The 61,316-nt window shown below is 43.5% G+C and overlaps 1 long non-coding RNA gene across 13 annotated transcripts; it reads left to right on the top strand.

Moving 5' to 3' along the window:
• The first annotated feature begins 13,797 nt into the window (after positions 1-13,797).
• Positions 13,798-61,305, top strand: LOC142477009 (uncharacterized). Of its 13 annotated transcripts, none has more exons than XR_012792129.1 (25): positions 13,798-14,143; positions 15,476-15,595; positions 17,744-17,847; positions 22,028-22,144; positions 23,165-23,260; positions 24,705-24,808; positions 26,048-26,158; positions 28,557-28,676; positions 29,697-29,792; positions 31,237-31,340; positions 35,087-35,205; positions 36,224-36,324; positions 37,765-37,868; positions 39,104-39,214; positions 41,607-41,726; positions 42,747-42,842; positions 44,287-44,390; positions 48,152-48,268; positions 49,289-49,384; positions 50,829-50,932; positions 54,679-54,797; positions 55,816-55,916; positions 57,357-57,460; positions 58,696-58,806; positions 61,199-61,305. It is a non-coding gene; the product is annotated as an uncharacterized LOC142477009 (long non-coding RNA). The 13 variants fall into 13 exon arrangements; XR_012792124.1 differs by lacking the exon at positions 26,048-26,158 and adding an exon at positions 52,161-52,271 and having other exon boundaries at positions 13,799-14,143; positions 28,560-28,676; positions 54,676-54,797; XR_012792126.1 differs by lacking the exon at positions 26,048-26,158 and adding an exon at positions 45,640-45,750 and having other exon boundaries at positions 13,799-14,143; positions 28,560-28,676; positions 48,149-48,268.
• The last annotated feature ends 11 nt before the right edge of the window (positions 61,306-61,316 follow it).

The following is a 61,316-nucleotide window of genomic DNA, read 5'->3' as shown; positions in this document are numbered from 1 at the left end:
TGTGCTGAAGCTGTAAAATCTGAAATTCAGACCAGTTTGGGGGATTAAGGACTTGAGTGAGCATAGCCATGTGTTCAAATTTTATGATACCTATTATTTACATTGCATCTAGAAGTGCTCTTTAGAAGCGGTTTGTCTCACTTAAGAGTGATTAGAATAGGCCGCAAAATCTTTTGCTGTGTACAGGAAAAAAGAGGGCATAAACAAACCAAGGCTGCCATCTCTTTATATCACAAGGTTACTCAGCAAACATATACCGAGAAAACACAGAGAATACACAGAACAATGCAAAGAGCCACCCACATACAGAACTGGTTGATGAGTAAACCAATGATTACCAAATTTCAAACCACAGAAACATTAACATTCACAGTAATTACAATCTTTACAGAACTCTTATGGAGACAATAAAGGGGGTAGGTGCTCTGGGAATTCATACACATGAGCCCCCACAAACAGGGCTGGTTGATGATAAACCAATGAATACCATATTTAAAACCCACATAAACATTACAAGTTACAGTACTTACAATCTTTATCAGAACTCTTATAGTCAATAAATGTGGATATGGAGAAGGGAGAGAGAAAGAAAAGGGAGAGAGAAGGGAAAGGGAGAGAGAAGGAAAGGGGAGAGAGAAGGAAAGGGAGATAGAAGGAAAAGGGAGAGAGAAGGAAAAGGAAGAGAGAATGGAGAGACAAGGGAGAGGTAGAAACAAGGGAGAGGGAGCGACAAGGAAAGGGAGAGAGAAGGGATAGGGAGAGAGAAGGGAGAGGGAGAGAGAATGGAGTGACACGGGAGAGAGGAGGGAGAGAGAAGGGAGAGAGAAGGAGAGAGAAGGAAAAGGGAGGGGAAAGGAAGAGGGAGAGAGAAGGAAGAGGGAGAGAGAAGGAAGAGGGAGAGAGAAGGAAGAGGGAGAGAGAAGGAAGAGGGAGAGAGAAGGAAGAGGGAGAGAGAAGGAAGAGGGAGAGAGAATGGAGAGACAAGGGAGAGGTAGAAACAAGGGAGAGTGAGCGACAAGGGATAGGGAGAGAGAAGGAAGAGGGAGAGAGAGAAGGGAGAGAGAGAGAGAGAAGGGAGAGAGAGAGAGAAGGGAGAGAAAGAGAGTGATGAGGGAGTGACAAGGAAAAGGGAGAGAGAAGGGAGAGGGAGAGAGAAGGGAGAAGGAGAGAGGAGAGAGAGAAGGGAGAGAGAGAGAAGGGAGAGGGAGAGACAGACAGAAGGAAGAGGGTGAGAGAGAAGGGAAAGGGAGAGAGAGAGAAGGGAGAGGGAGAGAGAGAGGTAGAGGGAATGATGAGGGAGTTATAAGGGAGAGGGAGAGAGAAGGGAGGGGGAGAGAGAGAGAGAAGGGAGTGGAGAGAGAGAGAAGGGAGAGGGAGAGCGAAGGAAAGGGGAGGGGAAAGGAAAAGGGAGAGAATGGAGAGACAAGGAAAAGGGAGAGAGATTGGAAAGGGAGAGAGAAGGAAGAGGGAGAGAGAAGGAAGAGGGAGAGAGAAGGAAGAGGGAGAGAGAAGGGATAGGGAGAGAGAAGGGAGAGAGAAGGCAGAGGGATAGAGAAGGGAGTGAGAAAAGGGAGAGAGAAGGGAGAGAGAAAGAAAAGGGAGAGAGAAAGAAAGGGAGAGAGAAGGAAAAGGGAGAGAGAACGAAAGGGAGAGAGAATGGAGAGACAAGGGAGAGGGAGAGACAAGGAAAGGGAGAGAGAAGGGATAGGGAGAGAGAAGGGGGTGACAAGGAAGAGAGGAGGGAGAGAGAAGGGAGAGGGAGAGAGAAGGAAAAGGGAGGGGAAAGGAAAAGGGAGAGAGAAGGAAGAGGGAGAGAGAAGGAAGATGGAGAGAGAAGGAAGAGGGAGAGAGAAGGAAGAGGGAGAGAGAAGGAAGAGGGAGAGAGAAGGAAGAGGGAGAGAGAAGGAAGAGGGAGAGAGAAGGAAGAGGGAGAGAGAAGGAAGAGGGAGAGAGAAGGAAGAGGGAGAGAGAATGGAGAGACAAGGGAGAGGTAGAAACAAGGGAGAGGGAGCGACAAGGGATAGGGAGAGAGAAGGAAGAGGGAGAGAGAGAAGGGATAGGGAGAGAGAGAAGGGATAGGGAGAGAGAGAAGGGATACGGAGAGAGAGAAGGTAGATGTAGAGAGAAGGGAGATGGAGAAGAAGGAAGATGGAGAAGGGAGAGAGAGAGAGAGAGAGAGAGAGAGAGAGAGAGAGAGAGAGAGAGAGAGAAGGGAGAGAGAGAGAGTGATGAGGGAGTGACAAGGAAAAGGGAGAGAGAAGGGAGAGGGAGAGAGAAGGGAGAGGGAGAGAGGAGAGGGAGAGAGGAGAGAGAAGGGCGAGAGAGAGAAGAGAGAGGGAGAGACAGAGAGAAGGAAGAGGGTGAGAGAGAAAGGAATGGTTGAGAGAGAGAAGGGAGAGTGAGAGGGAATGACGAGGGAGTTATAAGGGAGAGGGAGAGAGAAGGGAGGGGGAGAGAGAGAAGGGAGAGGGAGAGAGAGAGAGAAGGGAGAGGGAGAGAGAGAGAGAAGGGAGAGGGAGAGAGAGAGAGAAGGGAGAGGGAGAGGTTGAGAATGGAAAGAGAGAGAAGGGAAAGGGAGAGAGAGAAGGGAGGTCAGGTGTTCAGGATATCCAAGCTTCAACACAGATGCTTTAATCAGTCCCTGCTTCAGCACAGGTGGCTCAATCAGGGTCTCTGTCTTCAAACAAGCCTCTGTTTGAGCCACTTGTGCTGAAGCTGGAAAATCCTGAAATTCAGACATGTTTCGTGGCTTAAGGACTTGAGTTGAGCAGCCATTTGTTCAAATTCTATTATACTTTTTATTTACATTTGCATCTAGAGTACTCTTTAGAAGCGGTTTGTCTCACTTCAGAGTGGCTAGGATAGGCCGCAAAAGCCATTGAGGTTTACAGGGAAAAAAAGAGGCATAACAAACTAAGGCTGCCATCTCTTTATATCACAAGGTTACTCAGCAAACTTAACAGAAAAAACACAGAGAATACACAGAACTATGCAAAGAGCCACCCACAAACAGGGCTGGTTGATGATAAACCAATGAATACCATATTTCAAACCAAAGAAAAATTAACATGTACAGTATTTAAAGTACGTGAATGTGACCGCAATCACCGTTATGAATAGGTATATAGGATCAAACGACAGGTGCTCAAGGGGTATAGATATAATGTTTATCAGAGTTGATCAAAAAAGATTTGATCAGAAGAGTTCCCCTTATATACAGCACTCTATTGTCATTCGTATGGTAAAGGTAGACAACAATTGGTCTTGCAGTATATTACTGCAGATCTGTCAGGTTGGCCAGAATCACTGCGGATATCAGAAAATAATAAAATTTTATTAATTCTACATAGATAATTAAAAACACATATACATGATTAAAAATCCCTTTTTGTGGCTGATATGTAAATAGGATGAGGATTATTTGGATCTATTGCCATATATCATCATATCATGACTCTCAGAGTAATAACAGCAGGTCTGTAATTGATTTGTATGTGGCTAGCTAGCAAACAAATTGGTCTTGCAGTATATTACTGCAGATCTGTCAGGTTGGCCAGAATCACTGCGGATATCAGAAAATAATAAAATTTTATTAATTCTACATAGATAATTAAAAACACATATACATTATTAAAAATCCCTTTTTGTGGCTGATATGTAAATAGGATGAGGATTATTTGAATCTATTGCCATATATCATCATATCATGACTCTCAGAGTAATAACAGCAGGTCTGTAATTGATTTGCATGTGGCTAGCTAGCAAACAAATTGGTCTTGCAGTATATTACTGCAGATCTGTCAGGTTGGCCACAATCACTGCGGATATCAGAAAATAATAACATTTTATTAATTCTACATAGATAATTAAAAACACATATACATGATTAAAAATCCCTTTTTGTGGCTGATATGTAAATAGGATGAGGATTATTTGGATCTATTGCCATATATCATCATATCATGACTCTCAGAGTAATAACAGCAGGTCTGTAATTGATTTGTATGTGGCTAGCTAGCAAACAAATTGGTCTTGCAGTATATTACTGCAGATCTGTCAGGTTGGCCAGAATCACTGCGGATATCAGAAAATAATAAAATTTTATTAATTCTACATAGATAATTAAAAACACATATACATTATTAAAAATCCCTTTTTGTGGCTGATATGTAAATAGGATGAGGATTATTTGAATCTATTGCCATATATCATCATATCATGACTCTCAGAGTAATAACAGCAGGTCTGTAATTGATTTGCATGTGGCTAGCTAGCAAACAAATTGGTCTTGCAGTATATTACTGCAGATCTGTCAGGTTGGCCAGAATCACTGCGGATATCAGAAAATAATAACATTTTATTAATTCTACATAGATAATTAAAAACACATATACATTATTAAAAATCCCTTTTTGTGGCTGATATGTAAATAGGATGAGGATTATTTGAATCTATTGCCATATATCATCATATCATGACTCTCAGAGTAATAACAGCAGGTCTGTAATTGATTTGTATGTGGCTAGCTAGCAAACAAATGTTGGCAAAAATCACAGTTTGAGATCATATCATAACTCACAGAGTAATAACAGCAGGTCTGTAAATGTTTTGTATGTTATTAACTCGCAGATAGATACTTGCAAAATTCACCATTCAAACCACAATCACTGTCTAACATATATACTGGTATTGCTGCTCTGAATAGATAATTTACAGGGCAACTCTTCTGATCAAATCTTTTTTGATCAACTGATAAACATTTACAGTATTTACAATCTTTATCAGAACTCTTATAGAGACAATAAAAAGTGGATATATATACACACACACACACACACACACACACACACACACACACACACACACACACACACACACACACATTACAGTATGTGGGTGTGTATGTGTGTATATTATCTCTAGGGGTAGTTGCTCTGGGCTATTTCATACACAAGAGCCCCACAAACAGGGGTGGTTGAGCCTTTCAGGTACAGACACATCTCAAATAAACACTGATACCTTATGAATATTTCTCTATTAAACAGAAAGTAATCAGCAGCTTTGTGCTTTTTCAGTAACAGACCCTCTTTAATCACAGAAGATTCCCAGAGATAAAAAAATAAAGCAACTTACTGTATTTGAGACACACACCACTCGGTTAAACACTTTGAATTAAAGCCCAGGCCCATCTGACATCACATGATCAGTGACCAATTAGAGAATTTGTAGCAGACAAAAAAACTACAGTGCCCATGAAGCTTTGCTGCAAACTCATCCTGGAGTTCAAGAGTTTACAATGATTGATGTCTTACAACTGGGAGTGAGACAAATTGTAACAAAAACTAAATGTATCTATTCTGCTTATTGTAATGTCAGTGTGTGTGTCTGAGGTCCAGGGATATGTCATTTAATTGTGTGTGTGTGTGTGTGTGTGTGTGTATGTGTGTGTGTCATCTTAAATCAATCTATTCTTAACAAATAAAAATATTTTACATGTACTAATTCTCTAATTTCTTTTAATTCACTATGAATTGACTGAATTATTTTAGTATTTTTCTCTCCGCTCTTAATTATTGCTTAATTATATATTTTTTCATGTTTGTGGTTCTGAATCCACACATTAGGAAGTATAGACAGTTGCTTTCTTTCTTTCTTGCTTTCTTGCTCTCTTGCACTCTTGCACTCTTGCACTCTTGCACTCTTGTGGAGAGGGAGTGGCTCAGTGAGTAAAAGACACTGAGTGGCACTGAGAGTTTGAAGCCTGGGGCCTGGTTCAATTCCTGGTGTCAGATCCTTGTGACCTTGGGCAAGTCACTTTATCTCCCTGTGCCTCAGGCACCAAAAACATAGATTGTAAGCTCCATGGGGCAGGGACCTATATTATATTATTATAAATTATATTATTATATTATTGAGCATTTCCCATTTTAAATGCAAAATTACTAACTAATATGTTTTTCTCCTTGTGCTATGAAATGCCTTATTTGAATCCAAAACTCATTGTATGAGGATAGACGCCATTGATTTTTCTTTCATTATTGCACATATGAATGTACAGCTGCAGCAGCAGCGGCCTTTATTCGAACACTTCACGCTGTGTATACTTCAGAATACCCATGTAGTGGCACGTGATCTCTTCCAACCTTCCCGCCTTATCACCCACTATCACTGCTTACTGAATAGCAGTAGGCATTAAGTGCTTGATAAGTGGCTTATGAACGCTTACTGCATAGGCGTGTGTGTGTGTCTGTGTCTATCTGAGGTACTGAGATACAGTAGGTCATTTAATTGTGTGTGTGCATGTACAAACTAAAAAAAAGTAACAGTGTTATTATAGCAATTACCAGTGTTACAAATATAGAAGTGCAAATAGCTAAAATGTAAGGAATCTACCGTTTTTTTAAAAAAAGGGGGGGACTATTCCATTGTGCATTTCACTTAATGTGACTTATTACCTTGCAATTAGATTTCTAGATATCTCTTGTATTTTCTAGGGTTACTCTTTGGGAGTACACTGGCGACACACTTTATTCGAGCTTGGCTAGCCCCACGAATTCGGGTATACCCGGGTGTATTGAGGTTTGTGACTGTTTTCTGCCCGAGTGCATTGAGTTATTTTCCAGGCAGGGATTGAAGCATTTTATTCCCGCTGGCTGCAATACTGCACAGTATATATATATATACTGCATTACAATTCATGAATTTATGCCATCTGGCAGACACGCGAAGCATTGCAGCCTATTAAATCCTAATCATTATCATTTAACAGATCAGCCGCCCATCAGCCAGGCATGAACCCAGGCTGGGAAGGCAAATGCAACGGGGCTTGTCAGAGGTGAGGAGCGGCGCATTCCAGGTATCTGCCAGGTACATACCGTGTATTTGCTCTAATAAAGTGTGTCGGTGCAGTATGTGTGAGAGCAAGAGACGGGTTGAGTGAAAGAAATAGAGTGGGAGTCAGGGTGAAAAAATGGAGAGAAGGGAAAGTGAGAGAGAAGGGAATGTGAGATAGAAGGGAAAATGAGAGAGAAGGGAGAGGGAGAGAGAAGGGAGAGGGAGAGAGAGCAGAGGTAAAGAGTGGTGTTTAAAGAGGGGGCAGTTTTAGTCGGGGAAGTAAGGCAAGGGTCATATCGAGAGAGATAAAGGGGGAGTGAGTGATAAAGGGAGAGAGAAAGGGGGAGAGAATGAGCTCTTAAAACAGGACTGCTTTAATGTTTTTAAAGCCTAAGAAATCAGATCAACATACACTGAAAATGAAGGATTTTTTAAAACCGATCGAATTGGCAGAACCAGACTGAAACAGCTTCGTACAAAGCCTTTTTAGATACAGATTGGACATGCGAGAAGGGCTTGCAGCATAGCAAACCATGCCAATTCGCATCTAGAGTGCTCTTTCGAAGTGATTTGTCTCACTTCAGAGTTTCTAGACTAGGCCGCAAAATCCTTTACGGTGTACAGGAAAAAAGAGACATAAAATACCAAGTCTATTTCAAAACAATGAATGCAACTTAAAGACTCAACATATCTGGCTGATGAATGCAAGGGTTAAACCTGGGAATACTATATTTTCAGTGTGACATGACCCTATTAAGATGCATTTCTCAAGGTTTACAAGTTACTGTATGGTTATTTTGCTGTTTAAAGTTTTTCTACCTTTTTTTGTTTAATTTCTTGAAATTACCTATGTACTGGTAGGAAGATAAATGTTTGAACAGGGGTTCTCAACTCCAGTACTCAAGCCTGTCCAACAGGTCAGGTTTTCAGGATATCCCACCTTAAGCACATGTGGTTCCATCAGGGGCTCAGTTTTCAACCAAGCCTCTGATTGAGCCAAGATATATGACACATATTACTAATGCAGGAATAAGTCATCAGAAATAGGCCCCTTGTTCAAAACAATATAACCATTTTCTCCTGGGATGTTGGAAGCATTAATATGCCTGATGACGCCATATGCTGGGCACAATGACCGAGATAGCAGCTGAGAGAAAGAGCAGAGAATGTAATAGTGTTTAAAATTGTTTCCCAATAGCTCAGATATAGCGATCAGTGAAAGAACAGTGTCCCATCAGCAGTGGCTGGACTGGATGTCTTGCTCACAAGTGCTATGTAATGTGGAAAAATGTTGCACACCAAAAATCAAAATAAATCTGAGATACTAATACCAGTGGGAGTCCGAGTGAAAAAATGGAGAGAAGGGAGCGAGAAGGGAGTGGGAGAGGGAGAAGAGGTAGAGAGAGGTGATTAAAGATTGATTAGTTTGAGTCAGGGGAAGTGAGGCAAGGGTCATATAGAAGGAGATAAAGGGGGAGTGAGTGATAAAGGGAGAGAGAAAAGTTGAGAGATAAAGGGGGAGAGAATGAGCACTAAAAACAGGACTGCTATAACGTCTTGAAAGCCTAAGAAATCAGATCAACATACATAGACCTGAAAATGGAGGATTTTTTAAACCGATCGAATTGGCAGAACCAGACTGAAACAGCTTCTTATCAGCCGTCTACCACTGAGATGTATATTCTTTCAGTGGTAGAGAATGTATCATACCCTCCATTAGCAGTGTCTGATTACAATGGCTGCAGTGAAAGAAGTTAGGGTTAGGGTATCCTGAAAACCTGGCCTGTTTGCGGCTCTCGAGGACTGGAACTGTGCAGGCCTGGCTTACAGCATAGCAAAGTAGGCCAATTCACATAAAGAGAGCTATTTAGAAGTGGTTTGCCTCACTTCAGAGTTACTAGAATAGGCCACAAAATCCTTTGCGGTGTACAGGAAAAAAGAGGCATAACATACCAAGGCTGCCATCTCTTAATATTACAAGGTTACTAGATGCTCTGCAGAATTTTATAAATGCAGTAATTAATTGAAGCCAACTAAAGTGTCACTAATTTTAAATATCTTGGCATTTGGTTTCACTCCCATTTAAAATTTGAGTTGCATATTGATAATCTGACATCCAAAATCATTGCCAAACTGGGTGTACTTTATAGGAACAAATCCTCCCTAGGCCAAGGTGCATGATGGGTTAACTTTTGTATCTTACAGACATGCTTAAATGTAGTTAGTACTGCATTGCTGTGAACAGGACACATAGTGGAAAGTTACCTTAATTAAGAGAAACTCTCCAGAGTTGTATGGGAGTCTCCTGGGCCCTCCCCTAGGTCATGCTTATAGTGCCAGCAACGCGACTGGCGAAGTGACGGGTGACGTCACCTGCGAAAGTTATAATTTAACTTTCGGGGATGTCGCTGGCGACATGGGCATTGATTGGTTCAGAGGCTGTCACATGTGGCGACAGCCTCTGAAAAATCTGATTTCCCCAGCTCCAAATTTTGAGTCGCCAGCGTTACTCCCGTCGCGTCGCACTTACTATAAGCGCTGCCTAACTGGGATGTATACTGAATGCCTGGATGTGTTCTCTGACACATTTGTACAGCAGAGAAATGTGCCAGACTCTCAACTGTGGCAAAGCTGATAGTATACTCAGGACTGCGTGCAGTAAAAATTGATCACATAATAGCAACTATTGGGAGTCCCCTGGTTGTTGATGACATCATGAGCGCTATCCTGAGTGTCATAGAATGCTGAAATATATCCAAAGCTATGTATCCAATAAATTGAGCAGAAAGAGATAGGGGAAACTGTCCAAGCATTGCTGGAGTCAGAGGTAATATGGACCGCAGCCAGTTTGTTCAACTATCTGGGCTGTGGAAATACCAGATGGGTAGTGTAGGGTGGCTGTGCACTGTAGAACCCTAAACACAGTAGTGCCACTGTTGGTCGCTGTCATCGCTGACGTAGTTACTTTGGTGGAACATATGCTGTGAAGTATGTATATACAATTATACCAAGGTACAAAAATAGGAGAATGAGAAAAGGAACATAGAGTAGTACGTCTTTGGCTAAGAGAAGAAGAAACCACTTGATTGTCTCTCTCTCTCTCTCTCTCTTTTTATATATATATAAAAATATAAAAAAGTGTAAAATGGGGGGGTTTGCGAGGTGTGAAATAGGCCTTGCAACACTACCATTTGAGTAAAAGTTGTGCCCTAAAAAAAATGTCATGGTAGGTGTGCTATGGGGTAGGGAGGGGGGCCTGATCCTTGCATTTGTCCTGGGCCCCAAGATTTCTGCTGGCGGCCCTACTGACAAGGGATTCCTCAAATTGGGCCCAGCAGAAGCTACTTCCCAAGCAAGCAATTGCCTTTTTATATTATTTGTTCTGCTTTTTACTATTATCAGTATATATATGTAACATCGCCAAAAGAAGGGTCGTGCGGTCACTGCTGTATTTCATCTCCTGTCTGCACCGCTGATAAGAGGCATAGAGGAATTTGTGAGGGCGGACCCTCGCTCTCGCAGAGGGGAGGGGTTTGATGTCTGTCTCTGTGTGTGTGTGTGAGAGGGAGAGAGAGAGTGTGTGTGTAAGAGGGAGAGTGTGTGTGTGTGTGTGTGTGTGTGTGTGTGTGTGTGTGTGTGTGTGTGTGTGTGTGTGTGTGTGTGTGTGTGTGTGTGTGTGTGTGTGTGTGTGTGTGTGTGTGTGTGTGTGTGTGTGTGTGTGTGTGTGTGTGTGTGTGTCACCCACCCTGTTTCCCTCTGTCTCACTTTCTGTCGCCCTCTGTCTCACTTTCTGTCACCCTCTGTCTCACTTTCTGTCACCCTCTGTTTCCCCCTGTCACCCTCTGTCTCACCCTGTCACCCTCTGTCTCACCCTGTCACCCTGTGTCACACCATGTCACCCATTTTCTCCCTGTCAACCTCTGTATCTCTCGGTATCACCCTGTCATTCTCTGTCTCACCCTGTCACCCTCTGCCTCACCCTGTCACCCTCTGCCTCACCCTATCTCACACACTCTCTGTGTCTCACACACTCTCTGTGTCTCACACACTCTCTGTGTCTCACACACTCTCTGTGTCACACACACACGTACACTCTCTCTGTGTCACACACACACTCTTAACAAGGACTAATTGTAGTATAATGTAATACAATAAATAAACATGTCAAAAACGAATGTTGTTCTTACTAGGAATTTATTCAATTTTTTTTAAAGCGGGCCTGGGGCGGGGCTAGGTGATGAGTAGATTTTTTTGTTCAGCGAGTAGATTTTTGGGTGATTTGTCAACCACAATATATATATATATATATGTAAGGGGGCCACTCCCGGCTTCCCTGATGTTCCTTTGCCCCTTGCCTTACCCCTGTGGCAGTGGGGGAAGGGGATGGCGACTTTTCCCAGTTGGCGCCGCTATCTGTGCCGGCGCCGTCGGGGGCCCTGATGCTCGAGCATGCGCAGATAGCCACAGCGGCCATGTTGTGTTTGGTGCGAGGTTCGCGCAATACGCAGAGGTTGGCAAGGGTAGTGGTGGCCATTACAAGTGTACAGGAGATCTGGTAGGTTGCGCAGGTGCAGTTATGTGTAGCGGTGGCCACTACAGCTTTGCACAGGTGCAGTAGAGACCGCGCACACAGTCCCCATAGGAAAGAGGTTCTGAGTGGACTACATCCCCCAGCAGCCTCTGGTGAATGCCCTATGTTCCCTGTCACCTGCAACCAACCAGCCACTGAGACTTGCAGATTCTCTGCAGCAGGGAATTTGATACATTGTTTTGTGCAGTCAGGAAGCAGACTGGGAAGCACGTGAGTGAGTGAGACTTAGGGGACAAAGGGGGAAAGAAGGTGGGCAGAGAGCTGCGAGATTCTGCCCTAGGCCAGAAATCCCCAGGCTAGAGTTGAGGCCCTGACTTCCCACTAGTGAGGGTGGGTGGTCACAGGGACAGGCCCTAGTACAGGAACCTGTCACTTTAGAGAGAGAGAGAAGTGAAGGAAGCAGAGACTGTCGCAGCACCATTACAGAGGTTTAGGATCAGACCTCTTCAAGCACAGCAGCAACCAACCGGGTGGGATCGCCCTGGAAGGTAACCCTGACGTATCTTCACCGTCGGATCCTTTGCGAAGTCTGTTTGCAGGTCCTAGCGCTGGAGCGCTCGGCAGGTAACATCCATAAGTGCACCAACTATAAATCAGTACATAGTGGCTGTGCAGTCACACACACACATACCTTACTTTGGGGGTGGGGTTGTGGTGTGGGGAGTTGGACATGGTGTGGGTACACGGTGAGGGGTTGCATCCTGCGAGACACGTGAGTTACTGTGTCTCCTAGAAGAGAGACACTTAATGTATGACATGCATAGTTATGTTACTGTTAGAAAAGTCACTGTTCTTTTATATGCTGTGTGCGTGATATTATATTATTGTCCTGTGAGGAACAACTCCCGCTCTGCTTGGAGCCATCACAGGTGGAGGCGCTGCACCATATAGTATTGTTCAGGAGGATACACCCCAGGCTCTCATTGGCGGAGGCTCAGGCCTCCTGTGAGCCTCACAGGTAAAGCACCACACTGGGTAATACATATAGCTCCCCTCACATGCACCCTATCTGCGATATGGAATATGGGTTACATATATATATATATATATATATATATATATATATATATATATATATATATATATAGTACCGACACACTTTATTCGAGTGTGGCCGGTACCGCAAGCCGGGAGATTTCCCGGCTTGCTAGTGGCCGCCCCTCGGCGTGCGCGCGGTCACGCGTCTTCGGGAGCGTGCGCCCCCTGCACGCGCGTCCAGGGGCTCCCCGAGGGAGCCCTGGTGTCCCGCGATCGCGGGACAGCGGCAGGGGGTTCCGGGGGACCCGGCGGACCGGCAGCGGTAGGGAGAGCGCCCCGATCGGAGGGCGCTCTTCCGCTGCTTCGGCGCGCGCCCGTCACTCTCGGGCGCGCGCCAGGCTACTGCTGCGGCCAAGAACGGGCAAATGCTCGAATAAACTTGGCCGCAGCAGTATATATATATATATATATATATATATATATATACAGTGGTTGACAAATCACCAAAAAATCTACTCGCCACACAAAAAAATCTACTCGCCACCTAGTACCAAACGTGTGCTGCTTGGGCCAATATTTACTCGCCCGGGGGTTAAATCCACTCGCCCGGGGCGAGCAAATGTATAGGTTTGTCGAACACTGTATATATATATATATATATATATATATATATATATATATATATATATATATATATATATATATATATATATATATATATATATATATATATATATATATATATATATATATATATATACTTATTATTAGGCTATAACTGCAGCACTGATTATTGTGCTACCTAGTTCTTGTTGGTTCTTAATAGATTGCTATGAGGGATATTGTTATATGCACTTATGATATAATACACCTCATTTAGCAATCAGGACGCCACACTCCATATATTTTAGCACCCTCCCCATCAGTTACATATGTTGCTGGTACCATGGTTTTTTACCTCACTACTTCTTATTGGGACTCACACTGGTACTGTCATTTAGCGCATGAATATTTATTTTGTTCTAACAAAATTAACACAGTATAGGAAAATATGCATTTGTCAGAGGGAAAGGCCAATAATCTGGAGTCAGGTCACCCTAATGTATATTAAAAATAAACACAGGCCTGTCTGATACTCCCTGATATTATAAAGTAAAGAGGCCACTCTATAATAAATATTTACACAGGCCTTTTTAAGTCTGTCCCTAATAATCTGTAATCAGGAGGTCATTATAAATGTTAAAACAGTAGTGGTACTGTGATATTAAAGTGACAATCCCATACAAGTTTAATTCAGCCCAAATCCACACAATAATGTTAATAAATGCATTATAAATATCACATGACCATATGTATACTGTCTTAGTTCATGGCTGTGTTATTACATCATTACATGTGTAATTAAATCCGTGACATTCTCAGGCTCCCCCCTTCTGTGACAATCATACAGCCGGGCCGTTACATTGCAACACACTAATCCCGCCCCTAGTGACATCACGTGATCAGTAACCAGTCAGAGAAGCTAAAAGGCAAAGAACTACATTTCCCACAATGCACCTCGTGGAGTGTGGCTAGCAGCTACACCTTCTCTCACTAGTTTGTCTCCTGCGAGCTTCCGTACACAGCGTCTTGTTAGAGTGGGGCGTGGACATGTGTAAACTTCAATGGTGGGAAAATGAGACAGTTTTAGCTGCTAGCTGAGCAGTGGTACAGCGCTCTGTAGAAGGCGCTCTCAGTCGGGTGAGTGATTTTTCAATGTGTGTGTTTATTTTATTTCATTTCTCATTTTACTTTCACTTTAAGTACTGCATGCTTATTTTTTTCTGTGGGCATTTAGGGATTTAAGTGCTCTGTGAGCCGAGTCCTCCATTGAAGGAGGAGCTATGAGGCCAACCTATCACAGCTACTGTACCATCTTCAGTTGCTTTCAGTATACTGATTAATCCACGGCACAGAATATGCAACTTCAAATACATCTATCAACTGTCTATATGTTAAGCCCCCGGACAAGCATTTGCTTGTTAGTTATACACTAGTTTCATACAAGCACTTCACACAGGGGGCTTCAACTTAGGTAGTACTTGACCGGCCGGTCTGAGTGTTCTCATTTCCATATATTTCTTGCCTCTACACTTTATTTACATACTTTGTACTTATTACTGCAGTGTAGCATTTTTCCCCACACCTTAAGGTTCAGTTTATAACAGCTTTGTAGGTCACCACTGCTCCTCATTTTAACCATTTATGTGTATGTGATTAATAAACCTTTATTGATACAATTTGTGTATGTTAGAGTGCTATTCAGGGGATTCTTTTTTTCTGTGTTAGTTTTCATATATATATGTGTGTGTGTGTGTGTGTGTGTGTATATATGTATATATTTATGTATATATATTTGTGTGTGTGTGACCTTGGGCAAGTCACTTCATATCCTCTGTGCCTCAGGCACCAATGTCATAGATTGTAAGCTCTATGGGGCAGGGACTTGTGTCTGCAAAATGTCTCTGTATAGCGCTACGTAAAACTAGCAGCGCTTTAAAAGAACATGCTGTTATTATTATATATAAATGTGTATGTATTTATTTATATAGCACTATTAATGTATATAGCGTTTCACAGTAGTAATACATGTGAAAATCCTATAAATAACAAATACAAATATCAGGTCATGGGAATAAGTGATTTGGACATAAAAGTAACATTTCGGAAGTGTGGACAACTAATACATCTTGTAGATTGCCTTTACAGTGTGATGTCATTGATTCAGTAGATTGTGTGCAGACCAGGACTGCAGTACAGTGTCACTCACATGGATGACTTGCGTGGTAGAAGCTCAAGAACAAGGATGTCAAACTCCAGTCCTCGAGGGCAGCAAACAGGCCAGGTTTTCAGGATATCCCTACTGAAAACCTGGCCTGTTTGGGACCCTCGAGGACTGGAGTTTGACATGCATGCTCTAGAAGGAGCACAGCTGTGGGTGGGAGGTGGATTTGCTTTGCATCAAATGGTTTGGAGCAAGGTTTATTGTATGTATTATCATAATAACAATGCAATGCTTAACTTTTATTTTAGAAGGGATGACTGCAGAACAGAAGTGAATATTGAAGCCATGTGTTCCTTTTCTTGCAAAAGAGAAAATTTGAAGGACAGTTGAACAGAATGAAAATTACTACACAGAGACAGATAAGCAATGTGTATATTTCTCATTTACCATTTAGTATTTGTCGTTTTATTGACTCCACACAATCCGGCTGCTACGGGTTTCACATTGAACATTTTCATCTCTACTCTACCCCTTCCTGTGATCTGAACCATGCAAGTTTTCATTGATTCAATACATCATGAGTAGAGTGTGGCTACAGTATGAAGTAAAGACCCAAGGACCACATCTACTACCATTCATAACAAGAACATGTGCAGTAGCGCACAGCTGCAGTTCTATGTGATTGTTATGAAAGGTTGAGGTGGTTCAATTCTATGAATCTGGAGTGGGATGGATCCTGTTTGCATCACATGGTTTCATCTAGGCCAGTAGATTATATAACTCTCAGTACAGGTTACACATGGCATCAGTATTAGTGATGTAAAGAGGAGGAAAGCTTCAATGTGGAGAACAAAGCCAAGTAATGTTGAAGTTACTCCTTTTACCATTTACTTGGTCAGTCTGTACTGTCTACTCCCCACACAGCTGCTAAGGGTCTTCCATTTTAAATACTTTCACCTCCTATTCTGCACTGCTTTGCTGCCCATTATTTAGAGATGCGTTCCAGTCATGTTTACCACTCTGAATCTCTCTGCAGTCATTGATTCAGCACATCATGGGTAGAGCATGGCTACAGATACAGAAAGCTTTTATTATTTTACCGGCTGATCATCCATAATATTGCATTAAAACATAGAATATCACTTAATTTCCAAAAGATTCAGTGATGCTGATAATGCAGAATCTCACAACATTTCCCATCATAATGCCATAATGCACCAGAGGAAGAAATAATCCTTGCTATATCTGTACATTGTGTGACGTATTACCTCCATGACCATTGAGAGCAAGTACATCTTCTGTATAGAGCGGCTGTGTTATGATGCAGTTATTGATCATCATTGACATAATCACAAGAATCTTATGCAAAGGGAAATTGTCCGCAGCGAAGTGAGATGTGTGCCTGTTTTAAGTCCTCCAGCTTAACGCCCCTACACCTCCCACTACACAGACATACTTACTTATGCATACACTGACATCTGGCATACCTACACACACCCCAGGGCCACTTCCTTCCCCTGATGTCAGGGAGAGGATTGGCATGCAGAGTGCAGTAAGTCTCCACGTTACTCTGGCCAACAGTCTTGGCCTACCCCCAGCATCTGTCACCCACAACATCTGTTCCCTCCTTGTAAAGTGCTGAACTATCTCACCTGGGTCAGTGCTATAGCTGATCACAGTGCCCGATCATGATGTCACTGTGACAGGCAGCAGTGCAGATTGACCGGTCAATCAATGCAGTGCCGCACCATATGCACTAAATGAGATTTCCGTGCCCCCTGTCAGGTTACTCCCTGGGCAGTGACCCTGCTCACCCCCTCCCCTAGTTCCACCTCTGACCACAATTATCTCTCTTGGAGAGTGTAGCAAATTGGTGTTGGTGGAATCTCACCTCTGCCATGCATGGTCACAATCTGGGCACAGGACCCAAATAGTGGGCAATGTGGCACTTCTTACAGTAGAGAATAAGTAACTATATTCTTTACTTGTGTATTAAGGACCTTATTTGCATTAAAATTCAGTCCCCATGGGACCAAGACTTTCTGGCTTACTGAACAAAGTGGAATTGTTTCGTAGAGGGTGGAGAATTGTATTTTATCTGAAATTACCCCCTCTGCACAAAATACAAACAATTATACACATACATGTACCTTGTGGAAGTTGTTGCCCTCTATCTTCCTGTGGTCTCTCCCTGTTTCTCACCGTGCCTCCTCCCATTTCCTTGCACCTCTGCGTCTCCGCATATATCCCTATACTCAGAGCCGGCTCCGGTCAGTGACATGGGATGCCCAAATATGAGCATATCCATACATGGGCATCCATGCCACTGACCGGAGCCCACTCTGTTGCGGATATGGAGAGAGACTGGGAGATTTACATCCCCTTATAATTCATATGGTGCATAGTACCGGCACGTATTGTTTTACCGTTACTGTGTACCTTCCTACTTTCACACTGGTACAGTATGTGCTGCAGTGGGACTGAGAGGGATATATTGGTAACACATAGTTATTGTTGGGGGAATTCAATCCATTTTGAAAATAGTAATGCAATGTTTTATACTTTTTTTTTTGCAGTAATGAAGAATGAAAAAGTTCTGTTAAAATTGAATTGGAGGTGAACTGGAATCATCATCAACTCTGCACCAGTGTGAATTGATGTTCTTTAATGTTCTGATAAGGTACATGCAACATCTCTTCCTCAACCCCTACACCACTCTCTGCCTCTTGCCTCTCTCTCTCCACCTCCCTGCTAAGCGTATTAACCCATCTAATGTAATCCACATTCCATGTCTCACTTTACTCTTCACTTCTCACGTGCCCTCTGGAATGTCTGCTCTCTGACTAACAAGGTCTATTTGTACATGACCTCTTCTGCTCTCATCATCCACCACTTCTCATTCCCCTCACCCCTGTCCTACTCGATACCTCAGCTTAATTGAACTCTCTCCTCTGACATCTACCCTTATCTCTAACCTCTCCTCACTTTCTGCTTAAACTAACTATCTTGTTAACTTTTACAATGCTATCATCTCCTCCTCCTCCCTCCTCCCTCCTCCATTATATATTTATATGCCCCTTCTAGGCTCTGACACACTCATCCCTCTAAGGCCATGATTATCATGGGCACATGCTTGGTCATCCACAGTGCGTGCGAGCGATGCAGAGCCGCCTCGGACCTCAGTGCAGGGATTGCTGCATACCCCAGCATCTGTCACCCACAAACAATACACACACTAATACTCCCCACAATACACACTATAATACCTCCTCAATACTAATCTCTCCAATAATATTATAGCTCCAAACACAATATACACAACACCCTTACACAAGATACACAATCTAGTACTCTCCTCTGCACCTCTACACACAATATAATACTCCCACACACACAATATACACACTACCCTCCTACCCCCATAAAATACAACCAATAATACACACACACTTTGTGGATGTTGGGACCAGCTCCCGGCATGCACCAGTGAAAGAGAGAGGCCAGCAGAAGCTCGGAAGAACTCCCTCTCTCCATCCGTGCCTCCCTCCGTTTCCCATCTTCTCCCTGTCTCTCTCCCTCCCTTTCCTTGCATCTCCCTGCGTCTTTACGTATACCCAGTCAGTGACGGCTCTGGTCACGTGATGCCTTAATATGGGCTTATCCATATATGTTCATCCACGTCACTAATGTGATGCCCGCACTGTTGCGGAGCTGGTACTTACGACGCGCACTTATTGTTTTATCAGTACTGCGTACCTGACTCTACCGGCCTACTTTCAACACTAGTACAATAAGTGCTTCACTACGAGTGAGTGGGGAATATTGGCATCACACAGTCACTGTTGAATATGCCATTCAATCCATTTTGAAAATAGTAATGCAATGTGGTTTTGTTTTGTTTGCTTTTTGCAGTAATGAAGAATGTTATAAGTTATATTAAAATTAAATTGGAGGGGAACTGGATTCAGCATTTCATCATGAACTCTGCACTTGTGAGAATTTACCTTCTTGAATGCCCTGAGAGGTACACTACCGACACACTTTATTGAAGTGTGGTCGGTACCGCAAGCCGGGAAATCTCCCGGCTTGCTAGTGGCCGCCCCTCGGCGTGCCGCGCGTCATAGACGCGCGGTCACGCGTCATCGGGAGCGTGCGGCCCCTGCACGCGTGTCCAGGGGCTCCCCGAGGGAGCCCTGGTGTCCCGCGATCGCGGGACAGCGGCAGGGGGTTCCGGGGGACCCGGCGGACCCGGCAGCGGTAGGGAGAGCGCCCCGATCGGAGGGCGCTCTTCCGCTGCTCCGGCGTGCGCCCGTCACACTCGGGCGCGCGCCAGGCTACTGCTGCGGCACAGAACGGGCAAATGCTCGAATAAACTGTGCCGCAGCAGTACACGCAACTTTAAGACTATAATCTGCTGTGCAAGCTTTCGTGCTATACCTCCCCCTCAGGTTTTGATTTATACATTTGCTCCCTCAAGTCATGTCCTCTAATATTTGAAAGCTCTCTCCTAGCATTTTCTCTCTACCACAGAACGTCATCCCAATGTAACCTCTCTCTTGTTCTCTCTGCTTGCTGTTTCCTCACTTTTCTGTTAAACTTTTCTAATTTCTCTAACTTCCACACTCCTGCTTTTATCCACATGTTCTCCTCTTTCCTTCCCCTACCTTTGCATGTGTCTACACACTGCACCATTTGTACAGACCTCTATTGCAGCTATTTCTGCACTGCTCAATGAAAAGCACTCATGTACATCCTATTCTCTGCGCCCCCTCTCTCTCTGCGCCCCCTCTCTCTCTGCGCCCCCTCTCTCTCTGCGCCCCCTCTCTCTCTGCGCCCCCTCTCTCTCTGCGCCCCCTCTCTCTCTGCGCCCCCTCTCTCTCTGCGCCCCCTCTCTCTCTGCGCCTATCTGTCTCATTCTCTCTACGTCCCTCTCTCTCTACATAGAGCTATCTCTGTCTCTCTCTACACCTATCTCTGTGTCTCCTTCTATGTTTGCTGATGTGTGGGATATCTCTTATAATCTTGAACCTGCTCATATACACATCGGGTCTCCCTGCCTCTGCCTCCCTGCTAAGAGTGTTAACCTATCTAATGTAATCCACATTCCTTTCCTTACTTTTCTCTTCCCTTCTCCTATGCCCTCTGGAATGTCCGTTCTCTGACTAACAAGGCTCTAGTTGTACATGACCTCTTCTGCTCTCATCATTCACAATCAGTCATTCCCCTCACCCCATCTTACCTGTCCCACTGATTTTCCTCTGCTTAATTAAACTCTCCTCTGACATCTACTCTAACCTCTCTGCTCTCTCTCTCTCTTTCTGCTTAAACTGACAATCTTATTAACTCTTACAATGCTATCCTCTATATGCCCCTTCAAGCTCTGACACACACGTCCCTCTAACCCACACCCTTGGCTAAATTCCCAAACATGTTCATCACACTTCCACTCACTGTTCTTAATGCCTATGAAGGAAATCTCACACTTGATGTTTGATTTTTCTACAGTAAAAATGTCTCCAGTCCTGTATAAAGCTGCTCTCTGGGGCCAAACCACACTACTTTTTTTTCCACATTCATCAACACACAAATTTAATTTACGCTGTCTTTTTTCCCCTGTATTTGACTCCCTCCACTAACCTTCTTCTCACACTTGCCATCCTTCCTTCACTTCTCCTCAAGCATTTGACTACTTCAGAGGCAAGGTGGATGCCACCCACAAGGAGATTCCTTCTGTCCCTTCCCCCTTCTCTCCTTCTACCTAATTCTCCTTCTGCATTTGACTCCTTTTCTTCTCTTACAGAGCTGGAAGCTAATCATCTTCTCTTCTCCCTCTACCACATGCCCTCTAGATCGTATCCCCTCACACCTTACTGCATCTCTTAGTCCCCACTCTCACCCACATCTTCAAGTCCTCCCTATTCTCTGGCTCTTTACCCTCTTACTTTAAGCCTGTAGTGGTCACCCTTTTCTCAGAAACAACCTACACCCTATGTGCCTTACTAACTACCGCCCTATATCCCTCCTGCTGTTTGTCTCCTAATTGCTAGAATGTCAACATTCTTAAATCACATGCCCTCCTGGATCCTTTACAACCTGCCTTTCGTACAGCTCGTTCTACAGACTGTGCTTAAAGCAAATTCCCAAGGTCACTTTTCCCTACTAATCCTACTTGATCTATCTGCTGCGTTTGATGCTCTCAATCACTCTCCTCCTTCATATTCTAAACTCTCTCTTGGTATCCGTAACACAGTTCTATCCTGGTTTTCATCATAACTTTCCTGTCACACATTCTCCATCTCTGTTGCTAACATGTCTTCGTCTTCTATTGATCTGTCTGTGGGTATACATCAGGGCTCTGTTCTGAGATCTCTCTTTCTCTCTACATACTATCATTTGGTGACCTCATCAACTCTTTGTGACAATCCTATAAATAACAAATACAAATATCAGGTCATGGGAATAAGTGATTTGGACATAAAAGTAACATTTCGGAAGTGTGGACAACTAATACATCTTGTAGATTGCCTTTACAGTGTGATGTCATTGATTCAGTAGATTGTGTGCAGACCAGGACTGCAGTACAGTGTCACTCACATGGATGACTTGCGTGGTAGAAGCTCAAGAACAAGGATGTCAAACTCCAGTCCTCGAGGGCAGCAAACAGGCCAGGTTTTCAGGATATCCCTACTGAAAACCTGGCCTGTTTGGGACCCTCGAGGACTGGAGTTTGACATGCATGCTCTAGAAGGAGCACAGCTGTGGGTGGGAGGTGGATTTGCTTTGCATCAAATGGTTTGGAGCAAGGTTTATTGTATGTATTATCATAATAACAATGCAATGCTTAACTTTTATTTCAGGAGGGATGACTGCAGAACAGAAGTGAATATTGAAGCCATGTGTTCCTTTTCTTGCAAAAGAGAAAATTTGAAGGACAGTTGAAGAGAAGGAAAATTACTACACAGAGACAGATAAGCAATGTGTATATTTCTCATTTACCATTTAGTATTTGTCGTTTTATTGACTCCACACAATCCGGCTGCTACGGGTTTCACATTGAATATTTTCATCTCTACTCTACCCCTTCCTGTGATCTGAACCATGCAAGTTTTCGTTGATTCAATACATCATGAGTAGAGGGTGGCTACAGTATGAAGTAAAGACCCAAGGACCACATCTACTACCATTCATAACAAGAACATGTGCAGTAGCGCACAGCTGCAGTTCTATGTGATTGTTATGAAAGATTGAGGTGGTTCAATTCTATGAATCTGGAGTGGGATGGATCCTGTTTGCATCATATGGTTTCATCTAGGCCAGTAGATTATATAACTCTCAGTACAGGTTACACATGGCATCAGTATTAGTGATTTAAAGAGGAGGAAAGCTTCAATGTGGAGAACAAAGCCAAGTAATGTTGAAGTTATTCCTTTTACCATTTACTTGGTCAGTCTGTACTGTCTACTCCCCACACAGCTGCTAAGGATCTTCCATTTTAAATACTTTCACCTCCTATTCTGCACTGCTTTGCTGCCCATTATTCAGAGATGCGTTCCAGTCATGTTTACCACTCTGAATCTCTCTGCAGTCATTGGTTCAGCACATCATGGGTAGAGCATGGCTACAGATACAGCAAGCTATTATTATTTTACCGGCTGATCATCCATAATATTGCATTAAAACATAGAATATCACTTAATTTCCAAAAGATTCAGTGATGCTGATAATGCAGAATCTCACAACATTTCCCATCATAATGCCATAATGCACCAGTGGGAGAAATAATCCTTGCTATATCTGTACATTGTGTGATGTATTACCTCCATGACCATTGAGAGCAAGTACATCTTCTGTATAGAGCGGCTGTGTTATGATGCAGTTATTGATCATCATTGACATAATCACAAGAATCTTATGCAAAGGGAAATTGTCCGCAGCGAAGTGAGATTTCAGCCCCCAAACGTCTGTAATCTTAATGCAATGTCTTACTTTTGTTGCAGTGAACACTGAAGAGACGGATCTACTACAACACTGTACAGGATGAGCATACGCTACAAGCAGCAAAATGATCTTGCAGTTGACAGTATGTTGTTCTGGTAATGTGCACAATTATTATTTATGGGCTACACACCACAGTGCTGGACATATTCTGTTAACTTCAACTCTACTCCTAACATGGAGATGTCTTCCTGGTGTTACTGATTCAGTACATCATATGCACAGTGTGGTTATGATATGATGGATTGATTTAATGAACCCACCAACCAATGATGACATCTGCATCATCTTCTGTAAAGTGCAGCTACAGCATGATATTATCAGCATTTGGTGCGGTATAATCAGAGGTATCTATGTGCTTTTGTGCCTGTTTTAAGTCCTCCAGCTTAACGCCCCTACACCTCCCACTACACAGGCATACTTACTTATGCATACACTGACATCTGGCATACCTACACACACCCCAGGGCCACTTCCTTCCCCTGATGTCAGGGAGAGGATGGGCATGCAGAGTGCAGTAAGTCTCCACGTTACTCTGGCCAACAGTCTTGGCCTACCTCCAGCATCTGTCACCCACAACATCTGTTCCCTCCTTGTAAAGTGCTGAACTATCTCACCTGGGTCAGTGCTATAGCTGATCACAGTGCCCGATCAGGATGTCACTGTGACAGGCAGCAGTGCAGATTGACCGGTCAATCAATGCAGTGCCGCAACATATGCACTAAATGAGATTTCCGTGCCCCCAGTCAGGTTACTCCCTGGGCAGTGACCCTGCTCACACCCTCCCCTAGTTCCACCTCTGATCACAATTATCTCTCTTGGAGAGTGTAGCAAATTGGAGTTGGGGGAATCTCACCTCTGCCATGCATGGTCACAATCTGGGCACAGGACCCAAATAGTGGGCAATGTGGCACTTCTTACAGTAGAGAATAAGTAACTTTATTCTTTACTTGTGTATTAAGGACCTTATTTGCATTAAATTCAGTCCACATGGGACCAAGACTTTCTGGCTTACTGAACAAAGTGGAATTGTTTCGTAGAGGGTGGAGAATTGTATTTTATCTGAAATTACCCCCTCTGCACAAAATACAAACAATTATACCCATACAAGTACCTTGTGGAAGTTGTTGCCCTCTATCTTCCTGTGGTCTCTCCCTGTTTCTCACCGTGCCTCCTCCCATTTCCTTGCACCTCTGCGTCTCCGCATATATCCCTATACTCAGAGCCGGCTCCGGTCAGTGACATGGGATGCCCAAATATGAGCATACCCATATATGGGCATCCATGCCACTGACCGGAGCCCGCTCTGTTGCGGATATGGAGAGAGACTGGGAGATTTACATCCCCTTATAATTCATATGGTGCATAGTACCGGCACGTATTGTTTTACCGGTACTGTGTACCTTCCTACTTTCACACTGGTACAGTATATGCTGCAGTGGGACTGAGAGGGATATATTGGTAACACATAGTCATTGTTGGGGGAATTCAATCCATTTTGAAAATAGTAATGAAATGTTTTTTACTTTTCTTTTTTTTCAGTAATGAAGAATGAAACATTTCTGTTAAAATTGAATTGGAGGTGAACTGGATTCATCATCAACTCTGCACCAGTGTGAATTGATGTTCTTTAATGTTCTGATAAGGTACATGCAACATCTCTTCCTCAACCCCTGCACCACTCTCTGCCTCTTGCCTCTCTCTCTCCACCTCCCTGCTAAGCGTATTAACCCATCTAATGTAATCCACATTCCATGTCTCACTTTACTCTTCACTTCTCACGTGCCCTCTGGAATGACTGCTCTCTGACTAACAAGGTCTATTTGTACATGACCTCTTCTGCTCTCATCCACCACCTCACATTCCCCTCACCCCTGTCCTACTCGATACCACAGCTTAATTGAACTCTCTCCTCTGACATCTACCCTTATCTCTAACCTCTCCTCACTTTCTGCTTAAACTAACTATCTTGTTAACTTTTACAATGCTATCATCTCCTCCTCCCTCCTCCTCCCTCCTCCTCCTTCCTCCTCCATTATATATATACCCCTTCTAGGCTCTGACACACTCATCCCTCTAAGGCCATGATTATCATGGGCACATGCTTGGTCGTCCACAGTGCGTGCGAGCGATGCAGAGCCGCCTCGGACCTCAGTGCAGGGATTGCTGCATACCCCCAGCATCTGTCACCCACAAACAATACACACACTAATACTCCCCACAATACACACTATAATACCTCCTCAATACTAATCTCCCCAATAATATTATAGCTCCAAACACAATATACACAACACCCTTACACAAGATACACAATCTAGTACTCTCCTCTGCACCTCTACACACAATATAATACTCCCACACACACAATATACACACTACCCTCCTACCCCCATAAAATACAACCAATAATACACACACACTTTGTGGATGTTGGGACCAGCTCACGGCATGCACCAGTGAAAGAGAGAGGCCCGCAGAAGCTCGGAAGAACTCCCTCCATCCGTGCCTTCCTCCGTTTCACATCTTCTCCCTGTCTCTCTCTCTCCCTCCCTTTCCTTGCATCTCCCTGTGTCTTTACGTATACCCAGTCAGTGACGGCTCTGGTCACGTGATGCCTTAATATGGGCTTATCCATATATGTTCATCCACGTCACTAATGTGATGCCCGCACTGTTGCGGAGCTGGTACTTACGACGGGCACTTATTGTTTTATCTGTACTGCGTACCTGACTCTACCGGCCTACTTTCAACACTAGTACAATATGTGCTTCACTACGAGTGAGTGGGGAATATTGGCATCACACAGTCACTGTTGAATATGCCATTCAATCCATTTTGAAAATAGTAATGCAATGTGGTTTTGTTTTGTTTGCTTTTTGCAGTAATGAAGAATGGAAAAGTTATATTAAAATTAAATTGGAGGGGGACTAGATTCAGCATTTCATCATGAACTCTGCACTTGTGAGAATTTAACTTCTTGAATACCCTGACAGGTACACGCAACATTAAGACTATAATCTGCTGTGCAAGCTTTCGTGCTATACCTCCCCCTCAGGTTTTGATTTATACATTTGCTCCCTCAATTCATGTCCTCTAATATTTGAAAGCTCTCTCCTAGCATTTTCTCTTTACCACAGAACGTCATCCCAATGTAACCTCTCTCTTGTTCTTTCTGCTGGCTGTTTCCTCACTCCTCTGTTAAACTTTTCTAATTTCTCTAACTTCCACACTCCTGCTTTTATCCACATGTTCTCCTCTTTCCTTCCCCTACCTTTGCATGTGTCTACACACTGCACCATTTGTACAGACCTCTATTGCAGCTATTTCTGCACTGCTCAATGAAAAGCACTCTTTAATATCCTATTCTCTGTGCCCCCTCTCTCTGCGCCCCCTCTTTTGGCGCCTCCTCTCTCTGCGCCCCCTCTCTCTGCGCCTATCTGTCTCATTCTCTCTACGTCCCTCTCTCTCTACATAGAGCTATCTCTGTCTCTCTCTACACCTATCTCTGTGTCTCCTTCTATGTTTGCTGATGTGTGGGATATCTCTTATAATCTTGAACCTGCTCATATACACATCGGGCCTCCCTGCCTCTGCCTCCCTGCTAAGAGTGTTAACCTATCTAATGTAATCCACATTCCTTTCCTTACTTTTCTCTTCCCTTCTCCTATGCCATCTGGAATGTCCGTTCTCTGACTAACAAGGCTCTAGTTGTACATGACCTCTTCTGCTCTCATCATTCACAATCAGTCATTCCCCTCACCCCATCTTACCTGTCCCACTGATTTGCCTCTGCTTAATTAAACTCTCCTCTGACATCTACTCTAACCTCTCTGCTCTCTCTCTCTTTCCGCTTAAACTAACAATCTTATTAACTCTTACAATGCTATCCTCCTATCTATATGCCCCCTCTAGGCTCTGACACACTTGTCCCTCTAGCCCACACCCTTGGCTAAATTCCCAAACATGTTCATCACACTTCCACTCGCTGTTCTTAATGCCTATGAAGGAAATCACACAATTGATATTTGATTTTTCTACAGTAAAAATGTCTCCAGTCCTGTATAAAGCTGCTCTCTGGGGCCAAACCACACTACTTTTTTTTCACATTCATCAACACTCAAATTTAATTTACGCTGTCTTTTTTTCCCTGTATTTGACTCCCTCCACTAACCTTCTCCTCACACTTGCCATCCTTCCTTCACTTCTCCTCAAGCATTTGACTACTTCAGAGGCAAGGTGGATGCCACCCACAAGGAGATTCCTTCTGTCCCTTCCCCCTTCTCTCCTTCTACCTAATTCTCCTTCTGCATTTGACTCTTTTTCTTCTCTTACAGAGCTGGAAGCAAATCATCTTCTCTTCTCCCTCTACCACATGCCCTCTAGATCGTATCCCCTCACACCTTACTGCATCTCTTAGTCCCCACTCTCACCCACATCTTCAATTCCTCCCTATTCTCTGGCTCTTTACCCTCTTACTTTAAGCCTGTAGTGGTCACCCTTTTCTCAGAAACAACCTACACCCTATGTGCCTTACTAACTACCGCCCTGTATCCCTCCTGCTGTTTGTCTCCTAATTGCTAGAATGTCAACATTCTTAAATCACATTCCCTCCTGGATCCTTTACAACCTGCCTTTCGTACAGCTCGTTCTACAGACTGTGCTTAAAGCAAATTCCCAAGGTCACTTTTCCCTACTAATCCTACTTGATCTATCTGCTGCGTTTGATGCTCTCAATCACTCTCCTCCTTCATATTCTAAACTCTCTCTTGGTATCCGTAACACAGTTCTATCCTGGTTTTCATCATAACTTTCCTGTCACACATTCTCCATCTCTGTTGCTAACATGTCTTCGTCTTCTATTGATCTGTCTGTGGGTATACATCAGGGCTCTGTTCTGAGATCTCTCTTTCTCTCTACATACTATCATTTGGTGACCTCATCAACTCTTTGTGACAATCCTATAAATAACAAATACAAATATCAGGTCATGGGAATAAGTGATTTGGACATAAAAGTAACATTTCGGAAGTGTGGACAACTAATACATCTTGTAGATTGCCTTTACAGTGTGATGTCATTGATTCAGTAGATTGTGTGCAGACCAGGACTGCAGTACAGTGTCACTCACATGGATGACTTGCGTGGTAGAAGCTCAAGAACAAGGATGTCAAACTCCAGTCCTCGAGGGCCGCAAACAGGCCAGGTTTTCAGGATATCCCTACTGAAAACCTGGCCTGTTTGGGACCCTCGAGGACTGGAGTTTGACATGCATGCTCTAGAAGGAGCACAGCTGTGGGTGGGAGGTGGATTTGCTTTGCATCAAATGGTTTGGAGCAAGGTTTATTGTATGTATTATCATAATAACAATGCAATGCTTAACTTTTATTTCAGGAGGGATGACTGCAGAACAGAAGTGAATATTGAAGCCATGTGTTCCTTTTCTTGCAAAAGAGAAAATTTGAAGGACAGTTGAAGAGAAGGAAAATTACTACACAGAGACAGATAAGCAATGTGTATATTTCTCATTTACCATTTAGTATTTGTCGTTTTATTGACTCCACACAATCCGGCTGCTACGGGTTTCACATTGAATATTTTCATCTCTACTCTACCCCTTCCTGTGATCTGAACCATGCAAGTTTTCGTTGATTCAATACATCATGAGTAGAGTGTGGCTACAGTATGAAGTAAAGACCCAAGGACCACATCTACTACCATTCATAACAAGAACATGTGCAGTAGCGCACAGCTGCAGTTCTATGTGATTGTTATGAAAGGTTGAGGTGGTTCAATTCTATGAATCTGGAGTGGGATGGATCCTGTTTGCATCATATGGTTTCATCTAGGCCAGTAGATTATATAACTCTCAGTACAGGTTACACATGGCATCAGTATTAGTGATTTAAAGAGGAGGAAAGCTTCAATGTGGAGAACAAAGCCAAGTAATGTTGAAGTTACTCCTTTTACCATTTACTTGGTCAGTCTGTACTGTCTACTCCCCACACAGCTGCTAAGGATCTTCCATTTTAAATACTTTCACCTCCTATTCTGCACTGCTTTGCTGCCCATTATTCAGAGATGCGTTCCAGTCATGTTTAGCACTCTGAATCTCTCTGCAGTCATTGGTTCAGCACATCATGGGTAGAGCATGGCTACAGATACAGCAAGCTATTATTATTTTACCGGCTGATCACCCATAATATTGCATTAAAACATAGAATATCACTTAATTTCCAAAAGATTCAGTGATGCTGATAATGCAGAATCTCACAACATTTCCCATCATAATGCCATAATGCACAAGTGGGAGAAATAATCCTTGCTATATCTGTACATTGTGTGACGTATTACCTCAATGACCATTGAGAGCAAGTACATCTTCTGTATAGAGCGGCTGTGTTATGATGCAGTTATTGATCATCATTGACATAATCACAAGAATCTTATGCAAAGGGAAATTGTCCGCAGCGAAGTGAGATTTCAGCCCCCAAACGTCTGTAATATTAATGCAATGTCTTACTTTTGTTGCAGTGAACACTGAAGAGACGGATCTACTACAACACTGTACAGGATGAGCATACGCTACAAGCAGCAAAATGATCTTGCAGTTGACAGTATGTTGTTCTGGTAATGTGCACAATTATTATTTATGGGCTACACACCACAGTGCTGGACATATTCTGTTAACTTCAACTCTACTCCTAACATGGAGATGTCTTCCTGGTGTTACTGATTCAGTACATCATATGCACAGTGTGGTTATGATATGATGGATTGATTTAATGAACCCACCAACCAATGATGACATCTGCATCATCTTCTGTAAAGTGCAGCTACAGCATGATATTATCAGCATTTGGTGCGGTATAATCAGAGGTATCTATGTGCTTTTGTGCCTGTTTTAAGTCCTCCAGCTTAACGCCCCTACACCTCCCACTACACAGGCATACTTACTTATGCATACACTGACATCTGGCATACCTACACACACCCCAGGGCCACTTCCTTCCCCTGATGTCAGGGAGAGGATGGGCATGCAGAGTGCAGTAAGTCTCCACGTTACTCTGGCCAACAGTCTTGGCCTACCTCCAGCATCTGTCACCCACAACATCTGTTCCCTCCTTGTAAAGTGCTGAACTATCTCACCTGGGTCAGTGCTATAGCTGATCACAGTGCCCGATCAGGATGTCACTGTGACAGGCAGCAGTGCAGATTGACCGGTCAATCAATACAGTGCCGCAACATATGCACTAAATGAGATTTCCGTGCCCCCAGTCAGGTTACTCCCTGGGCAGTGACCCTGCTCACACCCTCCCCTAGTTCCACCTCTGATCACAATTATCTCTCTTGGAGAGTGTAGCAAATTGGAGTTGGGGGAATCTCACCTCTGCCATGCATGGTCACAATCTGGGCACAGGACCCAAATAGTGGGCAATGTGGCACTTCTTACAGTAGAGAATAAGTAACTTTATTCTTTACTTGTGTATTAAGGACCTTATTTGCATTAAATTCAGTCCACATGGGACCAAGACTTTCTGGCTTACTGAACAAAGTGGAATTGTTTCATAGAGGGTGGAGAATTGTATTTTATCTGAAATTACCCCCTCTGCACAAAATACAAACAATTATACCCATACAAGTACCTTGTGGAAGTTGTTGCCCTCTATCTTCCTGTGGTCTCTCCCTGTTTCTCACCGTGCCTCCTCCCATTTCCTTGCACCTCTGCGTCTCCGCATATATCCCTATACTCAGAGCCGGCTCCGGTCAGTGACATGGGATGCCCAAATATGAGCATACCCATATATGGGCATCCATGCCACTGACCGGAGCCCGCTCTGTTGCGGATATGGAGAGAGACTGGGAGATTTACATCCCCTTATAATTCATATGGTGCATAGTACCGGCACGTATTGTTTTACCGGTACTGTGTACCTTCCTACTTTCACACTGGTACAGTATATGCTGCAGTGGGACTGAGAGGGATATATTGGTAACACATAGTCATTGTTGGGGGAATTCAATCCATTTTGAAAATAGTAATGAAATGTTTTTTACTTTTCTTTTTTTTCAGTAATGAAGAATGAAACATTTCTGTTAAAATTGAATTGGAGGTGAACTGGATTCATCATCAACTCTGCACCAGTGTGAATTGATGTTCTTTAATGTTCTGATAAGGTACATGCAACATCTCTTCCTCAACCCCTGCACCACTCTCTGCCTCTTGCCTCTCTCTCTCCACCTCCCTGCTAAGCGTATTAACCCATCTAATGTAATCCACATTCCATGTCTCACTTTACTCTTCACTTCTCACGTGCCCTCTGGAATGACTGCTCTCTGACTAACAAGGTCTATTTGTACATGACCTCTTCTGCTCTCATCCACCACCTCTCATTCCCCTCACCCCTTTCCTACTCGATACCTCAGCTTAATTGAACTCTCTCCTCTGACATCTACCCTTATCTCTAACCTCTCCTCACTTTCTGCTTAAACTAACTATCTTGTTAACTTTTACAATGCTATCATCTCCTCCTCCTCCCTCCTCCTCCTCCCTCCTCCATCATATATATGCCCCTTCTAGGCTCTGACACACTCATCCCTCTAAGGCCATGATTATCATGGGCACATGCTTGGTCATCCACAGTGTGTGCGAGCGATGCAGAGCCGCCTCGGACCTCAGTGCAGGGATTGCTGCATACCCCCAGCATCTGTCACCCACAAACAATACACACACTAATACTCCCCACAATACACACTATAATACCTCCTCAATACTAATCTCCCCAATAATATTATAGCTCCAAACACAATATACACAACACCCTTACACAAGATACACAATCTAGTACTCTCCTCTGCACCTCTACACACAATATAATACTCCCACACACACAATATACACACTACCCTCCTACCCCCATAAAATACAACCAATAATACACACACACTTTGTGGATGTTGGGACCAGCTCCCGGCATGCACCAGTGAAAGAGAGAGGCCCGCAGAAGCTCGGAAGAACTCCCTCCATCCGTGCCTTCCTCCGTTTCACATCTTCTCCCTGTCTCTCTCCCTCCCTTTCCTTGCATCTCCCTGCGTCTTTACGTATACCCAGTCAGTGACGGCTCTGGTCACGTGATGCCTTAATATGGGCTTATCCATATATGTTCATCCACGTCACTAATGTGATGCCCGCACTGTTGCGGAGCTGGTACTTACGACGGGCACTTATTGTTTTATCAGTACTGCGTACCTGACTCTACCGGCCTACTTTCAACACTAGTACAATATGTGCTTCACTACGAGTGAGTGGGGAATATTGGCATCACACAGTCACTGTTGAATATGCCATTCAATCCATTTTGAAAATAGTAATGCAATGTGGTTTTGTTTTGTTTGCTTTTTGCAGTAATGAAGAATGGAAAAGTTATATTAAAATTAAATTGGAGGGGGACTAGATTCAGCATTTCATCATGAACTCTGCACTTGTGAGAATTTAACTTCTTGAATACCCTGACAGGTACACGCAACATTAAGACTATAATCTGCTGTGCAAGCTTTCGTGCTATACCTCCCCCTCAGGTTTTGATTTATTTCCCTCCCTCATACATTTGCTCCCTCAATTCATGTCCTCTAATATTTGAAAGCTCTCTCCTAGCATTTTCTCTTTACCACAGAACGTCATCCCAATGTAACCTCTCTCTTGTTCTTTTTGCTTGCTGTTTCCTCACTCCTCTGTTAAACTTTTCTAATTTCTCTAACTTCCACACTCCTGCTTTTATCCACATGTTCTCCTCTTTCCTTCCCCTACCTTTGCATGTGTCTCCACACTGCACCATTTGTACAGACCTCTATTGCAGCTATTTCTGCACTGCTCAATGAAAAGCACTCTTTAATATCCTATTCTCTGTGCCCCCTCTCTCTGCGCCCCCTCTTTTGGCGCCTCCTCTCTCTGCGCCCCCTCTCTCTGCGCCTATCTGTCTCATTCTCTCTACGTCCCTCTCTCTCTACATAGAGCTATCTCTGTCTCTCTCTACACCTATCTCTGTGTCTCCTTCTATGTTTGCTGATGTGTGGGATATCTCTTATAATCTTGAACCTGCTCATATACACATCGGGCCTCCCTGCCTCTGCCTCCCTGCTAAGAGTGTTAACCTATCTAATGTAATCCACATTCCTTTCCTTACTTTTCTCTTCCCTTCTCCTATGCCATCTGGAATGCCCGTTCTCTGACTAACAAGGCTCTAGTTGTACATGACCTCTTCTGCTCTCATCATTCACAATCAGTCATTCCCCTCACCCCATCTTACCCGTCCCACTGATTTGCCTCTGCTTAATTAAACTCTCCTCTGACATCTACTCTAACCTCTCTCTCTCTTTCCGCTTAAACTAACAATCTTATTAACTCTTACAATGCTATCCTCCTATCTATATGCCCCCTCTAGGCTCTGACACACTTGTCCCTCTAGCCCACACCCTTGGCTAAATTCCCAAACATGTTCATCACACTTCCACTCGCTGTTCTTAATGCCTATGAAGGAAATCACACAATTGATATTTGATTTTTCTACAGTAAAAATGTCTCCAGTCCTGTATAAAGCTGCTCTCTGGGGCCAAACCACACTACTTTTTTTTCACATTCATCAACACTCAAATTTAATTTACGCTGTCTTTTTTTCCCTGTATTTGACTCCCTCCACTAACCTTCTCCTCACACTTGCCATCCTTCCTTCACTTCTCCTCAAGCATTTGACTACTTCAGAGGCAAGGTGGATGCCACCCACAAGGAGATTCCTTCTGTCCCTTCCCCCTTCTCTCCTTCTACCTAATTCTCCTTCTGCATTTGACTCCTTTTCTTCTCTTACAGAGCTGGAAGCTAATCATCTTCTCTTCTCCCTCTACCACATGCCCTCTAGATCGTATCCCCTCACACCTTACTGCATCTCTTAGTCCCCACTCTCACCCACATCTTCAATTCCTCCCTATTCTCTGGCTCTTTACCCTCTTACTTTAAGCCTGTAGTGGTCACCCTTTTCTCAGAAACAACCTACACCCTATGTGCCTTACTAACTACCGCCCTGTATCCCTCCTGCTGTTTGTCTCCTAATTGCTAGAATGTCAACATTCTTAAATCACATTCCCTCCTGGATCCTTTACAACCTGCCTTTCGTACAGCTCGTTCTACAGACTGTGCTTAAAGCAAATTCCCAAGGTCACTTTTCCCTACTAATCCTACTTGATCTATCTGCTGCGTTTGATGCTCTCAATCACTCTCCTCCTTCATATTCTAAACTCTCTCTTGGTATCCGTAACACAGTTCTATCCTGGTTTTCATCATAACTTTCCTGTCACACATTCTCCATCTCTGTTGCTAACATGTCTTCGTCTTCTATTGATCTGTCTGTGGGTATACATCAGGGCTCTGTTCTGAGATCTCTCTTTCTCTCTACATACTATCATTTGGTGACCTCATCAACTCTTTGTGACAATCCTATAAATAACAAATACAAATATCAGGTCATGGGAATAAGTGATTTGGACATAAAAGTAACATTTCGGAAGTGTGGACAACTAATACATCTTGTAGATTGCCTTTACAGTGTGATGTCATTGATTCAGTAGATTGTGTGCAGACCAGGACTGCAGTACAGTGTCACTCACATGGATGACTTGCGTGGTAGAAGCTCAAGAACAAGGATGTCAAACTCCAGTCCTCGAGGGCAGCAAACAGGCCAGGTTTTCAGGATATCCCTACTGAAAACCTGGCCTGTTTGGGACCCTCGAGGACTGGAGTTTGACATGCATGCTCTAGAAGGAGCACCGCTGTGGGTGGGAGGTGGATTTGCTTTGCATCAAATGGTTTGGAGCAAGGTTTATTGTATGTATTATCATAATAACAATGCAATGCTTAACTTTTATTTCAGGAGGGATGACTGCAGAACAGAAGTGAATATTGAAGCCATGTGTTCCTTTTCTTGCAAAAGAGAAAATTTGAAGGACAGTTGAAGAGAAGGAAAATTACTACACCGAGACAGATAAGCAATGTGTATATTTCTCATTTACCATTTAGTATTTGTCGTTTTATTGACTCCACACAATCCGGCTGCTACGGGTTTCACATTGAATATTTTCATCTCTACTCTACCCCTTCCTGTGATCTGAACCATGCAAGTTTTCGTTGATTCAATACATCATGAGTAGAGGGTGGCTACAGTATGAAGTAAAGACCCAAGGACCACATCTACTACCATTCATAACAAGAACATGTGCAGTAGCGCACAGCTGCAGTTCTATGTGATTGTTATGAAAGGTTGAGGTGGTTCAATTCTATGAATCTGGAGTGGGATGGATCCTGTTTGCATCATATGGTTTCATCTAGGCCAGTAGATTATATAACTCTCAGTACAGGTTACACATGGCATCAGTATTAGTGATTTAAAGAGGAGGAAAGCTTCAATGTGGAGAACAAAGCCAAGTAATGTTGAAGTTACTCCTTTTACCATTTACTTGGTCAGTCTGTACTGTCTACTCTCCACACCGCTGCTAAGGATCTTCCATTTTAAATACTTTCACCTCCTATTCTGCACTGCTTTGCTGCCCATTATTCAGAGATGCGTTCCAGTCATGTTTAGCACTCTGAATCTCTCTGCAGTCATTGGTTCAGCACATCATGGGTAGAGCATGGCTACAGATACAGCAAGCTATTATTATTTTACCGGCTGATCACCCATAATATTGCATTAAAACATAGAATATCACTTAATTTCCAAAAGATTCAGTGATGCTGATAATGCAGAATCTCACAACATTTCCCATCATAATGCCATAATGCACAAGTGGGAGAAATAATCCTTGCTATATCTGTACATTGTGTGACGTATTACCTCAATGACCAATGAGAGCAAGTACATCTTCTGTATAGAGCGGCTGTGTTATGATGCAGTTATTGATCATCATTGACATAATCACAAGAATCTTATGCAAAGGGAAATTGTCCGCAGCGAAGTGAGATTTCAGCCCCCAAACGTCTGTAATATTAATGCAATGTCTTACTTTTGTTGCAGTGAACACTGAAGAGACGGATCTACTACAACACTGTACAGAATGAGCATACTGTACGCTACAAGCAGCAAAATGATCTTGCAGTTGACAGTATGTTGTTCTGGTAATGTGCACAATTATTATTTATGGGCTACACACCACAGTGCTGGACATATTCTGTTAACTTCAACTCTACTCCTAACATGGAGATGTCTTCCTGGTGTTACTGATTCAGTACATCATATGCACAGTGTGGTTATGATATGATGGATTGATTTAATGAACCCACCAACCAATGATGACATCTGCATCATCTTCTGTAAAGTGCAGCTACAGCATGATATTATCAGCATTTGGTGCGGTATAATCAGAGGTATCTATGTGCTTTTGTGCCTGTTTTAAGTCCTCCAGCTTAACGCCCCTACACCTCCCACTACACAGGCATACTTATGCATACACTGACATCTGGCATACCTACACACACCCCAGGGCCACTTCCTTCCCCTGATGTCAGGGAGAGGATGGGCATGCAGAGTGCAGTAAGTCTCCACGTTACTCTGGCCAACAGTCTTGGCCTACCTCCAGCATCTGTCACCCACAACATCTGTTCCCTCCTTGTAAAGTGCTGAACTATCTCACCTGGGTCAGTGCTATAGCTGATCACAGTGCCCGATCAGGATGTCACTGTGACAGGCAGCAGTGCAGATTGACCGGTCAATCAATGCAGTGCCGCAACATATGCACTAAATGAGATTTCCGTGCCCCCAGTCAGGTTACTCCCTGGGCAGTGACCCTGCTCACACCCTCCCCTAGTTCCACCTCTGATCACAATTATCTCTCTTGGAGAGTGTAGCAAATTGGAGTTGGGGGAATCTCACCTCTGCCATGCATGGTCACAATCTGGGCACAGGACCCAAATAGTGGGCAATGTGGCACTTCTTACAGTAGAGAATAAGTAACTTTATTCTTTACTTGTGTATTAAGGACCTTATTTGCATTAAATTCAGTCCACATGGGACCAAGACTTTCTGGCTTACTGAACAAAGTGGAATTGTTTCGTAGAGGGTGGAGAATTGTATTTTATCTGAAATTACCCCCTCTGCACAAAATACAAACAATTATACCCATACAAGTACCTTGTGGAAGTTGTTGCCCTCTATCTTCCTGTGGTCTCTCCCTGTTTCTCACCGTGCCTCCTCCCATTTCCTTGCACCTCTGCGTCTCCGCATATATCCCTATACTCAGAGCCGGCTCCGGTCAGTGACATGGGATGCCCAAATATGAGCATACCCATATATGGGCATCCATGCCACTGACCGGAGCCCGCTCTGTTGCGGATATGGAGAGAGACTGGGAGATTTACATCCCCTTATAATTCATATGGTGCATAGTACCGGCACGTATTGTTTTACCGGTACTGTGTACCTTCCTACTTTCACACTGGTACAGTATATGCTGCAGTGGGACTGAGAGGGATATATTGGTAACACATAGTCATTGTTGGGGGAATTCAATCCATTTTGAAAATAGTAATGAAATGTTTTTTACTTTTCTTTTTTTTCAGTAATGAAGAATGAAACATTTCTGTTAAAATTGAATTGGAGGTGAACTGGATTCATCATCAACTCTGCACCAGTGTGAATTGATGTTCTTTAATGTTCTGATAAGGTACATGCAACATCTCTTCCTCAACCCCTGCACCACTCTCTGCCTCTTGCCTCTCTCTCTCCACCTCCCTGCTAAGCGTATTAACCCATCTAATGTAATCCACATTCCATGTCTCACTTTACTCTTCACTTCTCACGTGCCCTCTGGAATGACTGCTCTCTGACTAACAAGGTCTATTTGTACATGACCTCTTCTGCTCTCATCATCCACCACCTCTCATTCCCCTCACCCCTTTCCTACTCGATACCTCAGCTTAATTGAACTCTCTCCTCTGACATCTACCCTTATCTCTAACCTCTCCTCACTTTCTGCTTAAACTAACTATCTTGTTAACTTTTACAATGCTATCATCTCCTCCTCCTCCCTCCTCCTCCTCCCTCCTCCATCATATATATGCCCCTTCTAGGCTCTGACACACTCATCCCTCTAAGGCCATGATTATCATGGGCACATGCTTGGTCATCCACAGTGTGTGCGAGCGATGCAGAGCCGCCTCGGACCTCAGTGCAGGGATTGCTGCATACCCCCAGCATCTGTCACCCACAAACAATACACACACTAATACTCCCCACAATACACACTATAATACCTCCTCAATACTAATCTCCCCAATAATATTATAGCTCCAAACACAATATACACAACACCCTTACACAAGATACACAATCTAGTACTCTCCTCTGCACCTCTACACACAATATAATACTCCCACACACACAATATACACACTACCCTCCTACCCCCATAAAATACAACCAATAATACACACACACTTTGTGGATGTTGGGACCAGCTCCCGGCATGCACCAGTGAAAGAGAGAGGCCCGCAGAAGCTCGGAAGAACTCCCTCCATCCGTGCCTTCCTCCGTTTCACATCTTCTCCCTGTCTCTCTCTCTCCCTCCCTTTCCTTGCATCTCCCTGTGTCTTTACGTATACCCAGTCAGTGACGGCTCTGGTCACGTGATGCCTTAATATGGGCTTATCCATATATGTTCATCCACGTCACTAATGTGATGCCCGCACTGTTGCGGAGCTGGTACTTACGACGGGCACTTATTGTTTTATCTGTACTGCGTACCTGACTCTACCGGCCTACTTTCAACACTAGTACAATATGTGCTTCACTACGAGTGAGTGGGGAATATTGGCATCACACAGTCACTGTTGAATATGCCATTCAATCCATTTTGAAAATAGTAATGCAATGTGGTTTTGTTTTGTTTGCTTTTTGCAGTAATGAAGAATGGAAAAGTTATATTAAAATTAAATTGGAGGGGGACTAGATTCAGCATTTCATCATGAACTCTGCACTTGTGAGAATTTAACTTCTTGAATACCCTGACAGGTACACGCAACATTAAGACTATAATCTGCTGTGCAAGCTTTCGTGCTATACCTCCCCCTCAGGTTTTGATTTATACATTTGCTCCCTCAATTCATGTCCTCTAATATTTGAAAGCTCTCTCCTAGCATTTTCTCTTTACCACAGAACGTCATCCCAATGTAACCTCTCTCTTGTTCTTTCTGCTTGCTGTTTCCTCACTCCTCTGTTAAACTTTTCTAATTTCTCTAACTTCCACACTCCTGCTTTTATCCACATGTTCTCCTCTTTCCTTCCCCTACCTTTGCATGTGTCTACACACTGCACCATTTGTACAGACCTCTATTGCAGCTATTTCTGCACTGCTCAATGAAAAGCACTCTTTAATATCCTATTCTCTGTGCCCCCTCTCTCTGCGCCCCCTCTTTTGGCGCCTCCTCTCTCTGCGCCCCCTCTCTCTGCGCCTATCTGTCTCATTCTCTCTACGTCCCTCTCTCTCTACATAGAGCTATCTCTGTCTCTCTCTACACCTATCTCTGTGTCTCCTTCTATGTTTGCTGATGTGTGGGATATCTCTTATAATCTTGAACCTGCTCATATACACATCGGGCCTCCCTGCCTCTGCCTCCCTGCTAAGAGTGTTAACCTATCTAATGTAACCACATTCCTTTCCTTACTTTTCTCTTCCCTTCTCCTATGCCATCTGGAATGCCCGTTCTCTGACTAACAAGGCTCTAGTTGTACATGACCTCTTCTGCTCTCATCATTCACAATCAGTCATTCCCCTCACCCCATCTTACCTGTCCCACTGATTTTCCTCTGCTTAATTAAACTCTCCTCTGACATCTACTCTAACCTCTCTCTCTCTCTTTCCGCTTAAACTAACAATCTTATTAACTCTTACAATGCTATCCTCCTATCTATATGCCCCCTCTAGGCTCTGACACACTTGTCCCTCTAGCCCACACCCTTGGCTAAATTCCCAAACATGTTCATCACACTTCCACTCGCTGTTCTTAATGCCTATGAAGGAAATCACACAATTGATATTTGATTTTTCTACAGTAAAAATGTCTCCAGTCCTGTATAAAGCTGCTCTCTGGGGCCAAACCACACTACTTTTTTTTCACATTCATCAACACTCAAATTTAATTTACGCTGTCTTTTTTTCCCTGTATTTGACTCCCTCCACTAACCTTCTCCTCACACTTGCCATCCTTCCTTCACTTCTCCTCAAGCATTTGACTACTTCAGAGGCAAGGTGGATGCCACCCACAAGGAGATTCCTTCTGTCCCTTCCCCCTTCTCTCCTTCTACCTAATTCTCCTTCTGCATTTGACTCCTTTTCTTCTCTTACAGAGCTGGAAGCTAATCATCTTCTCTTCTCCCTCTACCACATGCCCTCTAGATCGTATCCCCTCACACCTTACTGCATCTCTTAGTCCCCACTCTCACCCACATCTTCAATTCCTCCCTATTCTCTGGCTCTTTACCCTCTTACTTTAAGCCTGTAGTGGTCACCCTTTTCTCAGAAACAACCTACACCCTATGTGCCTTACTAACTACCGCCCTGTATCCCTCCTGCTGTTTGTCTCCTAATTGCTAGAATGTCAACATTCTTAAATCACATTCCCTCCTGGATCCTTTACAACCTGCCTTTCGTACAGCTCGTTCTACAGACTGTGCTTAAAGCAAATTCCCAAGGTCACTTTTCCCTACTAATCCTACTTGATCTATCTGCTGCGTTTGATGCTCTCAATCACTCTCCTCCTTCATATTCTAAACTCTCTCTTGGTATCCGTAACACAGTTCTATCCTGGTTTTCATCATAACTTTCCTGTCACACATTCTCCATCTCTGTTGCTAACATGTCTTCGTCTTCTATTGATCTGTCTGTGGGTATACATCAGGGCTCTGTTCTGAGATCTCTCTTTCTCTCTACATACTATCATTTGGTGACCTCATCAACTCTTTGTGACAATCCTATAAATAACAAATACAAATATCAGGTCATGGGAATAAGTGATTTGGACATAAAAGTAACATTTCGGAAGTGTGGACAACTAATACATCTTGTAGATTGCCTTTACAGTGTGATGTCATTGATTCAGTAGATTGTGTGCAGACCAGGACTGCAGTACAGTGTCACTCACATGGATGACTTGCGTGGTAGAAGCTCAAGAACAAGGATGTCAAACTCCAGTCCTCGAGGGCCGCAAACAGGCCAGGTTTTCAGGATATCCCTACTGAAAACCTGGCCTGTTTGGGACCCTCGAGGACTGGAGTTTGACATGCATGCTCTAGAAGGAGCACCGCTGTGGGTGGGAGGTGGATTTGCTTTGCATCAAATGGTTTGGAGCAAGGTTTATTGTATGTATTATCATAATAACAATGCAATGCTTAACTTTTATTTCAGGAGGGATGACTGCAGAACAGAAGTGAATATTGAAGCCATGTGTTCCTTTTCTTGCAAAAGAGAAAATTTGAAGGACAGTTGAAGAGAAGGAAAATTATTACACAGAGACAGATAAGCAATGTGTATATTTCTCATTTACCATTTAGTATTTGTCGTTTTATTGACTCCACACAATCCGGCTGCTACGGGTTTCACATTGAATATTTTCATCTCTACTCTACCCCTTCCTGTGATCTGAACCATGCAAGTTTTCGTTGATTCAATACATCATGAGTAGAGGGTGGCTACAGTATGAAGTAAAGACCCAAGGACCACATCTACTACCATTCATAACAAGAACATGTGCAGTAGCGCACAGCTGCAGTTCTATGTGATTGTTATGAAAGGTTGAGGTGGTTCAATTCTATGAATCTGGAGTGGGATGGATCCTGTTTGCATCATATGGTTTCATCTAGGCCAGTAGATTATATAACTCTCAGTACAGGTTACACATGGCATCAGTATTAGTGATTTAAAGAGGAGGAAAGCTTCAATGTGGAGAACAAAGCCAAGTAATGTTGAAGTTACTCCTTTTACCATTTACTTGGTCAGTCTGTACTGTCTACTCCCCACACAGCTGCTAAGGATCTTCCATTTTAAATACTTTCACCTCCTATTCTGCACTGCTTTGCTGCCCATTATTCAGAGATGCGTTCCAGTCATGTTTACCACTCTGAATCTCTCTGCAGTCATTGGTTCAGCACATCATGGGTAGAGCATGGCTACAGATACAGCAAGCTATTATTATTTTACCGGCTGATCATCCATAATATTGCATTAAAACATAGAATATCACTTAATTTCCAAAAGATTCAGTGATGCTGATAATGCAGAATCTCACAACATTTCCCATCATAATGCCATAATGCACCAGTGGGAGAAATAATCCTTGCTATATCTGTACATTGTGTGACGTATTACCTCCATGACCATTGAGAGCAAGTACATCTTCTGTATAGAGCGGCTGTGTTATGATGCAGTTATTGATCATCATTGACATAATCACAAGAATCTTATGCAAAGGGAAATTGTCCGCAGCGAAGTGAGATTTCAGCCCCCAAACGTCTGTAATATTAATGCAATGTCTTACTTTTGTTGCAGTGAACACTGAAGAGACGGATCTACTACAACACTGTACAGGATGAGCATACGCTACAAGCAGCAAAATGATCTTCCAGTTGACAGTATGTTGTTCTGGTAATGTGCACAATTATTATTTATGGGCTACACACCACAGTGCTGGACATATTCTGTTAACTTCAACTCTACTCCTAACATGGAGATGTCTTCCTGGTGTTACTGATTCAGTACATCATATGCACAGTGTGGTTATGATATGATGGATTGATTTAATGAACCCACCAACCAATGATGACATCTGCATCATCTTCTGTAAAGTGCAGCTACAGCATGATATTATCAGCATTTGGTGCGGTATAATCAGAGGTATCTATGTGCTTTTGTGCCTGTTTTAAGTCCTCCAGCCTAACGCCCCTACACCTCCCACTACACAGGCATACTTACTTATGCATACACTGACATCTGGCATACCTACACACACCCCAGGGCCACTTCCTTCCCCTGATGTCAGGGAGAGGATGGGCATGCAGAGTGCAGTAAGTCTCCACGTTACTCTGGCCAACAGTCTTGGCCTACCTCCAGCATCTGTCACCCACAACATCTGTTCCCTCCTTGTAAAGTGCTGAACTATCTCACCTGGGTCAGTGCTATAGCTGATCACAGTGCCCGATCAGGATGTCACTGTGACAGGCAGCAGTGCAGATTGACCGGTCAATCAATGCAGTGCCGCAACATATGCACTAAATGAGATTTCCGTGCCCCCAGTCAGGTTACTCCCTGGGCAGTGACCCTGCTCACACCCTCCCCTAGTTCCACCTCTGATCACAATTATCTCTCTTGGAGAGTGTAGCAAATTGGAGTTGGGGGAATCTCACCTCTGCCATGCATGGTCACAATCTGGGCACAGGACCCAAATAGTGGGCAATGTGGCACTTCTTACAGTAGAGAATAAGTAACTTTATTCTTTACTTGTGTATTAAGGACCTTATTTGCATTAAATTCAGTCCACATGGGACCAAGACTTTCTGGCTTACTGAACAAAGTGGAATTGTTTCGTAGAGGGTGGAGAATTGTATTTTATCTGAAATTACCCCCTCTGCACAAAATACAAACAATTATACCCATACAAGTACCTTGTGGAAGTTGTTGCCCTCTATCTTCCTGTGGTCTCTCCCTGTTTCTCACCGTGCCTCCTCCCATTTCCTTGCACCTCTGCGTCTCCGCATATATCCCTATACTCAGAGCCGGCTCCGGTCAGTGACATGGGATGCCCAAATATGAGCATACCCATATATGGGCATCCATGCCACTGACCGGAGCCCGCTCTGTTGCGGATATGGAGAGAGACTGGGAGATTTACATCCCCTTATAATTCATATGGTGCATAGTACCGGCACGTATTGTTTTACCGGTACTGTGTACCTTCCTACTTTCACACTGGTACAGTATATGCTGCAGTGGGACTGAGAGGGATATATTGGTAACACATAGTCATTGTTGGGGGAATTCAATCCATTTTGAAAATAGTAATGAAATGTTTTTTACTTTTCTTTTTTTTCAGTAATGAAGAATGAAACATTTCTGTTAAAATTGAATTGGAGGTGAACTGGATTCATCATCAACTCTGCACCAGTGTGAATTGATGTTCTTTAATGTTCTGATAAGGTACATGCAACATCTCTTCCTCAACCCCTGCACCACTCTCTGCCTCTTGCCTCTCTCTCTCCACCTCCCTGCTAAGCGTATTAACCCATCTAATGTAATCCACATTCCATGTCTCACTTTACTCTTCACTTCTCACGTGCCCTCTGGAATGACTGCTCTCTGACTAACAAGGTCTATTTGTACATGACCTCTTCTGCTCTCATCCACCACCTCACATTCCCCTCACCCCTGTCCTACTCGATACCTCAGCTTAATTGAACTCTCTCCTCTGACATCTACCCTTATCTCTAACCTCTCCTCACTTTCTGCTTAAACTAACTATCTTGTTAACTTTTACAATGCTATCATCTCCTCCTCCCTCCTCCTCCCTCCTCCTCCCTCCTCCTCCTTCCTCCTCCATTATATATATACCCCTTCTAGGCTCTGACACACTCATCCCTCTAAGGCCATGATTATCATGGGCACATGCTTGGTCGTCCACAGTGCGTGCGAGCGATGCAGAGCCGCCTCGGACCTCAGTGCAGGGATTGCTGCATACCCCCAGCATCTGTCACCCACAAACAATACACACACTAATACTCCCCACAATACACACTATAATACCTCCTCAATACTAATCTCCCCAATAATATTATAGCTCCAAACACAATATACACAACACCCTTACACAAGATACACAATCTAGTACTCTCCTCTGCACCTCTACACACAATATAATACTCCCACACACACAATATACACACTACCCTCCTACCCCCATAAAATACAACCAATAATACACACACACTTTGTGGATGTTGGGACCAGCTCACGGCATGCACCAGTGAAAGAGAGAGGCCCGCAGAAGCTCGGAAGAACTCCCTCTCTCCATCCGTGCCTCCCTCCGTTTCCCATCTTCTCCCTGTCTCTCTCCCTCCCTTTCCTTGCATCTCCCTGCGTCTTTACGTATACCCAGTCAGTGACGGCTCTGGTCACGTGATGCCTTAATATGGGCTTATCCATATATGTTCATCCACGTCACTAATGTGATGCCCGCACTGTTGCGGAGCTGGTACTTACGACGGGCACTTATTGTTTTATCAGTACTGCGTACCTGACTCTACCGGCCTACTTTCAACACTAGTACAATATGTGCTTCACTACGAGTGAGTGGGGAATATTGGCATCACACAGTCACTGTTGAATATGCCATTCAATCCATTTTGAAAATAGTAATGCAATGTGGTTTTGTTTTGTTTGCTTTTTGCAGTAATGAAGAATGGAAAAGTTATATTAAAATTAAATTGGAGGGGGACTAGATTCAGCATTTCATCATGAACTCTGCACTTGTGAGAATTTAACTTCTTGAATACCCTGACAGGTACACGCAACATTAAGACTATAATCTGCTGTGCAAGCTTTCGTGCTATACCTCCCCCTCAGGTTTTGATTTATACATTTGCTCCCTCAATTCATGTCCTCTAATATTTGAAAGCTCTCTCCTAGCATTTTCTCTTTACCACAGAACGTCATCCCAATGTAACCTCTCTCTTGTTCTTTCTGCTGGCTGTTTCCTCACTCCTCTGTTAAACTTTTCTAATTTCTCTAACTTCCACACTCCTGCTTTTATCCACATGTTCTCCTCTTTCCTTCCCCTACCTTTGCATGTGTCTACACACTGCACCATTTGTACAGACCTCTATTGCAGCTATTTCTGCACTGCTCAATGAAAAGCACTCTTTAATATCCTATTCTCTGTGCCCCCTCTCTCTGCGCCCCCTCTTTTGGCGCCTCCTCTCTCTGCGCCCCCTCTCTCTGCGCCTATCTGTCTCATTCTCTCTACGTCCCTCTCTCTCTACATAGAGCTATCTCTGTCTCTCTCTACACCTATCTCTGTGTCTCCTTCTATGTTTGCTGATGTGTGGGATATCTCTTATAATCTTGAACCTGCTCATATACACATCGGGCCTCCCTGCCTCTGCCTCCCTGCTAAGAGTGTTAACCTATCTAATGTAATCCACATTCCTTTCCTTACTTTTCTCTTCCCTTCTCCTATGCCATCTGGAATGTCCGTTCTCTGACTAACAAGGCTCTAGTTGTACATGACCTCTTCTGCTCTCATCATTCACAATCAGTCATTCCCCTCACCCCATCTTACCTGTCCCACTGATTTGCCTCTGCTTAATTAAACTCTCCTCTGACATCTACTCTAACCTCTCTGCTCTCTCTCTCTTTCCGCTTAAACTAACAATCTTATTAACTCTTACAATGCTATCCTCCTATCTATATGCCCCCTCTAGGCTCTGACACACTTGTCCCTCTAGCCCACACCCTTGGCTAAATTCCCAAACATGTTCATCACACTTCCACTCGCTGTTCTTAATGCCTATGAAGGAAATCACACAATTGATATTTGATTTTTCTACAGTAAAAATGTCTCCAGTCCTGTATAAAGCTGCTCTCTGGGGCCAAACCACACTACTTTTTTTTCACATTCATCAACACTCAAATTTAATTTACGCTGTCTTTTTTTCCCTGTATTTGACTCCCTCCACTAACCTTCTCCTCACACTTGCCATCCTTCCTTCACTTCTCCTCAAGCATTTGACTACTTCAGAGGCAAGGTGGATGCCACCCACAAGGAGATTCCTTCTGTCCCTTCCCCCTTCTCTCCTTCTACCTAATTCTCCTTCTGCATTTGACTCTTTTTCTTCTCTTACAGAGCTGGAAGCAAATCATCTTCTCTTCTCCCTCTACCACATGCCCTCTAGATCGTATCCCCTCACACCTTACTGCATCTCTTAGTCCCCACTCTCACCCACATCTTCAATTCCTCCCTATTCTCTGGCTCTTTACCCTCTTACTTTAAGCCTGTAGTGGTCACCCTTTTCTCAGAAACAACCTACACCCTATGTGCCTTACTAACTACCGCCCTGTATCCCTCCTGCTGTTTGTCTCCTAATTGCTAGAATGTCAACATTCTTAAATCACATTCCCTCCTGGATCCTTTACAACCTGCCTTTCGTACAGCTCGTTCTACAGACTGTGCTTAAAGCAAATTCCCAAGGTCACTTTTCCCTACTAATCCTACTTGATCTATCTGCTGCGTTTGATGCTCTCAATCACTCTCCTCCTTCATATTCTAAACTCTCTCTTGGTATCCGTAACACAGTTCTATCCTGGTTTTCATCATAACTTTCCTGTCACACATTCTCCATCTCTGTTGCTAACATGTCTTCGTCTTCTATTGATCTGTCTGTGGGTATACATCAGGGCTCTGTTCTGAGATCTCTCTTTCTCTCTACATACTATCATTTGGTGACCTCATCAACTCTTTGTGACAATCCTATAAATAACAAATACAAATATCAGGTCATGGGAATAAGTGATTTGGACATAAAAGTAACATTTCGGAAGTGTGGACAACTAATACATCTTGTAGATTGCCTTTACAGTGTGATGTCATTGATTCAGTAGATTGTGTGCAGACCAGGACTGCAGTACAGTGTCACTCACATGGATGACTTGCGTGGTAGAAGCTCAAGAACAAGGATGTCAAACTCCAGTCCTCGAGGGCCGCAAACAGGCCAGGTTTTCAGGATATCCCTACTGAAAACCTGGCCTGTTTGGGACCCTCGAGGACTGGAGTTTGACATGCATGCTCTAGAAGGAGCACAGCTGTGGGTGGGAGGTGGATTTGCTTTGCATCAAATGGTTTGGAGCAAGGTTTATTGTATGTATTATCATAATAACAATGCAATGCTTAACTTTTATTTCAGGAGGGATGACTGCAGAACAGAAGTGAATATTGAAGCCATGTGTTCCTTTTCTTGCAAAAGAGAAAATTTGAAGGACAGTTGAAGAGAAGGAAAATTACTACACAGAGACAGATAAGCAATGTGTATATTTCTCATTTACCATTTAGTATTTGTCGTTTTATTGACTCCACACAATCCGGCTGCTACGGGTTTCACATTGAATATTTTCATCTCTACTCTACCCCTTCCTGTGATCTGAACCATGCAAGTTTTCGTTGATTCAATACATCATGAGTAGAGTGTGGCTACAGTATGAAGTAAAGACCCAAGGACCACATCTACTACCATTCATAACAAGAACATGTGCAGTAGCGCACAGCTGCAGTTCTATGTGATTGTTATGAAAGGTTGAGGTGGTTCAATTCTATGAATCTGGAGTGGGATGGATCCTGTTTGCATCATATGGTTTCATCTAGGCCAGTAGATTATATAACTCTCAGTACAGGTTACACATGGCATCAGTATTAGTGATTTAAAGAGGAGGAAAGCTTCAATGTGGAGAACAAAGCCAAGTAATGTTGAAGTTACTCCTTTTACCATTTACTTGGTCAGTCTGTACTGTCTACTCCCCACACAGCTGCTAAGGATCTTCCATTTTAAATACTTTCACCTCCTATTCTGCACTGCTTTGCTGCCCATTATTCAGAGATGCGTTCCAGTCATGTTTAGCACTCTGAATCTCTCTGCAGTCATTGGTTCAGCACATCATGGGTAGAGCATGGCTACAGATACAGCAAGCTATTATTATTTTACCGGCTGATCACCCATAATATTGCATTAAAACATAGAATATCACTTAATTTCCAAAAGATTCAGTGATGCTGATAATGCAGAATCTCACAACATTTCCCATCATAATGCCATAATGCACAAGTGGGAGAAATAATCCTTGCTATATCTGTACATTGTGTGACGTATTACCTCAATGACCATTGAGAGCAAGTACATCTTCTGTATAGAGCGGCTGTGTTATGATGCAGTTATTGATCATCATTGACATAATCACAAGAATCTTATGCAAAGGGAAATTGTCCGCAGCGAAGTGAGATTTCAGCCCCCAAACGTCTGTAATATTAATGCAATGTCTTACTTTTGTTGCAGTGAACACTGAAGAGACGGATCTACTACAACACTGTACAGGATGAGCATACGCTACAAGCAGCAAAATGATCTTGCAGTTGACAGTATGTTGTTCTGGTAATGTGCACAATTATTATTTATGGGCTACACACCACAGTGCTGGACATATTCTGTTAACTTCAACTCTACTCCTAACATGGAGATGTCTTCCTGGTGTTACTGATTCAGTACATCATATGCACAGTGTGGTTATGATATGATGGATTGATTTAATGAACCCACCAACCAATGATGACATCTGCATCATCTTCTGTAAAGTGCAGCTACAGCATGATATTATCAGCATTTGGTGCGGTATAATCAGAGGTATCTATGTGCTTTTGTGCCTGTTTTAAGTCCTCCAGCTTAACGCCCCTACACCTCCCACTACACAGGCATACTTACTTATGCATACACTGACATCTGGCATACCTACACACACCCCAGGGCCACTTCCTTCCCCTGATGTCAGGGAGAGGATGGGCATGCAGAGTGCAGTAAGTCTCCACGTTACTCTGGCCAACAGTCTTGGCCTACCTCCAGCATCTGTCACCCACAACATCTGTTCCCTCCTTGTAAAGTGCTGAACTATCTCACCTGGGTCAGTGCTATAGCTGATCACAGTGCCCGATCAGGATGTCACTGTGACAGGCAGCAGTGCAGATTGACCGGTCAATCAATGCAGTGCCGCAACATATGCACTAAATGAGATTTCCGTGCCCCCAGTCAGGTTACTCCCTGGGCAGTGACCCTGCTCACACCCTCCCCTAGTTCCACCTCTGATCACAATTATCTCTCTTGGAGAGTGTAGCAAATTGGAGTTGGGGGAATCTCACCTCTGCCATGCATGGTCACAATCTGGGCACAGGACCCAAATAGTGGGCAATGTGGCACTTCTTACAGTAGAGAATAAGTAACTTTATTCTTTACTTGTGTATTAAGGACCTTATTTGCATTAAATTCAGTCCACATGGGACCAAGACTTTCTGGCTTACTGAACAAAGTGGAATTGTTTCATAGAGGGTGGAGAATTGTATTTTATCTGAAATTACCCCCTCTGCACAAAATACAAACAATTATACCCATACAAGTACCTTGTGGAAGTTGTTGCCCTCTATCTTCCTGTGGTCTCTCCCTGTTTCTCACCGTGCCTCCTCCCATTTCCTTGCACCTCTGCGTCTCCGCATATATCCCTATACTCAGAGCCGGCTCCGGTCAGTGACATGGGATGCCCAAATATGAGCATACCCATATATGGGCATCCATGCCACTGACCGGAGCCCGCTCTGTTGCGGATATGGAGAGAGACTGGGAGATTTACATCCCCTTATAATTCATATGGTGCATAGTACCGGCACGTATTGTTTTACCGGTACTGTGTACCTTCCTACTTTCACACTGGTACAGTATATGCTGCAGTGGGACTGAGAGGGATATATTGGTAACACATAGTCATTGTTGGGGGAATTCAATCCATTTTGAAAATAGTAATGAAATGTTTTTTACTTTTCTTTTTTTTCAGTAATGAAGAATGAAACATTTCTGTTAAAATTGAATTGGAGGTGAACTGGATTCATCATCAACTCTGCACCAGTGTGAATTGATGTTCTTTAATGTTCTGATAAGGTACATGCAACATCTCTTCCTCAACCCCTGCACCACTCTCTGCCTCTTGCCTCTCTCTCTCCACCTCCCTGCTAAGCGTATTAACCCATCTAATGTAATCCACATTCCATGTCTCACTTTACTCTTCACTTCTCACGTGCCCTCTGGAATGACTGCTCTCTGACTAACAAGGTCTATTTGTACATGACCTCTTCTGCTCTCATCCACCACCTCTCATTCCCCTCACCCCTTTCCTACTCGATACCTCAGCTTAATTGAACTCTCTCCTCTGACATCTACCCTTATCTCTAACCTCTCCTCACTTTCTGCTTAAACTAACTATCTTGTTAACTTTTACAATGCTATCATCTCCTCCTCCTCCCTCCTCCTCCTCCCTCCTCCATCATATATATGCCCCTTCTAGGCTCTGACACACTCATCCCTCTAAGGCCATGATTATCATGGGCACATGCTTGGTCATCCACAGTGTGTGCGAGCGATGCAGAGCCGCCTCGGACCTCAGTGCAGGGATTGCTGCATACCCCCAGCATCTGTCACCCACAAACAATACACACACTAATACTCCCCACAATACACACTATAATACCTCCTCAATACTAATCTCCCCAATAATATTATAGCTCCAAACACAATATACACAACACCCTTACACAAGATACACAATCTAGTACTCTCCTCTGCACCTCTACACACAATATAATACTCCCACACACACAATATACACACTACCCTCCTACCCCCATAAAATACAACCAATAATACACACACACTTTGTGGATGTTGGGACCAGCTCCCGGCATGCACCAGTGAAAGAGAGAGGCCCGCAGAAGCTCGGAAGAACTCCCTCCATCCGTGCCTTCCTCCGTTTCACATCTTCTCCCTGTCTCTCTCCCTCCCTTTCCTTGCATCTCCCTGCGTCTTTACGTATACCCAGTCAGTGACGGCTCTGGTCACGTGATGCCTTAATATGGGCTTATCCATATATGTTCATCCACGTCACTAATGTGATGCCCGCACTGTTGCGGAGCTGGTACTTACGACGGGCACTTATTGTTTTATCAGTACTGCGTACCTGACTCTACCGGCCTACTTTCAACACTAGTACAATATGTGCTTCACTACGAGTGAGTGGGGAATATTGGCATCACACAGTCACTGTTGAATATGCCATTCAATCCATTTTGAAAATAGTAATGCAATGTGGTTTTGTTTTGTTTGCTTTTTGCAGTAATGAAGAATGGAAAAGTTATATTAAAATTAAATTGGAGGGGGACTAGATTCAGCATTTCATCATGAACTCTGCACTTGTGAGAATTTAACTTCTTGAATACCCTGACAGGTACACGCAACATTAAGACTATAATCTGCTGTGCAAGCTTTCGTGCTATACCTCCCCCTCAGGTTTTGATTTATTTCCCTCCCTCATACATTTGCTCCCTCAATTCATGTCCTCTAATATTTGAAAGCTCTCTCCTAGCATTTTCTCTTTACCACAGAACGTCATCCCAATGTAACCTCTCTCTTGTTCTTTTTGCTTGCTGTTTCCTCACTCCTCTGTTAAACTTTTCTAATTTCTCTAACTTCCACACTCCTGCTTTTATCCACATGTTCTCCTCTTTCCTTCCCCTACCTTTGCATGTGTCTCCACACTGCACCATTTGTACAGACCTCTATTGCAGCTATTTCTGCACTGCTCAATGAAAAGCACTCTTTAATATCCTATTCTCTGTGCCCCCTCTCTCTGCGCCCCCTCTTTTGGCGCCTCCTCTCTCTGCGCCCCCTCTCTCTGCGCCTATCTGTCTCATTCTCTCTACGTCCCTCTCTCTCTACATAGAGCTATCTCTGTCTCTCTCTACACCTATCTCTGTGTCTCCTTCTATGTTTGCTGATGTGTGGGATATCTCTTATAATCTTGAACCTGCTCATATACACATCGGGCCTCCCTGCCTCTGCCTCCCTGCTAAGAGTGTTAACCTATCTAATGTAATCCACATTCCTTTCCTTACTTTTCTCTTCCCTTCTCCTATGCCATCTGGAATGCCCGTTCTCTGACTAACAAGGCTCTAGTTGTACATGACCTCTTCTGCTCTCATCATTCACAATCAGTCATTCCCCTCACCCCATCTTACCCGTCCCACTGATTTGCCTCTGCTTAATTAAACTCTCCTCTGACATCTACTCTAACCTCTCTCTCTCTTTCCGCTTAAACTAACAATCTTATTAACTCTTACAATGCTATCCTCCTATCTATATGCCCCCTCTAGGCTCTGACACACTTGTCCCTCTAGCCCACACCCTTGGCTAAATTCCCAAACATGTTCATCACACTTCCACTCGCTGTTCTTAATGCCTATGAAGGAAATCACACAATTGATATTTGATTTTTCTACAGTAAAAATGTCTCCAGTCCTGTATAAAGCTGCTCTCTGGGGCCAAACCACACTACTTTTTTTTCACATTCATCAACACTCAAATTTAATTTACGCTGTCTTTTTTTCCCTGTATTTGACTCCCTCCACTAACCTTCTCCTCACACTTGCCATCCTTCCTTCACTTCTCCTCAAGCATTTGACTACTTCAGAGGCAAGGTGGATGCCACCCACAAGGAGATTCCTTCTGTCCCTTCCCCCTTCTCTCCTTCTACCTAATTCTCCTTCTGCATTTGACTCCTTTTCTTCTCTTACAGAGCTGGAAGCTAATCATCTTCTCTTCTCCCTCTACCACATGCCCTCTAGATCGTATCCCCTCACACCTTACTGCATCTCTTAGTCCCCACTCTCACCCACATCTTCAATTCCTCCCTATTCTCTGGCTCTTTACCCTCTTACTTTAAGCCTGTAGTGGTCACCCTTTTCTCAGAAACAACCTACACCCTATGTGCCTTACTAACTACCGCCCTGTATCCCTCCTGCTGTTTGTCTCCTAATTGCTAGAATGTCAACATTCTTAAATCACATTCCCTCCTGGATCCTTTACAACCTGCCTTTCGTACAGCTCGTTCTACAGACTGTGCTTAAAGCAAATTCCCAAGGTCACTTTTCCCTACTAATCCTACTTGATCTATCTGCTGCGTTTGATGCTCTCAATCACTCTCCTCCTTCATATTCTAAACTCTCTCTTGGTATCCGTAACACAGTTCTATCCTGGTTTTCATCATAACTTTCCTGTCACACATTCTCCATCTCTGTTGCTAACATGTCTTCGTCTTCTATTGATCTGTCTGTGGGTATACATCAGGGCTCTGTTCTGAGATCTCTCTTTCTCTCTACATACTATCATTTGGTGACCTCATCAACTCTTTGTGACAATCCTATAAATAACAAATACAAATATCAGGTCATGGGAATAAGTGATTTGGACATAAAAGTAACATTTCGGAAGTGTGGACAACTAATACATCTTGTAGATTGCCTTTACAGTGTGATGTCATTGATTCAGTAGATTGTGTGCAGACCAGGACTGCAGTACAGTGTCACTCACATGGATGACTTGCGTGGTAGAAGCTCAAGAACAAGGATGTCAAACTCCAGTCCTCGAGGGCAGCAAACAGGCCAGGTTTTCAGGATATCCCTACTGAAAACCTGGCCTGTTTGGGACCCTCGAGGACTGGAGTTTGACATGCATGCTCTAGAAGGAGCACCGCTGTGGGTGGGAGGTGGATTTGCTTTGCATCAAATGGTTTGGAGCAAGGTTTATTGTATGTATTATCATAATAACAATGCAATGCTTAACTTTTATTTCAGGAGGGATGACTGCAGAACAGAAGTGAATATTGAAGCCATGTGTTCCTTTTCTTGCAAAAGAGAAAATTTGAAGGACAGTTGAAGAGAAGGAAAATTACTACACCGAGACAGATAAGCAATGTGTATATTTCTCATTTACCATTTAGTATTTGTCGTTTTATTGACTCCACACAATCCGGCTGCTACGGGTTTCACATTGAATATTTTCATCTCTACTCTACCCCTTCCTGTGATCTGAACCATGCAAGTTTTCGTTGATTCAATACATCATGAGTAGAGGGTGGCTACAGTATGAAGTAAAGACCCAAGGACCACATCTACTACCATTCATAACAAGAACATGTGCAGTAGCGCACAGCTGCAGTTCTATGTGATTGTTATGAAAGGTTGAGGTGGTTCAATTCTATGAATCTGGAGTGGGATGGATCCTGTTTGCATCATATGGTTTCATCTAGGCCAGTAGATTATATAACTCTCAGTACAGGTTACACATGGCATCAGTATTAGTGATTTAAAGAGGAGGAAAGCTTCAATGTGGAGAACAAAGCCAAGTAATGTTGAAGTTACTCCTTTTACCATTTACTTGGTCAGTCTGTACTGTCTACTCTCCACACCGCTGCTAAGGATCTTCCATTTTAAATACTTTCACCTCCTATTCTGCACTGCTTTGCTGCCCATTATTCAGAGATGCGTTCCAGTCATGTTTAGCACTCTGAATCTCTCTGCAGTCATTGGTTCAGCACATCATGGGTAGAGCATGGCTACAGATACAGCAAGCTATTATTATTTTACCGGCTGATCACCCATAATATTGCATTAAAACATAGAATATCACTTAATTTCCAAAAGATTCAGTGATGCTGATAATGCAGAATCTCACAACATTTCCCATCATAATGCCATAATGCACAAGTGGGAGAAATAATCCTTGCTATATCTGTACATTGTGTGACGTATTACCTCAATGACCAATGAGAGCAAGTACATCTTCTGTATAGAGCGGCTGTGTTATGATGCAGTTATTGATCATCATTGACATAATCACAAGAATCTTATGCAAAGGGAAATTGTCCGCAGCGAAGTGAGATTTCAGCCCCCAAACGTCTGTAATATTAATGCAATGTCTTACTTTTGTTGCAGTGAACACTGAAGAGACGGATCTACTACAACACTGTACAGAATGAGCATACTGTACGCTACAAGCAGCAAAATGATCTTGCAGTTGACAGTATGTTGTTCTGGTAATGTGCACAATTATTATTTATGGGCTACACACCACAGTGCTGGACATATTCTGTTAACTTCAACTCTACTCCTAACATGGAGATGTCTTCCTGGTGTTACTGATTCAGTACATCATATGCACAGTGTGGTTATGATATGATGGATTGATTTAATGAACCCACCAACCAATGATGACATCTGCATCATCTTCTGTAAAGTGCAGCTACAGCATGATATTATCAGCATTTGGTGCGGTATAATCAGAGGTATCTATGTGCTTTTGTGCCTGTTTTAAGTCCTCCAGCTTAACGCCCCTACACCTCCCACTACACAGGCATACTTATGCATACACTGACATCTGGCATACCTACACACACCCCAGGGCCACTTCCTTCCCCTGATGTCAGGGAGAGGATGGGCATGCAGAGTGCAGTAAGTCTCCACGTTACTCTGGCCAACAGTCTTGGCCTACCTCCAGCATCTGTCACCCACAACATCTGTTCCCTCCTTGTAAAGTGCTGAACTATCTCACCTGGGTCAGTGCTATAGCTGATCACAGTGCCCGATCAGGATGTCACTGTGACAGGCAGCAGTGCAGATTGACCGGTCAATCAATGCAGTGCCGCAACATATGCACTAAATGAGATTTCCGTGCCCCCAGTCAGGTTACTCCCTGGGCAGTGACCCTGCTCACACCCTCCCCTAGTTCCACCTCTGATCACAATTATCTCTCTTGGAGAGTGTAGCAAATTGGAGTTGGGGGAATCTCACCTCTGCCATGCATGGTCACAATCTGGGCACAGGACCCAAATAGTGGGCAATGTGGCACTTCTTACAGTAGAGAATAAGTAACTTTATTCTTTACTTGTGTATTAAGGACCTTATTTGCATTAAATTCAGTCCACATGGGACCAAGACTTTCTGGCTTACTGAACAAAGTGGAATTGTTTCGTAGAGGGTGGAGAATTGTATTTTATCTGAAATTACCCCCTCTGCACAAAATACAAACAATTATACCCATACAAGTACCTTGTGGAAGTTGTTGCCCTCTATCTTCCTGTGGTCTCTCCCTGTTTCTCACCGTGCCTCCTCCCATTTCCTTGCACCTCTGCGTCTCCGCATATATCCCTATACTCAGAGCCGGCTCCGGTCAGTGACATGGGATGCCCAAATATGAGCATACCCATATATGGGCATCCATGCCACTGACCGGAGCCCGCTCTGTTGCGGATATGGAGAGAGACTGGGAGATTTACATCCCCTTATAATTCATATGGTGCATAGTACCGGCACGTATTGTTTTACCGGTACTGTGTACCTTCCTACTTTCACACTGGTACAGTATATGCTGCAGTGGGACTGAGAGGGATATATTGGTAACACATAGTCATTGTTGGGGGAATTCAATCCATTTTGAAAATAGTAATGAAATGTTTTTTACTTTTCTTTTTTTTCAGTAATGAAGAATGAAACATTTCTGTTAAAATTGAATTGGAGGTGAACTGGATTCATCATCAACTCTGCACCAGTGTGAATTGATGTTCTTTAATGTTCTGATAAGGTACATGCAACATCTCTTCCTCAACCCCTGCACCACTCTCTGCCTCTTGCCTCTCTCTCTCCACCTCCCTGCTAAGCGTATTAACCCATCTAATGTAATCCACATTCCATGTCTCACTTTACTCTTCACTTCTCACGTGCCCTCTGGAATGACTGCTCTCTGACTAACAAGGTCTATTTGTACATGACCTCTTCTGCTCTCATCATCCACCACCTCTCATTCCCCTCACCCCTTTCCTACTCGATACCTCAGCTTAATTGAACTCTCTCCTCTGACATCTACCCTTATCTCTAACCTCTCCTCACTTTCTGCTTAAACTAACTATCTTGTTAACTTTTACAATGCTATCATCTCCTCCTCCTCCCTCCTCCTCCTCCCTCCTCCATCATATATATGCCCCTTCTAGGCTCTGACACACTCATCCCTCTAAGGCCATGATTATCATGGGCACATGCTTGGTCATCCACAGTGTGTGCGAGCGATGCAGAGCCGCCTCGGACCTCAGTGCAGGGATTGCTGCATACCCCCAGCATCTGTCACCCACAAACAATACACACACTAATACTCCCCACAATACACACTATAATACCTCCTCAATACTAATCTCCCCAATAATATTATAGCTCCAAACACAATATACACAACACCCTTACACAAGATACACAATCTAGTACTCTCCTCTGCACCTCTACACACAATATAATACTCCCACACACACAATATACACACTACCCTCCTACCCCCATAAAATACAACCAATAATACACACACACTTTGTGGATGTTGAGACCAGCTCCCGGCATGCACCAGTGAAAGAGAGAGGCCCGCAGAAGCTCGGAAGAACTCCCTCCATCCGTGCCTTCCTCCGTTTCACATCTTCTCCCTGTCTCTCTCTCTCCCTCCCTTTCCTTGCATCTCCCTGTGTCTTTACGTATACCCAGTCAGTGACGGCTCTGGTCACGTGATGCCTTAATATGGGCTTATCCATATATGTTCATCCACGTCACTAATGTGATGCCCGCACTGTTGCGGAGCTGGTACTTACGACGGGCACTTATTGTTTTATCTGTACTGCGTACCTGACTCTACCGGCCTACTTTCAACACTAGTACAATATGTGCTTCACTACGAGTGAGTGGGGAATATTGGCATCACACAGTCACTGTTGAATATGCCATTCAATCCATTTTGAAAATAGTAATGCAATGTGGTTTTGTTTTGTTTGCTTTTTGCAGTAATGAAGAATGGAAAAGTTATATTAAAATTAAATTGGAGGGGGACTAGATTCAGCATTTCATCATGAACTCTGCACTTGTGAGAATTTAACTTCTTGAATACCCTGACAGGTACACGCAACATTAAGACTATAATCTGCTGTGCAAGCTTTCGTGCTATACCTCCCCCTCAGGTTTTGATTTATACATTTGCTCCCTCAATTCATGTCCTCTAATATTTGAAAGCTCTCTCCTAGCATTTTCTCTTTACCACAGAACGTCATCCCAATGTAACCTCTCTCTTGTTCTTTCTGCTTGCTGTTTCCTCACTCCTCTGTTAAACTTTTCTAATTTCTCTAACTTCCACACTCCTGCTTTTATCCACATGTTCTCCTCTTTCCTTCCCCTACCTTTGCATGTGTCTACACACTGCACCATTTGTACAGACCTCTATTGCAGCTATTTCTGCACTGCTCAATGAAAAGCACTCTTTAATATCCTATTCTCTGTGCCCCCTCTCTCTGCGCCCCCTCTTTTGGCGCCTCCTCTCTCTGCGCCCCCTCTCTCTGCGCCTATCTGTCTCATTCTCTCTACGTCCCTCTCTCTCTACATAGAGCTATCTCTGTCTCTCTCTACACCTATCTCTGTGTCTCCTTCTATGTTTGCTGATGTGTGGGATATCTCTTATAATCTTGAACCTGCTCATATACACATCGGGCCTCCCTGCCTCTGCCTCCCTGCTAAGAGTGTTAACCTATCTAATGTAACCACATTCCTTTCCTTACTTTTCTCTTCCCTTCTCCTATGCCATCTGGAATGCCCGTTCTCTGACTAACAAGGCTCTAGTTGTACATGACCTCTTCTGCTCTCATCATTCACAATCAGTCATTCCCCTCACCCCATCTTACCTGTCCCACTGATTTTCCTCTGCTTAATTAAACTCTCCTCTGACATCTACTCTAACCTCTCTCTCTCTCTTTCCGCTTAAACTAACAATCTTATTAACTCTTACAATGCTATCCTCCTATCTATATGCCCCCTCTAGGCTCTGACACACTTGTCCCTCTAGCCCACACCCTTGGCTAAATTCCCAAACATGTTCATCACACTTCCACTCGCTGTTCTTAATGCCTATGAAGGAAATCACACAATTGATATTTGATTTTTCTACAGTAAAAATGTCTCCAGTCCTGTATAAAGCTGCTCTCTGGGGCCAAACCACACTACTTTTTTTTCACATTCATCAACACTCAAATTTAATTTACGCTGTCTTTTTTTCCCTGTATTTGACTCCCTCCACTAACCTTCTCCTCACACTTGCCATCCTTCCTTCACTTCTCCTCAAGCATTTGACTACTTCAGAGGCAAGGTGGATGCCACCCACAAGGAGATTCCTTCTGTCCCTTCCCCCTTCTCTCCTTCTACCTAATTCTCCTTCTGCATTTGACTCCTTTTCTTCTCTTACAGAGCTGGAAGCTAATCATCTTCTCTTCTCCCTCTACCACATGCCCTCTAGATCGTATCCCCTCACACCTTACTGCATCTCTTAGTCCCCACTCTCACCCACATCTTCAATTCCTCCCTATTCTCTGGCTCTTTACCCTCTTACTTTAAGCCTGTAGTGGTCACCCTTTTCTCAGAAACAACCTACACCCTATGTGCCTTACTAACTACCGCCCTGTATCCCTCCTGCTGTTTGTCTCCTAATTGCTAGAATGTCAACATTCTTAAATCACATTCCCTCCTGGATCCTTTACAACCTGCCTTTCGTACAGCTCGTTCTACAGACTGTGCTTAAAGCAAATTCCCAAGGTCACTTTTCCCTACTAATCCTACTTGATCTATCTGCTGCGTTTGATGCTCTCAATCACTCTCCTCCTTCATATTCTAAACTCTCTCTTGGTATCCGTAACACAGTTCTATCCTGGTTTTCATCATAACTTTCCTGTCACACATTCTCCATCTCTGTTGCTAACATGTCTTCGTCTTCTATTGATCTGTCTGTGGGTATACATCAGGGCTCTGTTCTGAGATCTCTCTTTCTCTCTACATACTATCATTTGGTGACCTCATCAACTCTTTGTGACAATCCTATAAATAACAAATACAAATATCAGGTCATGGGAATAAGTGATTTGGACATAAAAGTAACATTTCGGAAGTGTGGACAACTAATACATCTTGTAGATTGCCTTTACAGTGTGATGTCATTGATTCAGTAGATTGTGTGCAGACCAGGACTGCAGTACAGTGTCACTCACATGGATGACTTGCGTGGTAGAAGCTCAAGAACAAGGATGTCAAACTCCAGTCCTCGAGGGCAGCAAACAGGCCAGGTTTTCAGGATATCCCTACTGAAAACCTGGCCTGTTTGGGACCCTCGAGGACTGGAGTTTGACATGCATGCTCTAGAAGGAGCACCGCTGTGGGTGGGAGGTGGATTTGCTTTGCATCAAATGGTTTGGAGCAAGGTTTATTGTATGTATTATCATAATAACAATGCAATGCTTAACTTTTATTTCAGGAGGGATGACTGCAGAACAGAAGTGAATATTGAAGCCATGTGTTCCTTTTCTTGCAAAAGAGAAAATTTGAAGGACAGTTGAAGAGAAGGAAAATTATTACACAGAGACAGATAAGCA

This window comes from Ascaphus truei, unplaced genomic scaffold (assembly GCF_040206685.1).
Source record: "Ascaphus truei isolate aAscTru1 unplaced genomic scaffold, aAscTru1.hap1 HAP1_SCAFFOLD_1859, whole genome shotgun sequence".
NCBI lineage: Eukaryota > Metazoa > Chordata > Amphibia > Anura > Ascaphidae > Ascaphus > Ascaphus truei.
This window is presented reverse-complemented; position numbering and strand designations above follow the sequence as displayed.